This window comes from Solea senegalensis, unplaced genomic scaffold (assembly GCF_019176455.1).
Source record: "Solea senegalensis isolate Sse05_10M unplaced genomic scaffold, IFAPA_SoseM_1 scf7180000014836, whole genome shotgun sequence".
NCBI lineage: Eukaryota > Metazoa > Chordata > Actinopteri > Pleuronectiformes > Soleidae > Solea > Solea senegalensis.
In genome coordinates, this window is record NW_025321143.1 from 1 (window position 1) to 56,992 (window position 56,992).

The window sequence follows — 56,992 nt, forward strand, 5'->3', positions numbered from 1 at the left end:
AGTATGTAAATCCAAAATCGGTCAAAAAAGTCATAATATAATATGCCGTCCAAAATGAGGGGCTTGTGAGTCTCTCTCCCTGCTTTAAAACTTTATTTAAAGGGTGATTCCACCAAAATACCACTTTGTCTAAATACTTCAAGTTTTAAAGGATCAGTCCACCCAAATGTTTATATTATGTTTTATCATTGGCAGCAAGTACAGCAGGCATACTTGAAATTTCGCTGCGGAATTCTCTAGTTATTATTATTATTATTATTATTATTATTATTATTGTTACCATTATTATTATTATTATCATCCTTAAAATAATTTTTGATGTAATCAGCTGGAGAGTGTGACTGGAGGCTGTTGAACTGGTAACTGGACCAGGTGTGACTGTTGAGGCTGAGCATCCCGGGTACAGGATATGGTGTTTGTATATGGCCAGGTGAGCTGGGCGAGGCAGGATACAGGACTTGCAGGCCAGGATAGCCCTGAGTCACAGGCAAACAGGAATTGTCGAAGTTAAAGAAAACAAGAAAAGATGGTGAAGCGTGGCATGAAGAGTTATATATGCTCAGGTGTGATGAGGGGAGTGTCACAGTCAACGCACACAAACACACACAAGGTGAGGAAGATGATTTGGCGAGGTTTGTACATGCCTGCATCTGCTGAGGTACGTTTAATGAAGATAATGAAGGCGGTGAATGATGCCACGCCCCTTTTACACATCATGTGAATAGATTTTGTTAGATTAGACACTGTTTTACTCAGGGTTAGTGAGCAGAGAAATCATTTGCTAAATGATTGATATGTCATAAGATCAGGCTGCTTTGTTTGTGCTAAATTTAAAATTAAAAATGTGTTCATGTGAGCGTGCAATTATGTTTAGTCTTTGCCAAATTGGGGAAAAAAAAAAAGGTTTTGGTAATGATGGGCTGTAATATGTGTTGTTTGTTTGGTAAAAAATAATAATAATAATAATACATTTGTCTGTTACCTTTCAAAACCTAGAAATGATATTTAATTAATGTGATGCCACAAATCATTTACAGGTCTTTGTGTATGTCATACTCTGGATGCTTTTGCATAATTTACAGTGTGAGAAGAAACGAGTGTGAAAATGCAGCATTGTGTTGCCAGCAGCATGATTTTTGAGAATGCGTCACAGTAACCGCGAGCATGGGTGTGCCGTCTATTGTCCCCATTAAACCACATTCAGCAGAGATAACAGAATTTGGCAAAGACACCGTTTTGGCTTCCATGAAAGGGGAATCCATCCAAACACATCAAGCTTGTTCCTTTATCCATTTCATTTTGTGTTTAATATATTGGATCTGTTCCGAGCCAAGAGAACATTATTAATTTTTTACTGTAACTGTAAAAAGATTAAGCAACAAGACCTTCAAAATGAACGCAGTGTAAATCACTGGAGGCAGAAATGTCCACATGGTTTTTTATTTGATAGACTGTCTGCAAAACCCTAACCCTAACTTTAACTCTGCAGATAGAACTTGGATTAAAACATAACTGGATTCTGTTCCACCAGGATCATATAGGCACATCTAGATAATATAAACCATAAGAGGAAGCCGACAGATCATTTCTGGGTTGTAAAAGCCCCTTGGCAAGGGACGTAATCTCCTCCTGCTAGATTAGATTATCACCACATTCAAAAACGTCTATAGAAATGCTGACTGCAGGCTCACACACAAAAACATGCATCTGATGTACGGTCATCACACCTGATGCCACGTGAGAAGTGAAAGGAGCAGCTCACACTCACGTCTAGACTCAGCTGTGATGGACAGAGAAACGTTAGAGAGACAAGTCCCGACATATTTCAGCAGCAGCAATTATCGCTCCTTATTCTTTCTGGTGTTTCACATTAAATTGCCTCCTCGATGAACCCGCGATGAGTAATAAATAACAGGGTGAGCTGTGTGCAGTCTTGCTCTTGTTGCTTGTAGCGATACTGATTTACTCGCACCTTAATACGCTGTTCATATATGTGGTCATTTGTAAGAACCGTATAAGAAAAAGAGACAAAGATTTGCAGATGCATTTGTCTTTCAATATTAAACTCATTTTAAATGTTATTTGCTGTTCTGAAAACACCAAAATAAAATGTTTACTGCACCCGACGTCTCCTCGTAACAGCCATGATTCACATTCCTTCTGTTTCATAATGTTTCACAGTTGTGAAATGTTCACATTTCCTTTATTTTACTGCAGAACAAACAACTGTTGCTCTGACACAGACTTTGGGGCAGTTTGAATGTTGCCTGTCAGCTTTGATTGAGGCCATTTTATTATTTCGTGTAAACGAATCCCATGTGACAACAAGTCATAAATGTGCTGTATGATTTAGGATTGATTTATTACAACTTTCTCCACATAATGCAAAAAAAAAGGCCGCTACTTATGTATTAGTTTTAGTCTCTAAGGTCTGGTCAGGAGGGGGCGGGGAAAAGAAAAAACCTTTTAGTTAAAAAACAACAGTTGCTTTAAATTATATCATGATATTCATTAGATCACATTAACAATGTCCATCGCATTATATGTCACATAATTGCAAAGCCAAACAAATCTGTAAGTTACAAAAACGGATGAAAATGACTTATAATTTGATATAAAGTGGCCTCTGACTTGTGCATGTTCTGCTGTCCTCTCCTTCATCAACTTCCTTTATTACAGTGGCGCTGTATGGCAGAGTCTATTATATAGAAAATATTCCTGTAATACTCACCGCACTCACGTGAAAAAACTGTGAGAGTTCGAGAAGAGTAAAGTTCTCACTTTTCCCAAAGCACAAAATGGTTATAGCTCATCATATCTTTATAACAAAATCCCCATAACTCAAAGATTAATTCACCAGTGTCAGAGATTTGGCTTTTAAAACTCTCTTTCTAGCCAATGCTCCATTAAAATGTAGGAAAAATGCTCCCCAGCAATAAACATTTCAAGAAATTGCTATTAAAAAGAGGTAAAATGAATGAAAAGAAAATAGGAGTAGTTATGTCCCAGGTCATTATTTATTATTTCATGACACAATCGTTCTTTTAACTATTTGAATGTTTTTCTGTTGAGCGTTGCTGATGTTGCAACTCATTTCTGACTCAAAGCAGTGAAAGTTACAGAAACCTGACATGGCATCGTGTTATTTTGTTGCTCCAGTTGTTGTTTCCCTTTGTGACAAACTGACTTTTGTTACAGGTCACTGTAATGGGAGACCTGTTATTACACTGTAGCCTGCTGAGATTCCTCATCAGCTCACATTACCTTACATCCAATCAATGCACAGATGCAGCGTTAATGCGTTCGGGCTCTTGTGCAGTAACAGAATTAGCTTTAACTAGTTACACCTGTTAGGCCCAGAACACTGTGTGCTCCGAGTCTTTTCTTGGATAATTCTGGCACTGGAAACGCTTTCAACTGGATGAAAACGCCTACACATCATAAAATCTCCAAACTGGACAATGAAGTTCTGGTTGTTAAAATTTTTATAGTGAAATACCCCTGCCTGTTCTCCCAGCCTTGTACACACAAGCAGAAGTCAAACATTTACTGACCCTAAAAATACATGTTTTCTGCCGATTGTATAATTACATGGTGTGGGGATGTTAGTGTGTAATGTGATGCCTTTCTGAGTGTTTGTGAAGGGAAGGGGTTGCGGAAAGGGGAGGGAGATGGGGCGGGGGAACTTTGGTACAATATAATTAAAATAGGATGGCCTTCGCAGGGCTCGACTTGTTATTGTCTTTTCAACCTCAAAAAGACGGCGTGTAAAAATAGACATGTGGCGGAGGTTTTTCTGCTTCTCTGCCTGTATATTTTACAAAAAAAACTGGATGAATGTCTTTTGCTTTGAGGTGGTGACACCGATCAACCTCCTGATTATCTCGTGACATGACAGCCTCCGTGATCCCTCAATCGCGTTTTTGTACCGATGCATGTATGTCCGCTGTAAAGCTGTCAACACAATAAATCCCTCTCTATTTACACAGTCTCCAGGTAAACCTTCAACCGTTGGTGTTCCCTGCGTTTCACCTCGGTCTGGTCAGCGCTTGCTTTTCTGACTTATGCAATTCCATCCGAGAGGTATTTTATTGAAGTGGTTGCCTATTTGCCCTCACATTAAACACCCGAGGAATGTGTCCCTGGGTTTGCTGAGGTTGTTTTGATGTGCATTCAAAAAGCTCATGTGTGCAGAAGGAGCTCATTCACAGCTCGCGGGGACTCAATAGCCTCATTTGTCCTTGAAGGTAAACACTCACAGAGGAGGCCCTCAAATACGGCCTTTTCAAATGCCAAGGCCCCCTCAGCTCTCCATCTTATGTGACAATGAACAAATTCCTATTCAAAAGCACTTACTGTGCGATAGCGTAGCATTGTGATGCCTTCAACACACCTGAGTAAATGAATGAGGTGTGGGACAAAGCTGGCCCTGAACTGTAAACGTGACAATCTTATGATGCACTTGTACTGGTACGAATGCCCCATTTCACTGCATGAAATAACGCGATTGAAATTGAAATGAGTCCAATATAAAGACACGGATTTGCGGTTTCTCATTGTCGTAAAGACTCACCACTGACGCTCCCCCTCCCTTCCCTTCTCTGGACCATGTGCATTTGTTTACAACGGAGCAGGCGAACAAAGGCCATGGAGGCGTGTCCATGCAGCTGCTTTTGCACGTTTCTGTGTTTTTCAGTCGTCATTCTAGAAAACATCGTCGTTACCTCTTCATCGCTTCCTCCGACAATGGTTTTCGCTGCTTCTTTTCAGCTGACTCTGCCATGATGAATAACACTTGATCTTAGAGCCAGTACCTGGCTACAGTGTGTGTGTGTGTGTGTGTGTGTAAGACCTCCTGATCCTGAGGACTCCGGGTCGACGGCCCTGATCATGCAAGGCTGGTTTTCTGCTAACAGATGGTCGAGGGAGTGGACACAGCCACTAATCTCTCCACAACAAGACGTTTAACCATCTCAATGACTCTGAGGCTGTTAAATTAGGGTGAAAATCCTGCAAACAGTAGTCGCCTCCCCCTGCATTGCTGCTGTATACACACAAATGCTCCCTCACTCAGATCTGTCTGTATTGTTTGACAGAGCCTGTTGTCAGATAAAGGACACAGTTTCTGTTCACAAAGACTTAACAGAGGCAGAATGATAGCATCAACAACAAAGAAGAAAAGGCACCAAAGGTTACGCATTGCAGCTTTTAATTGTATAAATAGCTGTAGAAATACTAACACAAAAGAAAAATAAACCAAAATAATACACAACAGACAAGACCATGACCAGGTCTGCATCTGATAATCTGAGCCAAGACATAACAACACATTTCACCTTGCAGGTTCCCAGCCTCCGCAGTGACTCACCTGCACCTCTGTCTTCCTCAGGATGCCCCATGTGGTGCAGCAGTGAGTGTGGCAATGTTTTTTTTGTGGCATTCCCAGTTGAGGTGTGTGTGTTTGTGTGTGTGTGTGTGTGTTGTCTATCTGTCTGTCATGTCTTTCATTCCACTTTTCACACACACACACCAACAGAATGTGTTCATGCCTCAAGAAGGAAGAAATGTAGCCTGACTTCAGCTCTTCAACATTTTGGGTCTGTGTATGTGTGTGAAGATGTGTTGTTGTTGTTGTGTAGAGAGGAGCCTCACATTCCCACAACACCTGTACAATTCCACTCTGGAACTACAGCACTGATGCAGCCAAGCACATCCCACGTAAGTCAACACACTCATACCTCACATAAAAGAAGTGCACTCTTGCATGACTCAAACCCACGAGATAACATTTGTTTTCACTTGTGACGGCACAAATTCAGACATGGATGTTATGTGTTTTCAAATGTCTCAAGAGGGATTTCCTCTTTGTCAAACACTGAGTCGTCTGACATGCAGTTGTCACTACTTTCTATCTCTCAAATGATTGTCTTCAATCCTGTGTAGTTATTGAGACAGAACCTTTTATTGACAATGTGGATCTATGGGTGTTTTTAAGGGACATTTTAAACTGGGGCCAAACTCAACACCCTTCCTGGGGTCATGGTGTCATTACTAGTGCTATCAAGAGATTGAGAAAAAAATAGAGAGATGAATTAATTATGATATGTCATTAATTGAGCTAAATAATCGCTTTTTTACTTAATAAAAGCCCTAAACTTGTGGTATTTTCATTTATATTCATTATTGCAGATCAAAAGATTGATATATAACAAAAAAAGTGGCTTTATAAAGTCATAAAGTGTGTTCTTTTATCAAACTCCAAATAATTAGAAAATACAAATTAAAAATAAACCATCCGGTTCACGTAACGTAGCCTGTCGGTCGCAGACTTGCTCATGCGCGGGGTGTTCTCATGCATTTAAGTTTGGCAACCGCTCGCTAAATTGCTAACGTCTTTGCTGCTAACGTTAGCTGTGGCTGCTTTGCATTGACGTGGTGGGCTAAACTTGAGCTAACTCCTTCTTACACAGAAGTCTTATCACTTTACCTTTATTAACGGTGCCGTCGGGGCGTTTTAAGTAAGTGTCGCGTTCATTGGGCCAAGAACTCACAGACAGAAACAGTAGAGTTAGAGATTAAAAATTAGATAAACGTGATTAAAAAAACTTACGTGCTAAATATGACTGTATTTAATGAATCGCAAATTAACGCGATCATTTGACCCTAGTCATTACATTTCCCCTTACACAACTGGTCACAGGGTTCAAATGGGCCCTTTTTCTACTGAGCAGTCCAGTTTGATTCTGTTCAGTACGTTCCACAGTTATTTATTTGTGTTTCAATTGTCAAAAGCTGTGAAGGCAACCAAAATAACCGATCTGTACCATCCCACTTCCTGGCACACTTCAGTTTGGCTGCTGTTGTAGAGCTAAACACACAGCAGTCATTGATTAGTTGAGGGAATCAACAGTTCAATGGGAACGGAAGCGTCATTCTCTTTGAAGAAATGATAAAAAATGTCAGTGGGTTACACCGTGTCACGCTAGTATTCATGTAGCTGACGTTTGCTAATGCCATCCACTCTATACGCCCTCGTAATGTAAATGCGAGCCAGATCAGGGTTTTCGCGTCCCACACTGTACCACGGTGAACTGATCTGCACTATACGGCCTGGAGGAAATGCTGCTTAAGCTTGGGGCCTCAGGCACTTGGCTTCTTCTCCGTCCCTCATGCAACATGGCTGTGCAGAGCTCTGCACCTCAAAGCATAAATCATTACTACAAAAAAAAGAAAATAGCATCTACCATCACACTGAATGTTCTTATTAAATGCATTTTTACACAAATAATAAAGAATTATTATTATTATTAGTTCCACCTCCGTCATCACATAGACCAGCTAATACACAAAAGTATCACCATGTGTAAAAAGTTTCTTTGTCTGTTAAATTCTGTGATCGCTGGCATTTGGATTGGAAAGATGTGACTGAACGCTGGTCTCATGCATTTTAAGTTAGTTAAACTCATGCAACATGTGTATGTAACGCTCAAGCATGTCTTGAATAAACTTGGCGTTCTCGACCTTTTTCACAGCAGATATTTATCACCATGAACAAACACCGCTTTCACACGCCGGGGGCATGTTCCACTGTGTTCCCAGAATTAATGATCCTGTATGTATACTATGGCATTGCAATACAACACATCTAATGGTACCAGGTGAGATTTGGATGCACAGCTGACACAGGCAGCGTGGCGTAGTCTGACTAAGACAGGCAGTCGCACGACTTGGAGAAGATCGATCTGTTGGCGGCGTGCGCCTGACTCCGCCTCCGTCGATGGCGTTATATCTCTCTATAAGACATGTATTGAATCAGTTTCCTCTTGACCTTTACGTCAACAGTGAAGGGCGAGATGGACAGTGGGTCTTCTCTGTAGCTGTTGTCCTTTCTTTTCCAGCAACAGTGCTGCAGTTTATACGTCCTCTCCTTCAACATTACATGGTGTGACTTTAAAACAGGTTTTAATGTTTAAGGCAAAAATCAAGTCATTGTTTCCTCAGAGGTTTGTGTTCACACAGCAGTCGTTGTCTTGTTGTTTTCCTGTGACTGCGATGAGCTTGAATAGTTTCCACCTGCCTGCACAAAACAATGGAAAAGAATTGAAAGACTTCTTCAGTATCCACCGTGTCATCATTGTCTTCGAGAGTTCACTTCATCAGCGTGTGCATCATGTAAATTGCAGGGGAAGGGTGGGTGCACGCTGTAATTTCAATGGAATATGTGTGCTTAAATTAGAGCGTGGCGTGGTTAGAGGGGGGGCAAATGCAGCGAGGCGCTGAGGCCTCTGGCTGGTGATTGGCTGCGTGTTGTGCTAACAGACAGAGCCTTTCCACTGGTCGTGACGGGCGGTTCTGATGTGGTCGACCACGCAGCTCTGATGACGGGGTTGCATGTGTTCCTTGACCCTGACCATAATGGACAATTTTTACCCGGCGGAAGAAAATTACAGCCCCTCAGGAATGTTTCTGTTATTATTTTTCCTTCCTCCTATAAAATAGAAGAGGACATTTCAACTTGTAAGCCATTATAAAAGCGTCGCACCAAACAATCCGCTCTGGGAAATGGTCTTTTTGTTGCCGTCCATGTGGGAGGATAACAGATGATTAAGCGAGACTGGGGATGAGCTTATGTGGATGTTCCTCTAAATTAAACACGAACAATCAACACATTTGACTGATTTCCTCATCTGTCAGCCTCCCACTACTCACGACAGGGCACGTATTCAGTGTTGAAGTGTATTTGTCACTCAGCTGCTGTCAGCTGCAGAGGGAGTGGACAGTGCACATTGTGAGTCAAGAATGCATAAAGGGTTTTCATTCTTGAGCAACACATGTATGAAAACGTTCCCACACGAGCTTCTAACAATATAACATAAAGCGGAGCAATTTAAACTCCCCTGAGTTTTAAATCATCCTCAAAATATATCTCCTGGAGGATTCCTCCAAACCAACCTGTGCACGCTGGTAAAAAAAAAGTGACTCACGAAAGTCTACTCCATATAAACTGAAATTGCTTGATATATTTGGCTCAAGTCATTTGGGTAAATTTAATGGGGTCTGTAAGAAGTTAAATAGAATTACCACATGGGTCAACACTAAAAGTGATGCTGGTTTGGCTGCAGCGGCTCCAGCATCTGTTTAAAAGCTATGAGCCTGACACAAATGGAGAACTCTGGCTCGCCCTCAGACTCCTCTGGAAAGCACAGTCCACTCCACACTGCACTCAAACAGGTGGCTGAGCTGTGCAGTGAAACTCCTCATTAGGATTTAGGTCAAGATATTCTGTGGAAGTGTGAGACACAAACAGGATTGTGTTTTTTTTTTGTTGTTTTGAAGTTTGGAGATAAAGATCAGTGAGATTAACACAGCTTGAATTCAGGGAGTGGTTAGTGTCAGGGTAGCGAGGTAACGTCAGTGATCATATCTGCTGTGGAGGATCAAAGCTGAAGAGCTCCGGGCCTAGAGGGACCTCGCGTCTCACCTCGCTTCACCTGTTCTGTCAGGTGTTTATAAAGTAAAGGTATATTTAAGCTGAAGAGGGAAAGCAAGAAGGCGACATTTCATACATTTTACACAGTGTTATGGTAATGAACGGTGTCATGCATGCGCGCAGATCCAGATCCACCACCTCTGTTAAGTGAATTGCTCTTTAAAAACAACCCTCGTTGCCTGTGTGGTATCTCAGCACATGCCATGAATTTTAAAACCTTTTATAGATCCTGATTCCCCACTTCCACTTTCAAACACACACCTGAAAGGACGTACCTGTGGTTTAGGTTACGACCACTAAACACAAACCTACACTTTAGTCAAAGCTCTTTTGCAAAGGACAACATTTTAGCGTGGTTTCTCACCGTATACAGTCACGTTATTGTCTAAGATACATGAGCTGCAAGCAAGCGAGGACAGATCTGCATACTCCTACTACTGTATATGAGTATATGATTATAGACTATCAAATAACATTTGAGTCAAGAGTCAATAAAGATACCATTCAGCGTTCAAGAGAGTTGCTCTGCATTTCCACTCAACTGTAGTTCCATTCATATAGGAGAGTTTGCATCTATGTATCCTACATGTACATGAGTGATGGACACGTACGTTGAGTAAGTGTCCATGGTAATTGTCTCTTCCTCGATCTAGGCAGGAGCAACTCGACTAGAAAGATCTCTACGACATGCAGCGTGTGCGTCTGCATACACGTGAACGGATGAAGGAATTGATTTCACACGGACGAATGGGTTGTATAAAAACTGACAACTTTGTTTGGTACCTGCTCTGGTGAGGTTCCAAATGAGCTGAGCCGGTACTTAATGTGATGTCGACCACTAACCATGTGTTCTTGTGTTCACAACACAAGAATCAAAGCGAACAATGCTGAACTGTAGATCAGTTAAATAAAACATGCACCAGTATCCAAATCTGGTGTATTTAGCGACAGCACTGCCGAAAGCCGGCGACCGTGAGCCTAATCACAACCGAGTGAATGGTGGTTTGTCTCTGTGTATCATCCAATAGGTTTCCAGTTGTAAAAGTCAGTCTAGCACTGGTCAGATTGCAAATCTCTTCAAAGCAGGACTCTGGAAATGTATAATGGAAAAGTGCCATAACTGCTTCATCCACCCTTCCACCAAACAAAAGTGTCTAAAATCACATCAGTGCGTAGGTCCGGCAGAGAGCAAGGACCACTCAGAAAACTATTCTAGAGACGACACACACACACATCTGTGGCCGCTGTCCGTGGGGCTTTCCAAGCAAGAACAGATTTCAGGCGTCCACGTTCACAGATATGACAATGATGGATCTTTTGAAAACCAGACACGGGTGATAATGTCCGCTGTGATTAATGACCAGCCCCAGTTTTTAGATTTCTGAGTTGATATTCATACAATTTTGAGATAAGCAGACCACATTATTTACAAGTTAGAAATTCAATCTCTAATGACGTGTCGTATGTGATGAGATAATAAACTCAAGTCGACAAACTCCCCTTTGCTCTATTAATGATCACTCACGTTAGAGTCATTTTGAAACTGACGTACTATTTGCCGTAATGATGACAGGAGACTTTGGTGCGCTTAATAACACCGGACAATCGCCATGTTTAAAATGCACACACAATTATTTCCTCTCTCTTTGTTAGACAATATAAAGCTGGTCAGGCTGCGAGATCCCTGGTGTATTCTTAGTAAAACAAATGAATGTTACAAAGGAAGCACTTCCTATTATGACACATTAAACTAGAATAGTTGTGAAAAAATCTGCTGTAATGGCAGCAAGGGAAACATTATGTTGCAAGTGTTTCCGGTTCACACACGCGGAGCCACAGCCTTTGATTTAGACTTGTAATTTACAGCTTGAGCGCCTGATGATCTCCTGTGGGCATGAGAGTAAATTGCCCCGCTGTAGATGAGAAGATAGTGATCACAGCATAGCAGCTTTAATGTGCTAACAGATGTCAGCCAAAGGTTTTCACAGAGAGCGCCAAGTGTTCAAAAGTCAAGTCACCTGAGTCGAAAAGGTCAATTAAAGAGGTCCTGTGAGGTAACTCAGCTTCAGACGAATAACCAGTCTTGTATTAAGTACCTAAAAGTATCTTTAGCTAGTTAGTGTTTGTTCTTTGTTTGCTGTTCCTGAAACATTCATTGAAGTGATTCTTGTTTTTGTATAAAGGATAAAGCCTGGTTTTATATACATATGCATATATATGTATATGTATATATATATACACATATATATGTATATACATATATACACATATATTCATATACATATATATATATATATATACACATGTACATATAGTGATTACATTATACAGTTAAGTACTCTCTTTTTTCCACACCTCACATATCTACATTCTACATTAAAGCAGTAAAAAAAAGAAGGCGTGTGATAGAAGTGGGAAGTTTCTGGTCTCATACAGTGTTTGACACACTTTAAATTTGAGGTCAATTCATCGTTACTTTGTTAAATACTCCATAAAAAACTACTACCAGTAACATTTCTGTGATGTTTTGCATTTACATGACGTTAATAAACACATACCATTTGCACCATTGACTGGTCAAAGTCTTGCCCAAGCAGTGGAGGAGCTGGAGTGTCGCCCACTCCTGTTTTGTCTTTCACACAAAATGTGCCTGTCATGCTGATGCATGAGGAAACGCCAACAAAGTAACCACCATCTGGATATCATGCACTCTCATACCAAGTTTTATGGCAAAAAGAAGATTCAGGTTTATTGTTTTAACTTACAAATACACATTGAAAGTCATTTCTTAAGCTGAAGTAAGAAAATTTTTTTCTCCGTGTGCATCACTTGGATTTCCCGCATTAAAACATTCAAACTAATTGACGTTCTATGTACAAATTGTTGTTTTTTTTTTTGCTCCATTGTGAAATGCTGTCACAACCTCTGAGACGCTAATCTCAGTAATTGCTCTGAGGTGGGTGAAGGGTTGCATCCGTGTCTGCAACCTCACACGACATTTACAGGTTAACGCCACACCTCCGAATATACAGGAGTTACCACATTACACTGAGCTATGAGGACATGCTGTGTTTGAGCATCAGGGTAATCCTATTATTTATGGCTAAGATTAACAATAAGTGCCACTGTCGGTGTGTACGTTTATTTTGGGAGAGCAGATGGTTGTAATTTACGTCTGAAGATTGTTAGTTTTTCAATCTAAAAGCTGCAGCGCGTTTGAATTCTTCAACGTTCTGTGTCTTGTGCAGAAGCACATCGTATGCTAACCACGTGTGCAACCACCCGACCCCAAATCATAAATGGGGGGGGAGTTTAAAAGCTCTCCGGAGAGACCCCATCATTGTGCCACTGAAATATATACCCATCGAAAAACCTATTTCTGCTCTGAGCCTCTTGATGTGGTCGACTTTCTATTTTTGCCTCACCCTTGAATTTCAACTGAAATAATATTGTATATCCCGACCCTACTCCAGTTGCAAATTATATGAGGGGAATCATCTGCTGATAGGATGAATCAGAGCAGGCTAACCAGCACAAAGTCAAGCACAAGTCACAGTGATGTGTCCTCAAACCCCTGTCCCAACGATGCATCCCAAAGGTTTATTTTTACTCCGTTGTGAATGGTTATGGCAGCAAACCGCCATATGGCTGTAAGATTGAGTGGTCTTGGTGGAAAATGGGGACGGAAATTACAGAGTGAGAGAGCTGGTGTCACACAGGCCTTTCATTCCTCTTCTTCTCCATGAGCTGATTGAGTAAATACACAAGGTCTCTCTGGGACTGGGAAACAGTGACTGGTTCGGGTTTGTGAGGATACTGGTCGCACCTGGAGACGGAGGCCTGCTCTTTTTCATTCAGCAGCGCCTGAACTCACTTTAGTGTCACATCGTTTCATTAAAGGAACGCGGCGGTGGAAGACACACCCGTGGACCCCGAACCTGAAGTGACATACTGTAGTGCCAATACACACGACGCAGACCTGCTCTGACAGAGGCGACATTCACACCGCTGTAATCTCGTGTACCATGAAAATAATCTGGGAGACGGGGCTGGAAGGTTGTAATCCAAGCAATGTGGTCGTGAGTGACACATTATCGGTGTCAGACCTGCTTATAAACGGCTGGACGTGTACTGTAACAGAGTTTTGGCGTCTGGAACGCTCCGTGAAACCCCGACGAGGAGTTTCCTTCTTTCCTGTCTAGTCTGACATCTACGACGTGTTCCTGGAAGAGAGATGCTGCTGCTGCTGCTGCTGCTGCTGCTGCTGCTGCTCACTTCCCTCTGAAGGGCAGACAGTCCATACTGTCCTCTTTGTGACACCAACAAACAGGTCCACAATTAGTTTTTCTCTATTTTCTACTTTTCTGTGTCAGAGCACATCACCAACAGCTGTCCTGTAGCCATGATTGACACCTTCCCATCATGAATGTGAAGGTGTCACTGGCAGGACCACAAATGTCCATCCATGTAAAGTCTGGTTTGGAGAAGGACGTTTTGGAGCGGAATCGTATTAAAAACTTGAAAAGTAAAACTCCACTTGAAGTGGTGATAGATTTGAAGGCAAATCCTCTTTAACTCCACTGTCTTTTTATGTCTCCTCCGTGAAATCCTCCTGGTTTGGAAAAAGCAGCGCCGACTTTTCCGACACGGGCTGAATGCTAACGTCTCCTTTTGAAAACATTTCATAAGACTACATTCTAACGTGACCTAATATTATTTATGAGCTAAAACACGTATTAGCCGTTACGTTTCCACACCTGTGAGCGACTGAGCATGTTTTCCACTGATCACACACAGCACAGCTGGAGAAATGTGCCAGTGTTTGGATTAGCAGCAGTCGGAGCTGCTTGTGCACGTTGGTCTTGCCTGAACTGTCAGTGCGCATCAGGTTTCTGGGCCTTTGGGTGATTTAAAGTTTGACGTTGACCATGTTGTACACGGCCTGATAGTCGTCAAGAGTTTGTGGCGGCGCGGGGCACGCTGTACATCATAAATGTGTTTACTTTGCTGCTGTCTATCCACAGAGCTTTTCAAAGAGCGAGTATAAACAGCAGCCCAGGCGAATTTAAAATGAGACGCGACGTCGAATCCAAAACCATGTAACCTCAGCGAGCGGCCCTGTCCACAAACGTGAGCTCATTGATTTGACTGTAATTACTGGTACTCTTTGCATTCAGCCATTGTCAACTGTTAATGTGAGCCGAGTTGCCGTAAGGGGACAATGAAGCCCCGCTGCTAAACATCCAGTGAGTGACACTGATGTCAAACACATGTTTCCCCCCACAGCCCAACAGAAATAGACAAGCCTATTTAGAGGACTGGTTTGCATGCAGCCTCCAAGGACTGATGTTTGCAATCTGGGAGCCACAGCGGGTTTTTACATGATCAGTAATTCAAAAAGTGGTCGGCTCAAGAATTCCTCCTGTGCCTCTTTGTTTTGCTGTTGCCATGCACTTGTGCTAAAATATCGTTTTGATGCAACTGGCCGACATTAAGACAGCAGAAAGTATGTCGGACGCCGTCCAAGGCCTCTCAAATGTCCAGAGGAGAGGAAAACACAAATGTTTTCAGTAGCGAGGAGTGAAACCCAGAGGCGTTCTGGTCCACAATCAAAGTGAATTAGTGGGTTCTGATGAATGTGTCCATGTTTATTACAGCGGCTCCTGTCCAGATAACATCCAGATGGAACTTTTGTGGACTTGTAGCTGGTTAAAATAGTCATTTGACGGTTGGTGAACGGAGCTTTGTCCACTTTGGCACCGCTAAAGCTCTGTAATTGTCATTACCCAGAGTGCAAGGTGTCTTTGTGCTGCCAGTGCACTTGCCTTTCTTTCTCCCAAAATAAAGCAAGGACATACGGTTACTGAAAGCTGCTACAGGCCTTTGAACTCACATCTAACAGCCAGGTGTCCTGTGCTCTCTCAAAGAGGACAGACAAGGATTTTACCTTCTATTGTGCTGCAAGAAAAGACTTCTCAATTTCCAGTCGGCCCCGAGCAACATTTATTTTGAGGGTTTTGTTGAAAGAGAGAAAAGAGACTCGGGTCTTTAAAAGGCCGACGCGACATGAGCACATGAGCGGTTTCTTCTCGTGTTTTATGTGCGTGATAAAGGACGACGTCGTCTTTAACAGGACGACTTCCGTCTCATACAAACCAGTCACACGTGGAGTATGTTTGTTTTACTGGGGTTTTGCTCTCCAAGAATAGCAGCGTCACTGACCTCTGTGAAAGGAAATCATTGTTCATTCTGCTCTGAAGGCTTTGGAGATTTGTCATCGCACATACAGCACCTCCACGTTTCCACATTGTCCTCGAGCGGCGCAGGGCATGTTGTCTCAGTGTTACTCCACAGCCTGGATGACAAAAACAAATGTGTAAATATTGAGATTTGAAGAACCACTGGGTGCATATTTAGAAAGCCATAACTCTTGTCTTTGCTTTCAGTTTGGATAAGAGTCTAGAGGACGACAGACCTGCAAACGGACGGAACAAACACAGCCCTGCTGAACGCAGTCAATGCCTTTTTTTGAAAGTATGCAGGGTAGTTCTCCAGCAGCAGACAGCGTTATATACGGACTTCCTGTCATTGTCAGTGAACAATTCCTGAATAACACGTAAGGACTGTCGTCTGTCTGACTGACACTGAACCGTTTACTGTGTCAAATCAAATGTTCTTTATATAGCACACCACTCCCAAAGTAATGGGCAGTGACGGTACTGCAGGTGGGCCGTGAAAGGCCATTCATTCATTCATTCATCGTCTACCACTCACATAACATGAGGGTTACGAGGCCGCTGGTGCCAATCCAAGCTGCCATGGGGCGTTTTAAATGTCTGATAGATTTGAATAAATACGTATAAGACATAAAACAAAGCGATTGTGTTTAAATTGTGTGTTATTTTTCTTTTATCTGAGCAGGCGTCGTAGCCGCTCTGTCGCTCCACAACAGAATCATGTTCATCTTTCCCTATAGTTCAGAAATGACATGAAAATCACATGAAAACAATAATACACACACACACGGCGTATGGGAATTATTCATCCTCGTCTCGTGAGTTGATCAGAGACGTAATTCACATTATCTCAAGGCAACTTTGCAGAGTAAGGCAGAGACTTTACATTTTTATACAGACAAATCCAACAGTTCGGCATCAGAGGAGAGGAAATCTCTGAAAGGACCAGACTCAGACAACTAATCCATGATGTGATGTTGACATATTGCCAATCGATAATCAACTAAGAATGTTCCATCCCAGTCAGAAGTACATCATCAAATAATTAGATGCTGACACAATCGACAGAGAAGTAGTTAAATGATGGTTAATAACACAAGTCACTATGAATAGGTGCTTTTGTAAAGGGTTAATGTTACAACCTGTCGAGCTCGACTTATACTCTACTGGCAGTTAGTTAATTACATGTCGCTTATCAGTTGTAAACTGATAATCTGGTAATCAAAATAAACTCTAAATGAGCTACATTTGATGTGCTACCTAATCAAACTATGCTCCTCATTATAGGTCTTTAAAAATAAGCTGAAGTTAAAGTGTGAATATTGTTTTTTTGCAGTGGTAAAAGCGTTTTAATGGCTAAAAACAGCGAACACGTGAACGTGAATGTGCTGGAATGACGGCACACAGTGCTGCTCGTGTGCTCGTGTGTCTGCACAGGGAAACAGAACCAGCACTTCACCAACAAAACAAAATATACACAGAGGAAACAATAAACTATTTTCTCTCTTGGTTTTAAACCCCTGAAGTATCTGTGGACCTCCCTCTCTAGGCTGCTGTCAGATATATCAGGGTAAAAGGGGGACCACCCACTCTCCTGTGGAGGTCGTACCCACAGGTCATTACAGTCCTACTTAGTGTGAAATAACATGGTGTGTGCGTTATGAGGGGTTGCAGTATACGCGCTCTACTGTCCGCGCCGACCTCTCGCACTTTGATCTGCGCTGCTGACGACGAGCAGAAAACCCTTCAACGGCAGTAAACACGGCGACTTGTTTAGCCTGACGTGCACTTTGACCAACTGATACAAGGAAAGTGACGTAACGCGAGGCCTGCCATGAGGCAGTATGACCTACTGTCACGTACTGCACTGCCATGTCTTCACCGCGCTATCATTGTTGGATGTGTGGGCTGGAGACACTCCCAGAGAGATTACAACAGCGTCTCAAGGCCAGCACGTTGTTCAACACTCAGCTATATGCACTTTAAACTAATATTGTTCTAAAGTCTACACAGGAGGATGGAAATTTGCCTCCACTTGAGGAATACCCTGCTGTAAAGCCAGGCCCGGGACCACACACTGAGCTCCTGGTGTTTTTCAACCAGCGTAACAACTATTTCAGTTCTGTCTGTGGGAGGAAGTCCTTCTCATTCTGTGGCTTCACCTACAGTGGAGCACCTTTTCTCCACAGAAGTGCCTCAAAAGTGACTCATGTGCTGTTTGTATTTCACAAGCGAGGGTGACAGGCTTCACACGGATGATTACGGGGCACTGTGCATGCCTTAGAGGGGAACGACCTGTCTTGACGTCACGCTCTGATCAGAGTCCTGATGTGACGCCCGAGGATTTCCCTTGGTTGCTAGGCGCCGGGGTTCCGTTTGTAGATCAACACGGGATTCCTCAGGGTGCACCTGTGTTTGAAGTCGACGCTGCCACGCTGTCATACGTCCTTACCTGTTGCTTCATGACTGCTGTTAAAGTATCCATAGTTATTTTCCATTGCCAATAACAACCACCATATCTGCCGTAAAATCAGCGACAAACACTTCAGGGTCGGTATGGCAACCAAACAATCACTCGAGGGGAAAGGTGAAGTTTGTCTTCTTTTCACCTGTAGGCACGAGAAGGTACATTTTCTTTGATCAAAGTTGTGTAACTGATAAAACAGTAATTATAGTCACAATTCATGACATTATCCAGTGTTTGTATTTTGCTAACATGTCATTTTCAAAGCCACAAAGTATTCTTTTTGAAAATCTATGCAGATAAGAATCTGATGATGCTTTACTGACACTTTAGGTACGTTTGGCAGATAATATACAGTTTAGTTTGAAAGCTGATTCTCATAATATCATTGCAACAGCTGCTGACTTTGGTTTTTGTTTTTCACACAAAAGACACAAACACGGGCTTTACAGTCCCCTTTTTTATGCCCCACTGCCACTTGTGTGTGTTCTAACCAGAGCTGTGCTGTGGGAATTTTATGATTTGGAACTGAAGATGCTTAAATTATTAGGTTACTAACAGTCATAATACTGTACATATGAATAGACAAGCCTATAAAAATGTCCTCGATCCAACACCAGAGCCTCAAGTGAACCCACGCAGTTAAACCGGCAGATGTGGATGAGATAAAGTGGATAAATCTGGTCTGAGCCATTACTAGGCTCATACCTATCATTCAGATCACTGCTGGGTACGACGTGTCTTCACATGCTGAATAAGGTTGTTGAAGAAAAAGCGTGCGACGTTACACAGAAAATAAAACTGCTCTGCATTACTTTATTTTTATTTTATTTTGCAGCTTGCAGATTTCAGATAAGAGCTGGTTCATCTTAATGGGAACACAACACTTTGTAAAAGGTTCTGTGTGGAGAATTGAGGTGAAATTATTTTCATTAGGCAAAAATTGAAGATAAATGTGTTATATTTGAGTAAGTGTGAGTGTACAATCACCTGATTGAGTGAATTTTAGCTTTTCATTATCCCGGAATGAGCCTTTATATTCGGATCAGGAGGCGGGGTCATGACCCGCTTTGACATGTGCAAAGTGCAACTACTTCCTGTCAAAACATGAAAACATGAAAAATGAATGTCAGGATTAGGGATTTTAAATAAAATAGTATTTAGTAGTTAATGCACAATTTCATGTTCATAGTAATTCTTACAAAATAAAATACATGTATTTATATTTCATTTTGTCTTAGAAAATAATAAATATATAAATATTTTTTTATATATATCTTTCGTTTTATAAGCTGTTATCATACATTAGCGGTAACAGGAAGTCGTCACACAGAACAGTCAGGTTGTGACCTCCGCTCGATGGAGGTCATTTGTGCCTAACTGCCTTGTTATTACAACAGTGTACAAATGTAACATTGGTTCTTCATCACTCTTGGAAAGGAAGGATGTTTTTCGTTCCATGACTTTTGATTGTAGAAGAGCTGGAATGTTGTATTTCTATCCTGGTTTTACGTTCCTCTCAAAAGTGATGATTTATTTGGCTGATTTTTTTATGACCCGTCCTTTGATCGGTTTATGTTGTAAAGCACACACCTGATTTGTCGAGGCTTTGTTGGATAGTGCAGAGAAAACGGCAGTTGGGAAAAACAACACAACTTGGCAGGTGACTTGATCTCTGGAACATGACAGGAATGAAAACAAGCCCTGCTCTGCTCTTCTTTAAAAGAGGACACATTTACACTAAGCTCTTCAATATCGCCATCTGCATTCATACGCTTGAAAACATGCGCGCGGCTGTCACGAGGAGTTCCTCTCTCACTGAGCCAAAGAAGAGTTTGAAGCCCAATGAAGTGAATTCTCGTCTGTGACACTGAACACAACTCACACCTGCTCTGTAACGATCACAAGGAAAACGTGCGTTTACCTGAATAATACGTACAAGTGGAAATGTTGCTCTAGCACCTGCTTCGACTGACGGACTGAAGGGATGACCTCACGCAGGACCACTGCACTCTGCCTTGGCGCGAACAATGACCCGTCTGTGTTCGTCCATCCTACATTTCTCTGTGACCGCTGACCACAGCTTGAGTCACATCCTTCCCAGCTCTCCTGCATGTTTACAGAGTGCTGGCTTTCAGCTGCCCATGATATCACAGGCCCGCTGGTATTAAGAGTCCCACTGTGTGAAAATACCTCCAGCATGGGATGGAAAGAACCATCCAGGGTACGTTACGACCAAAAGCCTGATACAGGAAACCCCCACCCCCAGTGTGTGTGTGTGTGTCTCTGTGGAGCTTTCCACGCTGTTCAGCGTTCCCTCACTGGTCTGCTCAGGCAGGTGCCTGTGGATGACACTGCAACTGCAGTGACATCATAAAAGGAAAGGCACAAGCAGAATACGGAACAGTTTTCTCTAAATAGACATTTTAATGATTTCAAACAGTGTGGTTACAGACGGGGAAAAGGGGAAACAGGTGTTGGGCTTGGAAAAGGGGGCCATTATGTTTGCCGTGCAATTTGACGTCACAGCATTTACTTTTCTTTTTTTTTTAGCACAGCTTAATGTCAACAGAGTCAAACTGATGAAGAAAAGCACAACGAGCCGAGCCTGAAGGCGTGTCGCTCTGACATGTACCAATGGCGCGGAGGTGACGATACAAAACACAGGAACTTTACTCCTGAATTTACAGTCATCGAACTAATAACACTGAATCAAAGTTCATTAATATGTAACAAATATATACAGACAATCAACAGAAATGTGGCAGAACAAAGGCTTGTAAAAACATACTGACTCAGTGAGTGTTATGGACGCTGTGTGGCGCTGATAACCGTAACTTTGAGAACTGTAACATTTGCTTACAAGCCATTTGACCTACTGTGATAGATTGTGTACAACTCTGCACTGTATTGGTTGGATGTAAACATTACTCCTTGCTCACATGAGGAGCCACACAGTAGTAAAACATCAGTACTTTCTCTGTAACGCTGCCTTTCTAAATGCTCCACCTCATATTTGCATTGATCAGAAATAAAACAAATGGAACAAAAAAAAAAAAACAACTAGATAGTGACCGTTCTCTGGTCTCATGACTGACACCTGCCATTGATATCACATTAGCAGTTCAGACTCCGCCCCTCTGATTTCCACCTGCCTGTTGCCGGCTGAAGCGCAGCCTACTGGGTCCGGAGCTGGTAATCTGAGGAGGAAATGGACAAGCCTTAATCAAATGGACAAAGTAAAGAGGGAATCAGAGCGAAATCGAGTGCGATCGAGGCAGCTGACGCTTTCCAAGCAGAATGAATGGAACACAAAGGAAATGAGATGAGGATGTTTAGCAATTAGTGGCAAAATTAGTGAAAAGAACAACATGCGCAACCTTGGTAATCACAACATGAAGCGCGGCCAAAGTAAGTTCACTTTCTCACATTTTGCAGGACGTTGCCACATTGCTTCATGTACTAGTGTGTCCCCTTTACATAGTACAGAGTTAGTTCCCACCGCGTTGCACCACATTGCCCAACTGTTGCCTAATACGTGCACATACGGGCAATCAGCACAAGAAATCAGTGAACTCTTCACCTACCTCCATTTTGGGTGATGTAACGCACCCACGGCAAGGCCTGATACCCACTCTTTTCAATGATCTTCAGGTATCGAACCTGTCAACAGGAGACAAAGCCAAAAAAATCTACTGTTACCAACATTATGGACAGAGAGTGTGTAATAAACCAGCACTTGTGCACTTCTTCAGGTTGGTATAAAGGGAAGCCAAAGAAAAACGATTTCCACATCCATTGCGATGTTTTACTGAGCAAACAACACCATGCCAATCCGGTTGCTTCTCATGGACTTAGTAGTAGTAGTATTAGTACACACAGTGTCTTAGTGTCTTTTGTGCATTTGAATTGTGAAACTGCAGTTATAATTTACATTTGATGTTGCACACATTACATTAGGGCTATAACAATTGATCAATTACTAATCCATTACTAATTAATCACCATTTTAAATGAATTTAAACGTGCTCTCTGATTGTTCAGCCTCTAGAAAGTGAATATTTTCCAGTTCCTTTGCTTCACATAACACAGAAGTCATTCAAACGGAATCCTTTTGGTTTGTGGACAAAACAAAACATTTGAGAACGTCGTCAACACCACTCAACACTGTGGCTGCCCGGTGTCACTACATCATGTCTCCTCACGGTGGCGCTGCTCGAAACGAGGGAGTTTACAGCGGGATACATTTTTATCTCTTTATGGTCATTTTGCCGTCTTCAAGTAGACAGATGTCGTGATGCGTCACTCTATGACTGTCTCTCAGTCATACCGTGATATTATTCTTTATATTATATTCTTTATATGATATTATATTCTTTTGTAAATTATAATTTATTATTGCTGTAAATGATATTATTCGCTTTTAGTAGCAAACAGCAAGGATTGCAACAGCCAAAAAGAATACTGTATGAAATCATACGTTGTACCTGATCATAGCTACAACCATGTCCTCATAACTCTACAGCATATTCGGTGATTTAGAGCTGCAACTAATTACTACTTTCATAATAAATTCACATGTTGGTTATTTTCTCGATTAATCGAGTCATCGTTTGTTCCATAAACTGTCAGAAAATGTCGATTGGGTTTCTCAAATCTGGAAATGATGACATTCTCAAATGTCTAATTTTGTCTGCAAAGTAAAAAAGATTTCTTTGTCAAATGGAGCAAAGAAACCAGAAAATATTCACATTTAAGAAGCTAAAAAAACACTCTACATAGTTATATATAGAGAACATTATAGTTGATGATTCATTTAGTAATCGATTAATAATCGATCAGTCAAATAATGGTTGCAGCCCTACACTGATTAACTGCTCTGAAAACCTTTGAGGTCCATGGGGTCACCACTGCAATGAAGTGTAATCAAAAGAAAGAGGAACAGGTGACAAACCCCCAGATGTCAAGTACTTCATCATCAAACAATTTTACACTGAATTGTCCTTAAATTTTCAGGCAAGCCGACAGTTGTAGTAAGAGTAGTAGTGTTTATGAGGAAGCAGTAGTATCAGTCACATCGAGAAGGAGGAAGCAGTGGCAGATTCGAGATACACACCGAGTTCATTTACATAACAGTATGTTTCGAGGCCTTCGAAGCCAAAAAAAAAAATGCACATCAGCATAAATCAAGACAACTTTCACAAGCCATTAACTGATATTTCACCAGAGCTGTTACCACAGAGCTGAATGTCGAGAAGAGATGATAAAAATACCCCGCCGTCCTGACCAGCACTGAACACGATTGCACATGGTTCTTCCCCACGCAAGCGTGCAACACGAAGAACAGAATGTCCATGAGGAGGAAGACATTAGAAGGATATGGTATACATTTAAGGATTTCTAGCTTAACTTGACCAAAAAACATTAAGACCATGTTCAGACCTGGTATTGAGAGCCATAGTGACTGATCAGGTCACAGTTCAGGTGTGAACACAGCCAGCGTGTCCCGACTGCATCTGCACTGTAGGGGGCCTGAGACCTTTCTTGTCTGTATGATGTCACTGCAATCTCGATCAGTGTGTATCTGAAGCACTTTGACACACAGTCTTATCTGTCTTAATGACATGAGCCCCGTCTAGAGGTGTTGCCATGCAACGTCTCCATCCTGCTGCTTCCCAGCTGAAAGCAGGGACAGACAGGGCAGGAATGTGTGGGTCGAATGGCTGCGGGCCTTTGGTAAGGCCTCGGCACCGGCCGCCTTGTTATTACCTTCCACTACACAGTGAGGTCAGTGGCCACCAGACACATGACGACAAATACATAGACGTGGGATCACCGAGTCTGCCGGCGCAGCATTTCTCCCTGAAGCCAGGAGCCAAACATGCAGTCGGCCTGACCGTGGGTACACAGTCAGCAAAAAGGCATCAAAAGCCGTCCTCTGCAAAATATCATTATGGCTTGTAAGACGAGAAGAGGAGAGGAGAATGTTTGTTGTATCTTGTTTTGAAAGTATAGACTACATGTGTGGTCTAGATTTATCAGGCTTTTGGTAGAAGCTATGACCTAAAAGCATCTACCAGCTTGTTTGGGTTCCTTCGACATCACCTAAAGAGAGGAGGCTTGGAAATGTAACTATAGCTCTGCTCTTACTGCCACTTGGACCAAAGTGCTGGGTTCTTCCATTTCTAGTTAAATTTACAAGGTGCAGTTACGTGCATCATGCACACTTCACATGTGCGCTCCCCTACACTTAGTGGTGGAGTTAAGAGGGACTTTCTCATGCTTTGATATTTACATGCATCTAATTAAACTTCACAGTCTCTTCTCACACATAGAGAGTAGTGTTACTAGCATTAGGGTCTGAAACCAAGTCTGCTGTTAGTCTGTAATAAGGCTTGACACAAGAGTTTGATGGGAATATGGTTCTTAATAGGTTGTGTTTGTGATGGTGGGAGTGCACCACAGTGTGACTGCTGAGAAAAGGTTTTTTTTGGGGGGGAGCAATCTTTCACTTTTTGACTGACAGTCTTGGGAATGTGTTAAAACATCATGTGTACAGCAAGACATGTAGCATGTGGAAAAACAGGGTTATTATGAGTTCTATGACTTTTTAAGTTACTGTAACTGAAATTTGCTGCCACTCAAAAGAGCTTGTGTGATCATTGAAATGAACTGATATTGGTAATAGATTCATCTTCAAGAATCTCACAATTTATTTAAATTCCGATTCCTTGGGTCACATTAAAAATGAACTCAAAATACAAGATCTTTTTAATTGATTCCGAATAGATGTAGTACACAGAGCTGTTTGTTTGAGGGTCTACTCTGCTGTCGTGTGCCAGCAAAAGTTCTGTCGTCATGAAATCAGAGTCAGGTGTTTGCAGGATTTGGGAGCTTTACTATTTGGAAAAAGGCAACGTAAACACAAGCAAATCCAAAAAAAGAAATTACAATTATTTAAGCTAAACTAGAACACATATCCTGGGTGTAACTTGAAAAAGTTATCTTTCTAAAGGAAACAGGCTATGCAAATCAAAACTAAGTTTGGAATCGATTTAGTCTCTTACTGCTAATGATTCAAAAGATTAGGGTGGTAGACGACTCACTCCTCTCGCTGTGAATATGTGGTGCAAAAAGTCTGTCCATATCGAAGTGAATGAAAATGATCAAGTGTGATTGTGTTTGTGTGCACAAATCAGCAAATGTAAACAAAGACCATCTTAAACCAAAACACAAACAAGTAAGTCGAATCTGGAACCACACACAAACTACGGGATTTTATTTAGTTTTAAACATGGATCAATTATATCTATTAAATGTCACCACATATTTTGAAAAATTCTAAGGAACATTCAAATACCAGGTGTAAACAGACATATAGAGCTGTCCATTTATGATCACCTAAGGTAGATGTTAAGATCAGGGCTCAACATGGCCCATCAATTGTTGCACCGTGCTTATAATTCATCAATTCATGACAAAAAAAAAACTAAAAGGAAGGAACAAAAATGACAATTTCCTCCAGCTGCCAAATTATCGAAGAAAATGACAATTGTTCCATGGACACGATCACCCTAATGACAACATTTCAATTAAATTGACTTGTTTCCCTCTCTGAGTGGGTTGCAAAATATCCACACAACTTAATAATGTGTTACTATCACAGGAAATGTGGAAAAGCTGGAAACTATGACCTCTTCGCTCTTGTAATGAGAGTCAGACAGAAACCAGGCCTTAAAGTTCATACACAGGTTTGTTAGCAAGAATGTCAGGTTTGTGTCAGTTATAAATGAATCATCTTTAATGTTGATCCCAGATGTCTTTTAATTTGTTTTAATGGTGTGTTGTAGTATAAAAAATGTGAGCCTTCATTTTCATGTCTTTTAAAGAAACTGTCCTCTTGTCGTTTACATGGAGCAGTGAAACTGATGGTGCAAAACAGCTCAAGCTCAATATTTTACTCCTCATTTTAAAAGCACCTGATCTCTGAAAGTATAGCAACTGATATAAAATGAGGTCTGGTTAATGAAAAGCTGATCTTTTCTTTTGATGTTAAATAAAGTCGAGTTGATTGAAAACAGGCGAAACAACTGTTGAAAAACACTTTCTTTAAACCAATATTGTGACATAGTGAAATGTTGTTCGTCAAGCTGACTTGGGAAAAAAAATGTTGTGTGTAGTGCTACACATATGACCGCAGAACAACTGTGATTATACAGTATTGTGCTGCACATTTGTGGTCAGCCAAAAGTTTTCATCCAAACATGAAGGAAAAACATCAGCTTCTCTTTCAGCTTCATGGGAATCACAATCAAAATCCAGAGAATCTACTTATCTGTGACCAAGAATGACATTTTCTATCACTGTCATTAACGCAAAGGGAAAACGGATGATGACTAGTTGCTTTTTGGTTTGTTCAACAGCAGAGAAAAAAAACTAAAACACTTGACTCAGTCCAAGAGAGAGAGTGTTGCTTTACTGCCCTCTCTGGCCAACTGAGGAGACGAGTATGAATTGTTTGAATTCCTGCTCTGGGGAGAGTGGACATATGCGAGACTTAGCCAAATGCCATAAACTCTAAATCCATGATGACAAGGAAACAACTGAGAAACACAACATACTCAAACTATGTGAAAGATAAGCAAACAACAGGTGTAAAAAAGCTGCGATTCCTGATGGCTTAATCGACAGGAATGATGAACAAGGTTTGTCCTGCGTTAAAAAGATTTGTCAATGATAAGCACCTTTTCTTGTATCTCTGTACTTGGAATTCTATTTCCAACTGTTTCAGTTCTACGTATGCTGGGGAAACCAGTTCTAACATCTTACTCTGAATTATTTTCTCACCATTGTCTGACAAAAGTCATGTATGCTGGACGTACCTGGATGCCCGAGGTGGTGAAGTACGGGATTTCAAACTTGACACTGATTGGTGGCTTCCCCTCCTTGTCTTCAGCTTCTACACTTGGCAGACCAAAGTGGGCTCGCATCAAATACTCTTTCCCACCCTGTGAAGAGTCAAAAGAGGAACACCTTAATATGAAACCCGACTTCAAAATATTAAATTCTTTAAGCTGATAAATTTGTTCTTCTTGTCAACCTGACAAGTGGAAAACTGACAAAAGCAGAGGAGTCACCTCTGCTTACAAGTGTTCACGTGCAATCCGATTGCAATCCAATCACAGAAAACCCATTTTATACCCAGGTGTAAAGAGGGCCATTCAGTTCTGAAGATTTGTGGTGAAACCCAGAATCTAACCTCTGTAAAATGTGGGGAGTGTTTACACAATTCATTCTTTTTTTTTCCAGACGTCATGTAAACATTCATTGAAAAGAGCTATTTATAATGTTTTTCCTAACACCTGTGCCTTTTCTACTAACACTCAAAAAGGCCCATACGTTTTCTTGCAGCTGTGCATGTTTTTGTGGTTTCGGCAAGTTTTTTTTTTATCAATAAATAACAACCACAGAACTTCTGAGTCAAGTGAAGAAAACTTTAACCCAGAAACCAAGTGTGTACGATGCTCATGAGTCATGCTTTCTGCTCACAGGGAAGGACTTGATGGACCAGACGATCTCGCTGTTCTCGGGGACCCATTTGACGCTGCCCACTGTGGTCTTGAATTTGGGTGAGTCAGCATCCGTTGGCACAGGAATGTGGATCTCCACGTTGTTGGCTGTGGAACGCCTTTTAAACTGACTCTTGGCCTGCCAATGAGAAACAAGAAGGGCAAGTTTTTACACCCTGTCCCGCCTCAAAAGCGTTTCCAACAATGTCATAATGACTATTTGAAATAAGTAATATTTAATCCAGGGTTAGACACATGCAACAATAAAACATACAATACCATTACGGTACACGGTACTGTGACAGTGAACACACCCACCTGTCTCACAGCCCAGTCACATGGAGCTCTACTTTTCTTATTGTGACTATTCAGATAAAACAAAACCTCATCTGACGCTGCAACAAATGACAAATGAACCAGTTAAAAAAAAGAAAAGATTACAGTCACCAACCTTGATCATATACTCGATCCGACTGTGGGAGTGCTTCTCAATGACCGATTCAATCCAGATCAAGGGCTTCACCTAACACATAAACAACATGCTTATATTACTAATAAATGCACTTCAAACTGCTTCTCTTACCAAACGTGGCGTTTAAAATAGCATGTGACTCAGTCGCCACCATGTGGATGATTTGTGTTACTACACCAATAACCACTGAGAAGTTAAACGATAAGACATCAGTTTTGACAACTGACAACAAAAACAATAGTATGTCCAGTAATCAGAGTTTCATTATGTGCTCTAAGTGTTGTTGAGAAAAACTAGGAAAAACCACAGATTGTGACACATTGAGTAATTGTGCAACACTTTTCAGACATATACAGTGTGTGATGTGACCAACAAATGGCCAATAATGACAATGATGTCTGGGAGTTATTTTGTTTGACGTCAATAACAGCTTCATCTTCTGTTACACTACTTCTCCTCCTACCTCATAGCCTTACTGGAAAAACCCTATTGTGAAACGTTAACCAAAAATGCTTGCCTATAGCCCGTCACATTACTGATCATATATGATTTTCATTTCCTTTCATGAATATGGTTATGGTATATGAAATGTTTGGGGGATTAGCTGATGAGGAATCTAAGTATCTTTCGGAAATCGATTCCATCACTACAATTTTTTTCTAGGCTAGGACTTTTGTAAATCAATATTTAACCTGGTGTTCCTTAAAACATGTTGTAAACATTGTCCAGAAGAAAACAGATATATCCAGAAATTACAGTTTGTAGTAAACATCAGCTAGAATCCAGGAGGAACCCGGCTGTCAGGAATATCCGTTTCCTGACAGTGTTTCTGACGACACAACATTAGCCATGTTGTGTTGTAAATCTAACACGACACAACCAACAACAATGGCTGGCTGCTGTTTGCTGGCATCTTCTTTTAATTCGTTGTGGTAGAGTTCTATTTAAAATTGCCACGACCATTGCAGACTGTTCAGGCTCTAGCCTGACCATATCATATCATTGGTACCATTCCTAATGGAAACGCAAAAAAATACATACTGTCCCAAACGGAACTGTTCCATTCAATGGGAACGTGGCTTTATGTTATGCAGATACATCTTATTCATTTAGCCTGAGGAGAATGAGGTGGTCCTATCACTGACTTACATGAGTGTTGAGGCGGTACGACATGAGCTCAAACTCGCCATCGGGAGGAATGAAGGAGATGGTGCGGTCGTTCTCAAAGCGAGACAGGCGGACACACTGGTGAAACTTGACATCCTCCAGCTCGACTGATTTACTCTTTCCTCCTGCATGAAAACATCAAACAATTTTTAAAAAAGAGAAAAATACAGAAAGAATGTACAAGCAACAAATGACTGGGGGTAAATAGGGTCTGGAGTAAATTGCACAAGTGAAAGTAAAGTGAATTGGCCAGCCTAAACCATCAACAAAACTACATCAAATGTGGGAACTCACGTCCTGTGTTTTCAAACAGAACCTTGTCATTAAGGCCCAGGCGCAACTCGGGCATTCCAGACAGGAAGACGCGCATCTTAATTGATCCAACGATCTCGCTGCGTAAAACATTACCATTGGCACTGACCTGAAAAACAGCGATTGACATAGTCAGTTAGTGACTGAGGAATTGTTAACCTTCCATTAACATACATTTTAAGTTATTCATACACATGTGAACTGCTCTTAATACATTACAGTTCACACATCTCCACATGAGTCTCCAGGGATCAAACGACACACAAAATATAAATTCAATGCACGTGGGTGAAAGGTGATGTTGAAACCATACAACTGAAGCCAGTCAGAGGTCTGATGGGCGAGCAAGCAATCCTTCACTTTGGCTCAGAACAAATTTGTGTTAAGCCCAAAAAATAATATCAAAATATGTGTCCTAATACTCAAAGCCAATGAGAAGAACCAATTCAGTTAATCAGGACAAAAAAAAATCACTATTATTGTGACACACACACATAAAGGAAGTACACAAATACCATGACTGACATTCCTTAAGCAACACAGTGCTTCTAAAACAAGGAGTTCCTACCAGGAGGTTGACTGACTCAATGACGTCCAGGAAAACCTCATTCTTCCTGTACTTGATGCCCTCCGACCTCCAGGAGACAGCATTGGTCACGGTTGCAGGGGGTCGTGGGGCACCGGTGTCTAGCTTGTGCCCCTCCTGGGTTATATATCTGTAGCGACAAGAATGTAAACACTGAGGCAAAACTGGAAAAAAAGGGAAATCAACTGTCTGTGGTGGTTCCCAGAAAGCATCGAAAGAAGAACAGAGACTGTCATAGTTATCGTACTCCTGTAGTCACAGGACAGTGATGGGAAATCCAGAGTTTGCTTGCCATGTCAACCACAGTCCTTAAAGTTCAGTGAGGACAGTAAGCTTCTCATGACTTGAATTTTTGACTTGAACTTTTGACTTTAACTTGACGGTTTTTTTATTATAATGCATGAAACTGCTGTGATGTCGTGTTATACATTATAATGCATGAAACTGCTGTGATGTCGTGTTATACAGAATACTCACAAGTGACGAGTAAAGCAGTTATTTTCGGTGTGCTGAATCATTAGAATCAGTTAATTATAAAGATTAGTTCACTACTTCCTGCATGACCGGAGGACAGACTCCATCTGACACAGACACTGAACTGAAATACGGTGGAAGGGGTTGTGATGCGGTTTGCAATCGCTGGCTTTCCGCAGTGCGGTAACTAAATACACCAGACTCTTCTGTTAAATATTGAATAATTTAGAAATGTCCTTGCTTAATGTTGGAGCTTGACGCATGTTTTCAGGATTTTTAAGTCTTTTTAACTGGTCTACAGTTTGGCATTGTTCGCTTTGATTCTTGTGTCGTACTGTATGTATGGAATAGCTAATAAATGTGTAGAGTGAAGCCGTGTCGTGTGAGTCGTGGTGGAACTGTGTAGTGGAAAAGCACCACAAGACTTACACTTTCTTTATTACCTTATTTACTTATCTCCTCTTATCTATTGGATAACTGTTTTACTGTGTTTTAATCCTTGTGAGTACTTGTCTGTGGCCATGTTTTGTGTGGTTATAAGCTGTCTCAAGGTCTGTGTGTAATATGGATGCCTTCCTCCTTTTTACTGCAAAACAAATCTTCTTACAGGTATAAATAAAGTCACCCTAACCTGCCTCGGTAATTTACAGTTAATTGTAGTGAGGCTGTGGCTGAGAGGAAACTCACTCTTGCAGAATCTTGCTGTCCGTGGTCTGCGGATAACCAAAGTCCATCAGCTCGTCCATCAGCTCATAAATGATGACAAAGTTATCTCTAATGCTCTCCTCCTCCAACTCTTTGAAATATTCTGAAAAAACCTGAGCACAAATGATGATGTATAAGCCCATATGTCAGTCTCTGTCAATGTACAGACCAAACCCAGTAAAGCATTAAATCTCACCTGAACAATTTTGTACAAGAAGGAAAAGACCAGCGAGACGCTCGCATTTTTCTTGGATGTTGCAACCACTGATGATTAGTGTGTTAAGAATTTACATAATATGAGTTTAAAGTCACAAAAATATGTAAAAATAAATAAATATATACACTAGGTGTTAAGAGGTTGCCTGCAGTTACAAGAAAGGATACAGTAGAGGTTATTGTGTTTGATCCACATGAAACGGACTCCCCCATGGGCCAGGATTGGGGAGAGTGTCCCCTCCTCCTCTTTGTCCATCAAAAGGGTCATGAAGTGTTCAATCTCTGACATATCCACATCTCCTCTGTAATTTCGGCACACCAGCACCTAAGAAGGAAGAAAAAGTATATATGAAGCTTACATTCTCAAAGTTACCCCATGTTAGCAACAGCTGTAGTACTTTTGGAAGGACTGAAAGCCAGGCCCTGCACCAGAATACAGATATAACCTGAAACTCAACTCGGAGTTGACTAATTCTGAAATGAGAAAACCAACTCAACTCTTAGTAAATTCTAAGTATGCTCACTCTTGAGATAAGGACATATGAACAAACTGAATACAAGCCATTATCAGTAATCAGACTAAGAATCAGAAATACTTTATTGATCTCCACGGGAAAATTACTTTCGTTACAGCTACTCAAACCAAGAACAGAAAATAACAGAAATTCACAGCAGCTTATACTAATATATTAATTAAGGTAAAATGAACTTAAAACATATGGACCATGTATTGCATATCATGATTTTAAGCTACATTAATTTATTTTGTTTGCCTTTTCATTCACTGTAGTGATGAGCACTCAGAAGGACACAATCTCTAAAGCAATAATCTACATCCAGTGTGGCCAACAATCGCACCATGTGAATTGATTATTGATAGACTGGTGTCTAATAAGTCCAAAGCATCACAAACATGTTTTGTTGTGTAATAACAGTGTTAATGCATCATACATATTCATATTCATGTCCTGCGTGCAGCAATGTCTCCCACAGATGCATATACGTAAAAATAAGTGAAAGTGGAGAATTTCATCGAGGGTTTTGGTATTATCTCTACATTTCCTGCTGCTAGCTGCTGACATCGCCGGTCCCTCAGCGGCCTTATCCTTTTTTCCACGTCAACCCATTATACGAAACGTTCCCTTTAGTTTAGATCAAATGTACAGGTTTAATCTACAAGCAACATTTCCAATCACAGCGCATCAAACCGCACTGATACGTTAGCTGCGCTGTCACATCATAATCTGTCAATGAGGAATGTGTTCGCTAGGCTAACGTTAGCTTAGCAACGTAGTAGCCTGTCCCGTTATCTTACCTTTCCTTTTAGGTCCAAAACATATACAGCACTCGCAGACATCTTGAACTAATTTCTACGAGCTTAGTTCAGCTCGTCTTTAATACTGCACAGTTTTATGATACGTAATGAATTCTGAAAACAGATTTTAATTCATAATACTGAATGGAGCAAAGCGACTCTTCCCGTTTTGCTGCACCGACCCGTCCTCAGACGAGCGCCCTCTAGGACGAGGAGGAATAAGTGCACACGATTATTCAGGAAATGCTTTTTTTATGTGTTGCATTTTGGTGCAGACCAGAAGCAGCAAAACTGTATTACTGCCATCCTAAGGTCATTTGTAGACCTCCGTTTTAGTGTTGAATCAGTTGAAATTTAAAAGAAATTACAGTCCAGTGCAATGAAGAAAATGAATGTTTTTTTGATGTGCTGAGTGGACTGTAACTTCAGTTTCTGATCGCTCTGCTTTCATGAGGTTTCTTTCTGTGTGATAATTATTACTATTATTAATTCATCTAAACAAGTATCACAGTTTCACAGGATCACTCTACACACATTCACCCACCAGCCAGAATTGAATTCTGGCACTAGTTTCAGCTGTAGTCATTTCTATATGTTTTTAATTTTAAATTAATAGATTCATTTTGCATCATAAATATGTTCTTTTTTTATTGTTGCATATTAAAACAAGCACTTATATTTTGAAATTATCCAATCCAATCCAACTTTATTTGTAAAGCACTTTAAAACAAACCCAGTGGACCAAAGTGCTGTACAGAATGATGGTAAGACAGAAGAAATAAAAGACAGAAAAGCTCACACGAGGCAATAGAGTACATATAAAAAAAAAAGGAATTAATATGGCATATTGATATGTAATTTTGAGCTCATAACGTCCACCAGAACTGTTGCTTTTGTGGGCTTTTTTTTTAGTTGACTGGCCCCCGACTGACCAGACGAGACAGTCAGTGGCCCACAGGTCATTTGACTTTGAGACCCCTGCTCTAAAATGTCTCAAGGCTTCAAGGAATCAAGACAAACATCGCCCACTACACAGACTATGCACCAAGAACTATGTGGATGTGGTGCTGGCATAGTTTTAACCACTTAGTGTTTGCTAAAAAAAAACAACTCCTCACATCCTCACTTATCTGCCTAGAACCAGCAACACATCATACATTTCTATTGTGTTGTTCAACAATGGAAATTGCTAAAATGTCACTCTTATGAATTCTGACATGGCCCTAAATGCAGTCACTCAATGTTTGTTCTATAATTGTGACACTTGAAATTAAATGAGACGTAACATAACCTGTAATGCAGCTGATCTGTTTATAACTGCTGATGTACAAATGTTTGACTAATGACAAACACAGAATCAACTCCAGAAAAGTAAGTAGATGTAATGCTGATTCACATATCTAAAAATATACCCTACTCAAGAGTCAGCGTATTATGTTAAATCTGCTGGAGAGTCATTATTGACTTGTTAGTCAGTAAGTTTTCACCTGCTGGGTCGAGTAACCCCATTATGACACAGTGATGGGGATGTGAAGTGATGAAGGATGATGAAGGATATGGATACGGTGGTTCATTTTGACCAAAATCAAATGTATTTTACATTGGCGGCCATCTTTGTGCTCTTTCTTCATAAACGCTTCCCCCGTTTGGTGTGAACTGCCTTTCAGCGCCGTACTCATGTGAGACAACTATGTCTGCTTGAAGTAACAGATCTCCGATCCCTTGGCTCGTAAGATGGAGCGTAGACATTGTTCGAAGTGGACAGAGTTAAATATAACAGACTGCCATACACTTCAGTTCACTCTGCTCAGCATTTGTGTGTCGCTGGGGATCACTGGGTGTCGTCACATGGCTCATGGACGTGTTGTTACAAAAGTCTGAAGAGGGCCGTCGTGTTTACGTTGGATGAGGGTTTTGGGGTAAGCAGTGACTCACTGTAAACATGCAGGTGTTACATGTTTGATTAATCAGATGTGTATCTGTGCTGCAAAGGTATTTTGTATTAGTTTTTTTATTGTCGATATATATATTTCTTTAATATGGTTAAATCTTTTTTTTCTCCACACACTATTAGGGGTCAAACAAGTCAGTTTCATGATATGAACCCATTATAAACAATGCAAACAACAGAAATGAAACTCAACAATAATAGTGTATATTTATGTATATTTACTCCCTTTCATCATGCAAATATAACCTCTATCTTCTTAAAGAGTATACTTGTATATTAATATTGGCAGTACATTATTATATCATTGATTATTGCACTGCATGGACGAGTTAGTAAAACCGAAAGTGTCCACATATCCCTTGCATGACATCGAGCACTTATTGTGAGTTTGCTAAAACTGTTGTAATTTGTAGTGTTGGTGGTAGCATTCATATACACTCTAATCTGCTGCTCCACGATTCCCATGGTTTTGTGATTTATACTTAGCAGGACTTTGACTCTGCTCCCAAGGCGATCCTGTGGCTTTCGGGGGAGTTTTTACCATACAAGGAGACGAAGAGTTTAGCTCAGTTTCCTGTGGGAGGGTTCTGATTTCTCTCCCTTACCTCCTCTCCCTTTCACTCTGTTCTTCCTCTCTGGCGCTGCTCCAAACATCCCTCCTGCTCCCTGCACAGCTCACTGTGACTTGCCATCCAACCTGAGCAAGTCATCACTCAGAGCAACAGTCCAAATGAATTGGTTACCTTAAATTAGAAAAGTACTCTTATCTAAGCAGCAGCAGTATAATCAGCCACCATCATGGCAGACCAAATATGACAGGCAGGCAGTCGCTGCTCTTATCACTGCAGGCCATTATATAGTATAAGCTTGTGTTAACCTCAGGATTGTAAAACTATCAAACTGCCAACACTTTCATCAAGTTGTGCCAAAAAGCTCCGGTTTCAATCTTTTATTGAAAAGAAAATACAGTGTGGGATGAATTAAAAAACTTTTTTTTCACATAATACTATTATTCTTACCTCACAGTGAATCCTTTAGTTGTGTTTATCTGGAGCAAATACTATTTATTTTCAAAATTTGGAGATGCATGAAAGTCAAATTTGCATGAGTATGCTTAAATATCTGCAAAATTCAGATTGTTCTCTATGCCAAGCAAGTACAGCTAAGGCAATGTCTGTATAAGAAATGACAACAACTATAACGATAACCCTAGTCACAATGCACAATCACTCATTTTCTACTGCTCTATCTTTCACGTGAGTCACGGGGGAGCTGACGCCAGTCCCTGTAGATATTGGGCGAATGTCGGGGTACACCGTGGGCAAATGTACAGAGAAGAACAACCTGGTTTCATCTACTGTATACGTTTTTTAATGGTCACTGCAAGTGTCATCGTTCCTTGACTTTTCCCCATAGTCTTTATTTTTAGCTGGAGCAGCTGGCACAGTAGAGCTGAAAGAAAGAAGACAGGTCCATCAGTGTTGATTCCCCCTCTCCCCACACACACACGCTTTCTGTAAATGCCATAAGGTTTCTTGAATTACATTATGTGTCTGCTTTTGTAATTATAAGGAAGACAGCTCCTAATAATATAAAAATATGAACAGATTTGACTACTATTGGAGCACACACAAAGTAAAACTCATTGAGATTAAAAGTAGAGCTGAAAAGAAGATTTTTTTCATGATTAAAACAAGATGGTTTAAGCTTCTTAAATGTGAGCATTTTCTTCATTTCTTTGCTCTGGATAACAAAGAAATCATTAAGAGTGAATCATTTTGGTTTGTGGACAAAACAAGACATTTGAGAACGTCATCATTTCTAGGTTTGACAAACACCGATCAACATTTTTTAAGGTTTTCTGATATTTTATGGACCAAGCAATTAATCGATTAATCGAGAAAATAATCATCAAGTTAAATGATTATGAAAATAATCATTTAAAAGTCTCTTTTGTTGGCTCTGTGCCCTGACCTCTATGTACTGCTGCGTGTCTTGGCCAGGAAACTCTTGCAAAAGAGATTTTTAATCCCAATGAGTTTCATTCTCGGTAAAATCCATTTTAAAATAAAGAGCTCTGTGCACATGTGCTTCACATTCTCAATCATTTCAATGTGTCATCAGTATTAGTGTAAGCAGCCTGTTAATACCACGAAGGAGGCACATTCCAAATATCTCATGGGTGCATGTTTATACTCCACCACAGCAGGTTGTATAATCTTACTCAACAAAGTGTTTTTTTCTCACAAGTTACAGAAAACAGGTCTAAATAAAGGTCTGTCAGACCAATAGTAATTAAGAGGATCTTAATTGCAGTAGATCTATAGTTTATGTCTGTGCAGCTCAGCTGTAAAGCTCTGGCTGTCTGGTGTAGATCACATGCAGACGGCTCTTTCCCCCCAAATTTTCTTTGGCTGGATATTTTTCCATACAGCCTCTTTTCATTCCGTGGTAGAATGAAAACTATGTGCTTTCTAACCAACTCTGGTATTAACATCAATTTGAACATTCCTAAGTAAGTACATAGGCATATAGTTATGCAGACCACAGGGTAGAAAAAAATAATCTAAAGTTAAGTGGTATTACTAATGTGAACAATGTCCTTTTGATGTCTGGGCTCTGGATTCTTCTCCTGCTTCTTATCTGATATTCACCGTCTGTTCTGTTCAAAACAGAAAGGCCATGATCCAAATAAGGACACAGTCTGGATATTGCCAAAATATAAACATCTCCCTCATGCTGTTCCTCCAAGAGCTTTTGAGGGGTGAATTTCAGGGAGGGGGCACAAAAAGTAGCCGTGGTGGGGAGTGGCAGAACGGGTGGGAAAGGGCTGTCACTGGGGATTGGGGCTGTCTCCAAAGCACCAGTCAAGTTTAAATCACAAGTTCTACTGACTCTCAGTTTGCATCCTCCTGTGCTCACTCCCTCTGAACTCCCCCTCTGTCTCCCTCCTCCTCTCCTCATCTGCCCATTGCTCTCCCTGACAACCTTGCGAGGTCTCTTGTGAGGACTTTGCCTCAGACCGTCTGTAACTTTTAAAAAAAAAAACTTTTTGCTTCCCGCTGAAGAGCGTGCACTGAGACCCAACCGTCACTGTCACCATGGAGGCCATCAAGAAGAAGATGCAGATGCTGAAGTTGGACAAGGAGAACGCCATCGACAGGGCAGAACAGGCGGAGTCTGACAAAAAGGCAGCGGAGGATAAATGCAAGCAGGTGAGATGCGTGGACGACTGAAAAAGCAAAAACTGTCCTCTCGGAAAGCTTTAAAACAAAAAAAACTACCAATATCACTGCATATTTACTTTCACACATAAATATATTGTATTGATAACATACTTATTTAACACCAAAGCAACACTGAAGCAGTGGCAGAATAAAAATAAATGCATATACTGAATATACATACTCTGCTATAATGACTACACAAAATCAATCAAAAATCATTTATTTGACTATAAATAACAAGAAACACTTGCATTGTGCATTTATAGCATGATAATACTTTTGTAAGAGGTGCAATTTGTAATGTTGTGGTAATTATAGTAATTTTCCACCGTTTTAATAATAATAATGTTTGGTAATAATGAGATAATCTTACAATAATACCATGGCATTAATATATGGCTTTTATTAAAAAAAGGTTTGTGAATCAAAATAGATTCCGAAGTCATTCTCCATTGTGTCTCACATACATTGTTACTACCATAATATTACTTGTTGATTACTACTGAAATAACGTGGTATTACTATTTGACTTTTAATAAAAGCACATATACTATAAATTAACCTTTTGTGTCGTACCATGACACAGCAGCAATGGTTTCAGTGTGACACCAAAAGACTCAATATTTTGTGGTTATTAGTTTAAAGGTTGTAATTTTCTAATATAAATAGATTAATGGCTGGCATAAAAATGAAAAACAGAATGACAAACACTTCTACTGAACTGTGGAGCTCAGAAAACAATGTTAAGCATTTCCTGAGGCATCAGATGCTGAATTACAGAGAGCAGCTGAGACTAAACCCAGGGGTCTTGTCTTGAAGTGAGCTGCAGGAGAAACACAAATATAAAGTGACGACTGCTGGACACTCAAAGATTATGTCAAACTTTGCTGCTGCAGGAGTCAGAATGTATGCAGAACAGCGGCTGCTCTGTGCTTATTTGAATCAAAGTCTGCACAATATTAAAAGAAAACTCACAAATTCCCAATATCTGCAGAACCACTTTTGGCTCGACGTTGCTGGAGCCTCAAATTACTTCATTTTTGGGGGCTGACTTAATGATAGTGCACATGTATCACTTGCTACAAGCAAAGTCAAATCTGGAAAAGTAATAGGCTATTGGTATTGAGGTTGGTAAAAAGAGAGGCAATTATTGGACTGTGAATGGTATTGTGTCGTCATCACGGCAGTGTGAGAGGAATGCTAGACAGCAGGGAGTTGGAGAGGCTTGGACACAGTCAAGATCTACATTAAAGGAAGTGGAAAGACTCCTTTCTTGGCTGGGTAATGCAATAATCATCTCCGCAGAGAGCACATGAATGACAGTTGTCACTGACACCGCACATCAGCCCACGGCTTGTCTTCCATGTCAAGGGACGGACAGCCTGAAATCCAAGAAGATTATGCAGAGCACTTTGTTTAGATAGAAGCAGAGCTGAGAGACGCTTTCTTTGCTATTCTTGGTGCAACGAGATGAGGCTGATGAAAGGCCCTGAAAATACACAAAAGTGAACTCTCAACATCGGGCCACATGGCGGAATAGTGGCTAGCACACTGTTGTGTCATAGCAAGAAGGTCACCGGTTCAAATCTTGGTTCGACTGAGGGCCTGTCTGTATGGAGTATGGAGCCCTGCGTTGGACCCCGCCTTATGCCCCTCCCACATGGCCTGGTAGACAATGAGTCTTCACCTGAACAAAATGTCCTTCCAGCAACACACAGCTTTTTGCTGACTCTTAAAGGTCCAGTGTGTAGGAATTAGTGACATCTAATGGTGACACAGCAGAGTGCAACAAATGAAGGACTCCTCCACTCACCCCTCCCATTCCCAAAATGCACCAGGGATCTACGGTGGCCTTCACACACCAAATATAAACGCTCTTTCACAGTGCTCTCCATTCAAAATGCAAAACACACATCCACTTGTGCTCCTGCAGAACAGTTTTTTTCATACACCTTCCAATTTATGACTAGAACATCTACCAATAAACACTGGAACTTAAACCCGCCTTTAAAATTAATGGCTTACGTTGAATCTAATTTCTGCTTAACAAATTGCCCAAATTCATTCTAACAGTATATTACAAAAAATAAGAGCAACTTTGAGCCAAGCTCGCCACTGACCCACTTTTACCTACTAGAGAGACACATTATCTGTCCTCTACGTTCATTGCATCAATATTTTAAATAGTTCAATCTCTTTAATTTTGACCAATAAAGTAATAAGTGAGGTAAGAATTAGGTCATGGTGATTAATGTAAACATTTTACCTTGGCGCAAAGATTCATCATTGATTAGTCAAAGTAAAATTAATCAAAACAAACTTTTTAAATTGCTAAATTGCTCCAATAAATACCCAAAATAGATGATTATGCATATTATATTATATTATTAACTATAGGGGTTATTAATTCTACTGTGGAAGGCTGTGGTGTTGGCGGGCTCTCGTCTGTACCACTTTATACCCCAGTCACATATTTTTCTTCTTTATCCGCTTTTTGTTTCCTGTATATGCCTTTTCCTTTTTTTGCACCATTTGCCCCTCCTCCATATCTGTACATAGTCTGATTTTGAAGCAACCACATTTGTGTTTTATGTAAATACATTAATAGGTGGGTGTGCTCCTTGTCTGCATGGTGTGTGTATAAATTAAATAAAAAATATATATATAATTACCTGCTAACCATGAACATTTTAGTGGTGACAGTGGTTCATATTAGCATTTAGCTCAAAACACCATTGTGGGTAAACATTGAGTCAAAGATCCTTGAACATGGCTGTTAGCTCCTGTTTAAATAGAAATAATTTCCAGTCACCAATATGTCTTTTACCAAAATGTATTAAGATCAGTTATAAATAATGTTAAACTGATGAGCATCTGTCTGGAAACGATCAAGAATAAGAGCCAAAACCTGATAATATATCTTATTAATTCAATATATTAATCAGTTCAGTCTCTGTTACTGTGTTACAGTTGGAGGATGATCTGGTGGCTCTGCAGAAGAAACTGAAGGGAACAGAGGATGAGCTGGACAAGTTCTCAGAGGCCCTGAAGGAAGCTCAGGAGAGCCTGGAGCTGTCGGAGAAGAAGGCCGGAGATGTGAGTTTAACAGGGGGACGCCATCTGAAATACATTATGCACATTACAGTGGAACACCACATTCTCATAAAGTATCTATGTCCACTTTTTTTTGACTGAAGTAAATATTGTTCCATGACTGAGTACAGGATTCAGGTCTTCCCTATCAACATTGAAGAATGAGTGAATTCAGTACTTAGTAAGAGTGTTGTTCTCACTGCTCGCTCCTGCAGAAAAGGCATGTCTGGACTCACCTTAATAGTTCAGCAGCCCTCAGAGGGATGACACACTGCAGCAAAGTGATTAAACTACTCACATTCAGACTTACATTTTAAGATTTTTCTTTTAATCAAAGAAATAAATGGTATCGCGTTTACAAAGAGTGTACTTGTCAGAAACAGTAAAGCCTTTAGGCATTTTCCTACTTTCACACTGAGGCACGGTGTACTGTAGAATCACCTGCTGGAAGCAAACCAACCTTAAAACAATCATAAAATAACTCGTTTGTATCTCCTAACCCAGGTACTGTTGCGACTCACTATATGTGAGTTATTGGTGACTATCTCAAATCAGCAACCCAACTACTTCTCAAGCACAGACAAAACTTGGCCAGCCTGTGGCCGAGCAGGAATGCCAGGAATGCCGCTTAAGCAAACAGAGAACCTTATACTGCAGTGTCTAATGAAATCAATGCTCTGCCCTCCACCCACTTTTTTTTGAAGGTGGGGGAATGTATTACAACCTCCTCTGTCTGGACTCAATGGCTACAAGCGTTCACCTTTAAAGATGAACTCATTCATCTATTGTTTTTTTTGTCAAACGCTTTTCTCTTCAACAGAACACAAATGGTTCAGGGGAGAGAGAGAGAGAGGGAAAGAGAGAGAGAAAGAAAGGAGACAGGCAGTCATTTCACCCTCAAGTCACTCACGTCAGTTATGACTAATATTAATGTTATGACAGTAGAAATCTTTTAAATCTTAAAACAGTTTTTCCAGCTGTGGTTGCCCTTTCAGTTCTTTTTTATGTTTTGTGTAATTTTAAGGAAGATGCATTAGGCTAACAAACCCATGTTTGAGCATGATGATTTATTGTTTTGTCTATTCATGTTGGGAATGGTGACAAACGATTACACTTACAGACCTGCTCCCACATCTTCAGATATTCACTTTTCTAGCACAGGACAGAGAAAGCTAAAGGAATGGAACCAGTACATATTTGGCATTTTGCTTTGAACAATAATTAAAAAGATGACGTCACGATCATATTTCTTTTAGCATTTTTGAATAAGTTCATGAACTCATAGCGCTCATGTTTTAGTTAAATATCTAAAATCACAATAAATAAGTGCATCCACACAGTGAAAGTCTACAACGAGGTGATTAAAGGCCAGGTAAACAAAATTATACAATGTAACGTGTCTATGTGATGCTGATACATAGAAATGAAAGATAAGGGCATGCAGAGAAACCTTGGCTTCACTCTAAAGGTGAAGAGGAGAAGGAGTAGGTGGAGAGCTTTAAGGGAGCGACACTGCTCTCCAAAGGCTGCAGGCCATTTCTGCCATTTCAGCAAAACAAGTCAACTTACATCCCCAAGCAACTGCACATCAACAACCCCAGCTGAAAAGGACTATCACAGTGCCCACCTTTACCGCTACTTGGACCTTTTGTAATCTGCGTCTACTTCATAACTGACCTCATAATCTTTCACTCACCATCAGTCAATCAATCACACTCTTTTCCTTTTTCTTCTCTTTTCATGTTCACGTCACACATTCATAACCGTGATTCAGGGGCATCTGAACCTGGCAGATGATTCAAGCACAGCACTTTTCCCTTCATCTGCAATCAGAGCACAAAAATGCAGCCTGCGTGGGCAACACCTTACATTTGCCATATAAGGACTTGCTTAGTTGTCCTCAGAGTGCTAGCATGTTCTCACAATGAGGGGCTTGGAGCTTAAATGTGTTCTCAAAACCTGCTAAACACACAAACACAGGTCTGTACAGAAATGATTTTTTAAGACACTGCACTCACAATGGACTCCCATTTACTTGGGTATGTTATCACTTAACTTAAAAATAACCTTTACCTGACTACAATTGTCAGGACTACTGGGGAGGCCTTAAAGAGGTAACGAATATGAGACTCTAATCTTACCCATAACTACGATTGGCCTAACCCGAACCTTAACCTGACCATCAAACATGTCTTGACCTTAAAATGGAATTATTTCCATTATGGGGACTTGCTTTCTGCCCCCATAAGGAAGACACCACCCCATAATGTGAGGTTTAGGTCCCCACAACATGAGTAATACCTGGAACACACACTTGCACTTCATTCATTGCAAGGAGACTCATCACATTATACATTCAAACCCTTACCCTGATTCTAACCTTAACCCTAAAACCAGGTCTTATTTTGGATAGCATATTTTACAGCTAACTTAGTGAGGACACTCATATAATCTTTAAACACCTTCCCCTTAATACATCATTCCAACACTAACCCTAAAACCAGGTATTAACCGACCAACCAAAATGTCCTCACTTTCCCAAAATGTCCTCACTTCCTGTGTTAAAATATATTTGTGGTCCACACAAATGTACACAGTACGAACACACACACACACACGTTTGCACAGGTATTCTTCTTAGGACATTGCACTGACTTTTGATTCATTTTGGCAGCCTAAACACAAGATTATCCATAACCACAACTAGTTAGTGCCTCCATCACAACATACATCTTAATCTTGACTTTGAGGTTCTGCCTCATTAGGACCAGGTTTTGTTATCCATGACGATTACTGGTTTGACAAGCCACATTGTTTACGCCAGAAAAAAGTCCTGAGGAGGTAATAAAAACGAATACACACACACACACGCACACACACACGCACGCACGCACGCGCGCGCGCATCTATTGTGGAGGAACAGAGCAGTCCCTTCCCCTCCTAAATCCTGTGTGATGTCATCTGGGACAGACTTCTTCACATGATTGGAGGATCTCACCATAAATTTCCTGAAAACTTCATCCCCCACTCACTCCCCAGCTCTGCACGTCCCTGATTTCCTGCCCGAGAGAAAGAGAGAGAAAGAGAGAGAGAGGGGGAGAGAGAGAGAGAAGGAAAAAGGAAGCACTTTTCCTCACACAACTTTGCAACTTTGACGCCAAACAGTCTTTTTAAAGGATAACAGCATACCGGCGCGGGCTGCGTCCCCTTCTTTGGCCTCCTTGCTTTTGCTCCAGAGGGGAAACAACAGAAGTAACCGAGATCATGGATGGAGTGAGGAAGAAAATACAAGCGCTCCACGACCAAGTTGACAAGGCGGAGGAGCGCGCGGCGACTTTACAAAATGAGCTGGATGTTGAACGACAGCAGCGCGAAAACGTGAGATTACTCATTTATTTATTCAGCCCGAGCTGCTTGTTTGCCTTGTTGCTTTGTGACAGTAAAGTAATATTGACTCAGTCACTGTTTCACGGCAGGTATGTACGCGAGAGAAACCCTCGCACAACCTCATCAACGGAACCAATTGAAACGTTCCACATTCCTCCGCGTGTCCTAAATGGAATACGGGTCATTTTTATTTGATATTGTGTCGTTTGTGTGGTTTTAAAGGCGCGTGTACAGTTGTGGCAACATAGTGAGGACACTTCCTTCTCAGGTTATTGTTCGGCTGTGTTATTTCACTTCAACACGCCCTACATCGACTACAGCACCTGGAAAAAAAGAAGAACAAGCTGCGAGCGCGCTCATTATCTGTGTTGGCATGGTTGTGGATTTGTCCCAGTCTTCTTAGCAGACACAGGAAATGGGTTTTGCACTATAGTCTTTTGCAATATACACTTATCTATCTATTTATCTATCTATGCAATACAAAGGTTAAGTATGCAAAGTCACTTTGATATATACCATGTAAGTGCTAGTATAAGTTTTGCCACACATTTGTGAAATATTTGTTGTTTTCTATCATAGGAAATCCTATTGACACGGACTGATTTTAAACTTTTTTGGGCACATTCATGGCTAACTTTTCATTATGAAAATATGTCAGTGACCTACATTAGCAGGTTGCACTGAAAACCGACCGAAATGAATGATTTTACATTTCGTGTGCAGCTCCCTCTCCTCTGATAACCTCCCCTGGTGTATGCATGGCTCTTAGCTAACCTTTGACCTGTGACCTGTCCCTCTCTCTCTGTGTCTCCCCCTCTTCTCCCATCCTATGGTGTGTTGCTGCAGGCTGAGGGCGAGGTGGCAGCTTTGAACCGCAGGATCCAGCTGGTGGAGGAGGAGCTGGACCGCGCCCAGGAGAGACTGGCCACGGCCCTGCAGAAACTGGAGGAGGCCGAGAAGTCTGCTGATGAGAGCGAAAGGTGACAGTCCACACAGGATCAGTCATTATGTCTTCAGCAGGACATCAAGTTCAACGCTTTGACCACTTTTGAAAACTATTTTAATAACAGTTGGCCTGTGACTATTATACCAAAATTCCATCTGTTTCAATGTGATAAAAACAGTGGAATAATCTCATTGAGTGTGTTTATACATATATATGTATATGTGTATATATATATATCTATATATATATATACACACACATGTATATATGTTCATATTCATCTACCACAGCTGCAAGGTGCCGGAAATGCATATAAAAAGAACCCTAAAGGTGCTTGTAAAAGTAAATAAAACAAGTTTGAGAGATGGAAAACAACACTTTAAACAATGTGTTGTTTTCTCTCTCTTTTCCATCACATTGAAAATCATCATTACTGTTTTTTTTACTTTCAATTTTTTTACGTCTTTACCCAATTAAATAGATTCAAGCTGTAGACAGAAGGTCATGTAGATATAACGGACTGTGGGAGTACTATCGATTCTATGGAAATAAGAATATCATAATTATCATGTATTAATCATATTAATCTTAATCATTTTGATCAGGATCCGCTATGAAACCCTCAGCAGCAGGAACTGTCTCCACGGCACGGAGACTAAAGTCAACACATTTTGACATAAATGATTCATCGTAGTGTAATTTCAACATGGGAAGTCATTGGGTGCTACAGTCAGATACGTGTTGTCATCAACATCTAGACCTAAGGGTGATTGTGTGATTTTGTTTTTTCTCACCGTAGCCTGTTGATGAACTAATCAGGCGTATAAAATACACATAGTGGTTACGAACATTTGAAATGTATAGCTTATGTCAAAAAGCAACCCAAGACAACGCAAACCTTCACAAAGCAATTAAACACATGCTGTTTATTTGACTGTGGAGGGCAGCGTTGCACCTCTCGGTGTACAGAAGCTGTTTCTTTAGGACTGAAACAAGATGATTTACCACAGAACGTGTTTGTTTTTAAATACTGTCGTGGATTAGTATCACAAGTGTCTGAGGTGCCGTATTGATCCAGTTATACAATGTTGTGTTCCTGTGTGTCTCCCTCGTGTTTAGAGGCATGAAGGTGATCGAAAACAGAGCCATGAAAGACGAGGAGAGGATGGAGATTCAGGAGCTGCAACTCAAAGAAGCCAAAAACATTGCTGAGGAAGCCGACCGCAAATTCGAGGAGGTTCGGGCTCAGCCGTCGCACCTTAGCAGACGTTCACATTGTACTGGAGCGATTAAATCCAAGTGTAACTTCATGTCCTTTGAATCTTAGGTTGCCCGTAAACTGGTGGTCCTGGAGGGCGAGCTGGAGAAAGCAGAAGAGAGGGCAGAAATCTCAGAACTGTAAGCACAGTGATACATCAATCACTCATCACACCTCAGCTTCACAGACACTGACAACAATGTTTCTGCTTCGTGCAGCAAATGTAACGACCTGGAAGAAGAGCTCAAGAATGTCACCAACAACCTGAAGTCACTGGAGGCTCAGTCTGATAAGGTAAGTGTTGTTAACGCTGTGAGGTGTGTGTGGTGTTTGCTGCTCAACCCTCGAGCAACTTCTCACATTAGCACCTAACAGCTGTGCTTCAACATAAAAGCCCAAAATAATTACTGCACCTTTCTTACCTGAAGACACAAATATCATTTAGCATCCAAAGTAAAGTCATTTACAGCCTATATGTGGAGCATAGCAACACAAAACAATTATTGAATACATCAAATATTATGTATATTTTGTCAAATAATGACAGTATAGAAAAAATAAGATAAAACCAGTCCTCCAAAATTAATGGAAAAAGTCATTGCAACATTATACAATGCATTTAAGGTCATAAGTAATTAAGTAATAATTAAGATCTTGTGACCAACAAAAATACGACGTATGATCTCGGGGCCACTGAACTTCAAGTTTGCTCAACCAGAAGTGAAGTGAAGAAAACAGGGTTCCCACGGGTCCTTGAAATCTGTGAAAGTCTGAGAATCTGGACAAAAAAATGTCTCTTATGCTCTTATAAGTTTTTGAAAACCACCCTAAATAGACAAGGATCATTAAAAGTGCTTGAATTTTGTGCAGGAAAGAAATGAAGTTGATATTTAGGTAAATGTCTCCCCTGTTTGTTACGACGCCACTTGTTGCTGTTTCGTTGCTTGGTGTACATAGACGAGGCCTGTGCGCAGCAAACGTTGAGTCATAATTACTAGCTGTGTTGTGGACACTGTCCACGGTCGCTCTCTCTGCCGCTGACGTGAGATTCCGTGCAGAACAATGAGCGAGCAACGTTAAGCAAGGGAGAGAAAATTACATGATGCCAGAGATCCCTGTCTCAACGAAGAAAATGACAAAGACTGACTTTGACCAAGATCCCAAGGACAACCACTTGTCCTGCAGATCAATAAAAGTGGACACTGTGGGCGAAGCAGCTCTTACAAGTTGCCCTCCCATCTGAAGCTGTGTCAGCACATTCAGTTCTTGAATTTGAAGGAAGTCTAATGACTTTCCAGGACCAAAAGTCCTTGAATTTGACATCAATCAACTGTGTGGGGAAAAACTGCTATTGTGCAGAGATTAAATGACATGAGATTAAAATAATATCGCATTAGTCAATCATGAATGAGTGCAATAACAATATTTGTGACAGTATTTCACAGAATTCCAAAATAAAAGTGTATGTTTTGATGTGAAGGATACATAATGCCCATAAAAATATAAAACACTGCAAATGACGAGCAGCTCCTGAACGTAGCCACTGTCAGATTTTTTTATCACTCCCGAACTTCCAAAGTTTGGAGAACACCATGTGGGTCATACTCATGGTAAAATTGTCCACATACTGTGTGGAGATGAGCTGATATGATACACAATATCGGTCTGATATTGATCAAAATCAAAGAAACATGTGGATACAATGCAAAAATCCCACGCTTCACTATTCACAAACTGAAGAATCAGCAACAGCATTTTTGCTGAGTCATGCTACGGCCTGTATATGTATGTGTGTCTTTGAAATGCATGAGCACAAATGTGTTGGAAGTGACATCATTGAAGAGATTCACAATATGGACTTAAATATATTATAAAACGAGTGAGGACAGATGGAGTAAATGGACCATCTATAAAACATGGCTGGATCTATCCTCATGATAGAGGCCTTGGACTATGTTCTGTGTTTCCTCTGTTTTTATTACGCCATGTTATCATCAGGTAAACCAATAAACCAAAAACAACAACAATGACCGTAATCTATTTATTTGATCTCTCCGCAGTATTCTGAGAAAGAAGACAAATACGAGGAGGAGATCAAAGTTCTGAGTGAAAAGCTCAAAGATGTAAGTTCATATCTGCTCAAAACTCTGCACAACACACAGTATATGGATTATTTATTGTTTGTTTGTTTTAAAGGCGGAAACCCGTGCAGAGTTTGCTGAACGAACAGTGACCAAGCTGGAAAAGACCATAGATGACTTAGAAGGTATGCTTTCTTTTCAACTCGGCTGTGAACTGCACTGTTTCCTTCTCTCACTCTTTAAAGATCTTAATTTACCTCCTTGATTTCTTCTTTTTTCCCTCTTATTTCCTAATTTCCCTCTGAACCTGCGACACTTGCTTCCTCTCTGCGCTTGGACCTGCAGATGAACTGTACACTCAGAAGCTGAAATACAAGGCGACCAGTGAGGAGCTGGACAATGCCCTCAATGATATGAACACCTTATAAAAAACTTGCACTTGCATCGCACTTTCCTTTCCCTTTTTATCGCTTTGCCTTATTGGAAACACCTCATCTCTCTGCTGCTTTTCTATTTTAGTAAAGCTCAATAAAGATGTTTCTATTTTACCTTCCGTCTTCTGTCTGTTCTGTTAAGCTCGCTCTGCAGCCGCACTAGAGCTCTGTCGCACCTTATGCCTTTGTTATATACACTCAGTTTGTACAGTTTTTCTCACAGAGTTTCAATAATTATGAGCTACAAGAGGCAGCGTATATTTTTAGGTTTTGACATTGTTGTACTTGTGTTATCAGCTGATCTGTCCACTAACTCAGCCTCTGTACTTTATGTCTGCTGCTGCTCTTCTTCTTTTTTAATTGCAGAGAACCTAACACATGCAAAAGATGAAAACACAGAAATGCACCAAGTCCTGGAACAAACACTGCAGGATCTTAACAACTTGTAAAATGCCAAGAGGGACATCAAGCAATCAAAGATATTTTCTACATGGGTCTCTATAATTCCACTCTTATTCCCAATTGTTCAAACACGTGTACCCCCATTTTTATATATATTTATGTTTCCTTTGTCTTTTTTGTTTAAAACAAACAAACAAATGTTTTGCGGTCCAGACGTTGTAGTTTGCTGGATTTCCTTTAACCCAAACTCTGAGCACAAATAAAAACTGATGATGACGGCGACACCGGTGTCAATGATGTGTGTTTACTGTGTGTTGTTGACTCATTGTCTTCTCTGTGGTCGTGCCCACTTCTGCATGTTTGTTTCTGCGTATCCTGAAGGCAGTTTCAACACACAGCCATAAAGTGTAGCTATTTACTTGTGCTAACACGCGCTGGGCTGACACTTGAGTTCCCCAGGCACAAAAAATGGAAATGGTGTTAAACACAACAGTATTGTGTAATTATTTATGAGTTACATACAGAACACAGTATAATGGTAAAGAGTCATAACTGAGCACAGGGCTGAGGCATGACTGTATGTTATCCAAGGTACTTTCTTCTCCACAGATAAACAAGTAACTAAACAAACTCATTATACAAAGTGTGTTAAAGCTTTGCAAGTTGAACATTATTTGTCCATAACGGAAAACAACACCTTTGTTTACTCCACTCATGTGTTGGAAGTTAGTGGATCAATAAATACACACCACAGATCATGGTATTCATTTTAAAAAACATCACAACACAAAAAGTTCACTTTACTTCGGAAAGAATAATGCACAGAATGTACAGTAGCCCCGAGATCCTAAAATGACGTGTCTGAGTCTGTCGTGTCTTTCAAGGTCACTTCGAAAGACTTTGATCATGAAAAAACCTTTTCTTGATTTTATTTGTTCGAGTTTTAATTCTGGATAACACACTGCATTTAATGTACCAGGTTCATTATGAGTCGCACTGCTAATCATAGCCTTTATTTTTGTAGCATTTTTAACAAGATTGTAACCATAGAATTGGGCATTTAAATACAAATAATATATAAATAATATAAAAACAGTGAAGTAATAGAGACGATTAAGAAAAGCCTGCAATAAAATCATGTACTTACAAAAATAACATGTTATCTTTAAACTGAAGGAATTCTTGTTATTATTATTCCTCGAAGTTTTTGAGGCCTTTCCTATTCCCCCAAACTCATGGATTTCTGCGACCGCATCAGACCTGGTGTAAATTTACGTCCGACAGTGGTTTGTGGAATGTGCTTAAAAAAAATGGAAGTGGGCGGGGCTTACAAAAATGAAAATCAGCTTTCATTAGGTGACTTTCTCTCGTGTTTCACGTAAATGAACGGAAGTTGATACACATGTTAATCATGTCAGGACGGTCATAAAGGTCGACGACGTAGCTTCTACAGGAAGGCCGCCATCTTGGGTTGCATTTTGGCCATTTCGCACCAATGGTATTTGAACGAACTTGTCCTAGAGCTTTTGTGTGATCACCTTCAAACTTGGTGCAGTCACTGTGGACACGTTGAGGAGTTGCTGAAGACGACTATGTTGCTGAAAACAGTACATTTTGAAAACAGCGCCTCCTGGTGGAAGCAGAAAATACAAAAAAAAAACTGTTACAACTTTGCAAATCCTGGTCCAATCTGAACCAAACTTGCTAGGATTGATGATAGTCTGGCCCTGAAGCTGCCTGTATGAAGGAATCAAAAAAAGAAATAAAAAAAATCAGCCCCCACACAACCAAAATGTCAATCATCTCTTTTTCCTGTCAAATTCATGATGCGCTGGATGCTGAAACTTCTCTCCATCTTGGGTCACGAGTGTTTGCAGCTTGCAACAAGCCACTGACTTCTTTGTCCACCGCGCTGTTGTCCCAAGTCTGATCATTACTTTGGGAAACATCTTGTACATCTGTGCCTCACACTTTGGTGTTTTATTTAACTACTGAATATTTTCCTGCACTAATGTGTGGAGTGTTATCTGGCTGTGATTCCTCACATCACCTACCTGAGGCTGAGACTGTCAGAAATATTAGCATTGCATGTGTGGCTGCTCATAGTGCTGCTGGTGTTAATGGTACTGCAACACTGTTCAAATAACTATTTGAATAGCACTTTTCAAAACAACTCTATAAAGTGCTTTCTATAGTAGAAAAATAAAACCTTTAAGCGTAAAATGGTAAAGACCGAATTAAAAGATAACATGAAAAGCCAGATGAAATAAAATAGTAAAAATACATCTGTAGTTAAAAGAAGGCATTTTAAAGCAAAGTAGTCTAATGTTCAGAGGCATATTTTTATGCATTAGCCATGTTTAGTGTTAGTAGCTAGCAGTAAGGAAGTTGTGAGATGGGGCAAGTAGCAGCATCACCATCCACTGTAGCATTCCCTGCTTTAGAGTCCAGTTTATTATATTCCCTTTAAAACCTTGTACAAATCCATATAGGGTTTGAGTTTTCTGGTTAAGATCAACCAAACACTTGGAGCAGTGTCAAAAGGTGCCAAGTCTACAGTAACAGATCAGTGCAATTCTTTTTAAAAGAATTCCACATCTTTAAGTTCAAAGCACTAATTTGTCAAAATAACACTCATCACAGAAAAAATACAAGTCAACCATAAAGTTAAGAACAAAAGTTTTACTTGATATAAAGAAGGCAATAAATACAAGTTTTCAATGTCTAACATTACAGGCTGAAAATAGCAGTGTCTGTACACCATCACCATCTACATGTGATGTGATTTACACTACAAACCTGTCCATTCCAATCCTTTGTTTCAGAGGAAGATACATGCATATCATGACAGGCCGAGTCACAAAATCAGATGGATCCTTGTCTGATTTTGGAAACTGCACAGTCATGGTATGCCACTCAGTCAGGACCCGTGGCCAGATTTCCTCACACACACAGAGAAGAAGGGGAAGGACGAAATGCCTTACCATGTTACGAGTCGACTAAATTTACCTTGTTCTCTGTTGTGTGAAGAAGACCCAGCTCAACAAATCTTGACTGATTTAAAAATTGAGCAATTAAATAACTCAATGCTGTTGGGTCATGCATATTTTAGTGTGGTGATGCATCACATGTGCAGTGTTTTGTCATGTGTGGTTGTGGGTCAGTGGGGACAGGGTGGGGTTAAACGTCCATTTAAAAAATAAAAAACAATCTCAGTGACCATGTCCTGTTGGGCAGAGTGACGTAGCAGCCATTGAGGCATGTGCACAGTTTGGCAAGGTCCACCATCTAACAAAAAATAAAAGAAAATAAGAGTCAGTACACTTTAGTATTAAGTAAATATGGATTAAACATTGAGTACCATCTGAAAGAACGTACCTGAAGACATCCCGTGGAAAAGAGGTGGTTCATCTTGGGCGAAGTCCTCGTCGAAGAAGGTTCGGTTCATCTCGGGCGAAGTCCTCGTCGTAGAAGGGTCGGTTCATCTCGGGCTAGGTCATCACCGCAGCCATCCAGGACGGGACTTCTCCAGGGTCATGGTCTCCAACATGGAGTCCTCTGATCCAGGAATGTGCTGCAGCCTTCATGTCTTCAAAACAAGGAAGAATTTGATAAGTCACAAGAAAAAAAAAAAAAAGGAGTAAACAAATGACAAATCTTCAGGTAGCTCACCTGGTCAAGTGTGACAGGTCCTCACGTCCAGTCAGAGCTCACTGATGGATGCCCTCCCTAACGTTTACCTGCCTTTCCTGTCCTACACTGACAGTTAGAAGCAATCTTCACCAGTCATTTGGGATGATGTTAACCCCAATGTCTTGGTTGGCTGCATGAAAAACTGTAAATCTCACAGTTGCCCAGACAAACGTTCCTTCTGATTCTGTAGTCTCGTCACAAAAAGGTCCTCTGCTGAAACCCTCATTTTGCTAAGCATGAAATCAATTCCACTTTCCTGTCCTCAGATCTCAGTTTCTCTCTCTGCATCCTTTCAACAACCATTGCTGTTGTAACATCTGCAAGAGGCAGCAGTTTCACAATTCAGAGCTTCTCGTGTGTTTAGCAAGACGTGGCACCAGAGTATTGACAAAGTAGACACCTGAAAATGCTTGACCCCAATTTAAACAAATGCTTCATCATCTACATGTGATGTGATTTACACTACAAACCTGTCCATTCCAATCCTTTGTTTCAGAGGAAGATACATGCATATCATGACGGGCCGAGTCACAAAATCAGATGGATCCTTGTCTGATTTTGGAAACTGCACAGTCATGGTATGCCACTCAGTCAGGACCCGTGGCCAGATTTCCTCACACACAGAGAAGAAGGGGAAAGACGAAATGCCTTACCATGTTACGAGTCGACTCAATTTACCTTGTTCTCTGTTGTGTGAAGAAGACCCAGCTCATAAAATCTTGACTGATTTAAAAATTGAGCAATTAAATAACTCAAACATCGATGCTGTTGGGTCATGCAGAGAGCTTGCGATCTTTTGCATGGTTTCCCAAACATTTAGAGGTCAGATTACTGACCCCAACAAAGTCAAATTCAATGATTGTCTGTCCTAAACTGATGAATCATTTGGGTAAATTAGATCAAGCATTTAAAGGTGTTTACATTGTTAGTAGTCTAATGACACTTCTTACCCAACACATGAAGACGCAGTGAATCAGGATACGGCTACCTTTAGCAGATGCAACAGCAGCAGTGGGTGGTGGAAGTCTGCAGGGAGAAAAACATTGATATGGAGACAAGTTGGAGGAATCATTTCATGCAAAGCTCAACAAGAGTTAAAGCGGAGAGAAACTTTAGGGCAAGTCTACTAAAATCAGAGGAGGAACTTCGCCAACACATCTAAGAGATAGAAGTTTCTCATGCAACCAACCAAGACATTGGGATTAAGCATCTTCCTAAAGACTCTACAAGCTGCCTAAATTGTGAAATTTGAAAGAAAGTCATGGGTAATAATGGACTACAGACACTTCGCCGAAATAGCTAGTGTATGGTGAGGTGTTAAACCTATACTCGACAAAAATCCCACTTTGGGCAAGCCATTAAGTCCTATCATTTCAACCAGCTGCCAGCTTCACAAATAAGAGGCAAAAGACCACTTGTGTTTACACGTTTACATGATCTCTGTTAACCACAAAGCTCCAGACACCAAGTCAATCCAAGAAACAAATCAAATAACCAATTAAAAAGCTGCAGCTGCTCACTCCTGCTACAAGAGGGTACTTACTTGCACAACAGTCTTTAACATGAAGCCAAATTCTGTCTGATTTCTGTCTGAATTTAGCCCACAGAATAAAAGTCATCGTATCGAAAGATAAAAAGTTTGAACATTTGGCGCAATTTTCACTTAAATAATCCGAGTTGTCTCTCTGCCAGGTTTGTGTCCTCCTAAAGAAAAGAAACGCGCTCTAATCCTGAAACTTACAATCTAATTTTTGAAAGAAACTATGCAGGATAGCCCTGCATCCCTAAGGCGAGTAACGCATAGTTTTGCAGGGGAAGATAAAAATCCCCTGCTGGGAGGCCTCCCGACATGACGCACAAAAATACTATGAACACAAAAAGGTTCAACTTCTTTAGAGGGAAATAAACTTGGCAGAGTGAGACAAGTCAGCATTAATATTGAATTCGATTTCAGTTAGCAACTACAAAAGGCTGATGGCAGTGCATAAAGTTTAAGACTTAAATGATATCAAAAGTGTGCCAACAAATGCCAGATTTAAAGTATATCATAACATTATCCATGGGCTGAATAACACCTACAATCTAATTTGACTACACTTGCATATAAATCAAGTTTAGCTTCATAATGAAATCAGCAACCAGTTATCTTATCAAAGCAATTACCAGTTGAGAATAAAGGAAGACCTGGTCGAGCTCACCATAATCAATTACTACATTTTTACAGCACTTTGAAAGAACAACAGTCCAAGTTGCAACTATGATAACTGAGATTCAAGACCAAAATTCCATTTTTAAATTAAAGCCATTTCAAAATAAAGGTACCAGAATTTCCTGCAGAAATCACACACCTCAAACTAATCAACTTTAAAATGATCCGTTTAAGCTGAGACTAAAAAAGTGACTAAATCCGACACACAGGACAGACAGACACAGAGAGAGACAGAAAGACAGAGACACACCAAGACAGACGGACAAGACACAGACCAGACACGAGACCGATAGAGACCAGACAGACTGACAGCAAGAGAGAGACGGAAAGACAAAGGACAGGCGGATAAGACACAGACACACAGGAGAGAGAGAGAGACAGACACACGGGAGGGAGACCAAAGACACACACACAGGAGGGAGAGGGAGGGAGACAGGAGAGAGAGAGAGGGAGACGGACAGACCAGCAAGAGAGACAGTGACACATGCCATGACGGCAGTCTTGGCATGCGTCAGTGTGTAAATAAAGGCCTTTGCACTCAGTAACGCAAAACAAAAACATTTGATTATTGTAATGCCATTGTGTCAGGCATTGTAAATGTTTAGAGGCAAATTAACTTTACAAATTGAGTGGACACGATTTACCCACAAAGATCATGTGGCAAAGGCCTTTAATACTTACCTGAAAGGTAAAAAATTTACCTGTTTTTGAAAGAATTTGAATTTGCTTGTAGTCTAGTAAATTTTGTTCACCTTTCTGGTGCAGTAAGTCAATTGGTGTGTTAGTCTTGGTCCAAAGGTCAGATAAACGTCAGTCCAAGTCAGTCAACACACACGCACTGGAAAACTTAGTAGGAAAAACAGATCAGAAATTATAGACTGGCATTAATACCAAGACCAAGTACAGTCATGACACAGTGGCCATGAAGAATCAAGATTCAGGTCAGAGCAGGTATAGTAATGGCACAGCAGCCAAGCACGAAAGAAAAACTGCACTTAACATTTGAAATTTTACCTTAACTAAAACGCAATCTAATTAGGATGGACATGCAGTGATGTCGGTGCTCCTCTTGACTGATGCTAAAAGAAAAGTACAGGTTAGTTCACTTACTGTGCATGGACGCGGAAGGCACCCATGTTTGTCTATGTAAAATTACTATACGCGCAAGGCCAGACGTACAATAACACAAGTAAGCCATGAAGGCGCGGGCACAGTTAGCAATCATGGCCTACTTGCATTAAGGGACGTATGGCAATACAAAGGCAATGACACAGCTGCCATCCAAAGCCAGGTACTGTGTTTGTA

General features: G+C 40.7%; 2 protein-coding genes and 1 long non-coding RNA gene across 8 annotated transcripts; 1 reads left to right on the forward strand and 2 right to left on the reverse strand.

The window, feature by feature from the left end:
- Window positions 1–6,502: 6,502 nt before the first annotated feature.
- LOC122761588 lies at window positions 6,503–20,428 on the reverse strand. Of its 2 annotated transcripts, XR_006358563.1 has the most exons (4): window positions 20,130–20,428; window positions 18,179–18,335; window positions 15,713–15,845; window positions 6,503–8,077 (listed from the first exon to the last, which is right to left on the reverse strand). It is a non-coding gene; the product is annotated as an uncharacterized LOC122761588 (long non-coding RNA). The 2 variants fall into 2 exon arrangements; XR_006358564.1 differs by lacking the exon at window positions 18,179–18,335.
- A 166-nt stretch (window positions 20,429–20,594) lies between these two features.
- Window positions 20,595–33,200, reverse strand: LOC122761589 (AP-1 complex subunit mu-1). Of its 2 annotated transcripts, XM_044016804.1 has the most exons (12): window positions 33,007–33,200; window positions 31,860–32,016; window positions 31,672–31,739; window positions 31,458–31,588; window positions 30,279–30,426; window positions 29,693–29,819; window positions 29,381–29,523; window positions 28,211–28,282; window positions 27,740–27,898; window positions 27,073–27,198; window positions 21,778–21,853; window positions 20,595–21,390 (listed from the first exon to the last, which is right to left on the reverse strand). In XM_044016804.1, exons 1-12 carry the CDS (start codon window positions 33,046–33,048, stop codon window positions 21,368–21,370), a joined length of 1,272 nt encoding a protein of 423 aa, XP_043872739.1. In that variant the 5' UTR covers window positions 33,049–33,200; the 3' UTR covers window positions 20,595–21,367. The 2 variants fall into 2 exon arrangements, with proteins under 2 accessions (XP_043872739.1, XP_043872740.1); XM_044016805.1 differs by lacking the exons at window positions 31,860–32,016; window positions 33,007–33,200 and having other exon boundaries at window positions 31,458–31,587; window positions 31,670–31,723.
- A 4,667-nt stretch (window positions 33,201–37,867) lies between these two features.
- Window positions 37,868–50,067, forward strand: LOC122761590 (tropomyosin alpha-1 chain-like). 4 transcript variants are annotated; one of them, XM_044016808.1, is made up of 9 exons: window positions 37,868–38,172; window positions 41,155–41,280; window positions 45,511–45,644; window positions 46,730–46,847; window positions 46,938–47,008; window positions 47,087–47,162; window positions 48,929–48,991; window positions 49,065–49,134; window positions 49,295–49,497. In XM_044016808.1, the coding sequence occupies exons 1-9, from the start codon at window positions 38,059–38,061 to the stop codon at window positions 49,375–49,377; spliced, it is 855 nt and encodes a 284-aa protein (XP_043872743.1). In that variant the 5' UTR covers window positions 37,868–38,058; the 3' UTR covers window positions 49,378–49,497. The 4 variants fall into 4 exon arrangements, with proteins under 4 accessions (XP_043872743.1, XP_043872741.1, XP_043872744.1 ...); XM_044016806.1 differs by lacking the exon at window positions 49,295–49,497 and adding an exon at window positions 49,750–50,067 and having other exon boundaries at window positions 37,872–38,172; XM_044016809.1 differs by lacking the exons at window positions 37,868–38,172; window positions 41,155–41,280; window positions 49,295–49,497 and adding exons at window positions 44,196–44,655; window positions 49,750–50,067.
- The last annotated feature ends 6,925 nt before the right edge of the window (window positions 50,068–56,992 follow it).

Excerpts from the sequence above, each read along its gene's own strand:
- LOC122761589 (XM_044016804.1), bottom strand. The coding sequence starts at position 33,048 with ATGTCTGCGAGTGCTGTATATGTTTTGGACCTAAAAGGAAAG. Across the intron at positions 32,017-33,006 it reads TTTTGGACCTAAAAGGAAAG|GTGCTGGTGTGCCGAAATTA; the intron begins GTAAGATAACGG and ends CTTCCTTCTTAG. Across the intron at positions 27,199-27,739 it reads GGTCCATCAAGTCCTTCCCT|GGTGGGAAAGAGTATTTGAT; the intron begins GTGAGCAGAAAG and ends GACTCTTCACAG.
- LOC122761590 (XM_044016808.1), top strand. The coding sequence starts at position 38,059 with ATGGAGGCCATCAAGAAGAAGATGCAGATGCTGAAGTTGGACAAGGAG. Across the intron at positions 45,645-46,729 it reads TCTGCTGATGAGAGCGAAAG|AGGCATGAAGGTGATCGAAA; the intron begins GTGACAGTCCAC and ends CCTCGTGTTTAG. Across the intron at positions 49,135-49,294 it reads GACCATAGATGACTTAGAAG|ATGAACTGTACACTCAGAAG; the intron begins GTATGCTTTCTT and ends TTGGACCTGCAG.